Here is a 72,089-nt window from a genome sequence, read left to right on the forward strand (position 1 = left end):
TATGTGTCTCTTAGCTGTGCGTTCATAAAGAAGCACCACAGGGAATTCATAAGACTTGAATTTACTCAGAGGGAATAACTCAGTTGGGGTTGCCTCTGGCAGAGCAGGAAGCTCAGAACAAAATCAGTAGTTGGAATAACCCATTCTGATGTCATCCTGGTTTTCCTGAGCAGAGCAGTATACGCGTCTAAATCTGGGAAGTTAGGTGTCTAAAAACAAACTGATTTGCTTTTTCTTTGGCATATCTACACAGCTTTTACACTAGTGAAGGGTAGCTCCAACATTTAGAATAAGGCTGACTTGCTGCCACAGAAGTTACTTATGGAGTGCTTATGTGCTCCAAAAGGCTAAGAAGTAATTACTGAAATGGTTCAGATGTTAGTTGTTGGGACAGGACGTTATTCAGTCTGTGAATATTAGGCTGCTCTTAGCTCTTTGGCAGTAGAGCATCAAGGTCTGTCCCAGTTCAAATGAATTTCATATTAAGAGATTCCCTAATAGCACCAAAATGTTTATTCCAGAATTTTGTATCTGATATTGGTGATATCGAGAAATGTAAAATCACTGCAGTTTATGATCTGTATCTACAGGGATATGTTTCTCCCAACTCCAGTTTAATGTCTTTTTATACAGTGAAGCACAAGAGCATCAAGAATGCACCTTTTTTGCATGTTTAATGAAAACAAACCTTTCTTGACATTTTCTGAAGTATTTCTGAGCATGTGCTGAGATGTCCATTCTTAGATTGGAAATACAAGGTTATCAACTTGGGTACCTCTGGTTCATGAAGTCACTGGAGATCTACTCTGACTATGATTTAAAAAAAAAAAAAAAAGTGATTGAAAACTTTCTAAAATTGACATATTGGCACATTACTAATAATAAGCTCTCCTCAAAAGCACTGCAGAGTGAAACTGTTGTTTTGCAGCTACCTTGTGTTCGTGTACCAAAGAACTAATTCCTTTCCTCCTGCACTTAGTTTTCTTCCTAACTTCAGTTACAAGAATGTTGCTTACAAGAATTCCATTAGACTCCCATGCCCTTACAAAGACTAGGGGGAAAAAGTTTCTTCTTCACTTTCTCTAGCCTGTTGTTGTTTTTTTGTAAACTGATTTCTAATTTGCTGTTGCTCTTGCCATTAGGTTTGATTTTTGGCATTACTGCTTTATAAGTATCCTTTTCTCTTTGAATTAGATTTCCTCAAATGTTATTAGCTGGCATTTTTCAAGGTTGTATCTCATTTTGTTATTTCCGGGCCATGTTTCTAATCTCTGAAGATCCCTTTGTACTGTTTTACTTTCTCTTCTGGTGTTTGCAACACCTGCAGATTTGAATGATGTGCTCTCTGTCCCTTCTTTCACATTATTAATAAAGAAGCTAAATCAAACCAAGAATGACACTTTTTCGTGTAAGTGGTCTTTAGATACTTCTCAACAAGACACAGTGTTGTTTTTTGTTACCTGATTCTTAATATTTAATCATGTTGTTGTGCTTCCATTGGAGCCAATGGGAGTAAATATTTTATAGTGATTGGTCTGTGGGGCACTATCAAATATCTATTCAAAGCGAGTACTTCTGCCAGCTGACATTCATGCTGATGCAGTGCCCACTTAAATGCATGATTCAATATAAGTTTTGAAAAATCAGCTTTGGCACACAATATGCCCTTTGTTGTTCTTCTATTTTATGGAGTCCAGAAGGCATTATGGGGCATATAATGCTAATGATCATTTGCTTGTTATTTCTTAAAGCTATTATGCCAACTGACATCCATATAGGCAGGCAGGGAAATCCCCTGTAAATAAAATAGTATTTACACATTACCTGTCTTCTTCCACGCTTAATTAAGCTAGGCTTTCTGAACTCATAGTAATGTGTGTGTGTGTGTATGTGTGTGTATGTATATATATACATACATATATACACACACACTATATATATGTATTTTATATTTATTTTAATATATATGCATATATTTATATATAAATAAAATCTAACTATTAAATACATAATGATGTAATTTGGACATTCATACCGGCCTTACTATCACTTTCTGTAATGTATGACCAAAAGGTATGATTGCTGAATGGGAGGAAAGAGTAGTTATCTGTAAATGCTACATTTTATGTAGGGCTGTGGATTTTAGGTTAGCTGAAAGCAGTCTGTCTGTTCCAGGAAGGTCTCCAAGCTATGAGTTTGTGTATAAGAAACCTCATCACAGCTCTTTGCTCTGATTTGGAGAGAAAAAGTGTATCACTAAATGCAGTAACAGTTTAATTTTTTCATGAACATTTAGGAAAAAATAAGTAACGTTTCTCTTTTTCAATAACAAAGAACCAATTTTTCGTCTCGGCTGAATATGTGCTGTTCTGTCTTATTTCTTGGTCTGATCTTAGTGACTCCACTGTTGGATATTAATTTTCTTGCCCAGAAGTGTCCGATCTAAAACTTTTATTGTCTTGCTTTAAAGATACAAAGCAGTAGTACTTTTGCACACAACTGATTTAATTCAACAGTGTATTACACCTGAGTCATGCACGTGCACACAGTCTGTCAGAACCTGTTAGGTGTATTGATTAAAATTTTTGTTTTCTTCTAGTGAGCACTTAACCATTTGGTGCAGTTTCTTGCACACAGAAGCCATGATTATGATTGTATTCTAATTTGCATGAGTTTTTTTGTTTGTTTGTTTTTCATCTTGTAGGGTAAATCTTACCCCTTTAAAGGTCCGTTCCCGCGTATGTGGAATCCTTTGGCCTACCTGGACTACAACAACCTGTGGAGGACCATGGATGAAATGGGAAAGGAGGTATGGCATGAGGACCTGCAACCGAGCGTCTCTGCTCAGCTTCATCTGCAGGAGGGGCTGATCGATGTGGCAGAGTGCGAATGAGATGAGAATGCAGACAGGAAAACCTGCTCCAGCTTGTATGTGGCTGGTGCATGTAAGAGCAGTGTTATGGCGTAGGTTTTGGTGTAAGCTGATGATCAGAGCACATGCAAAAGAGGTGTCCTGGCTGGCTCACTCCAGAGGCCACGTCACTGAGTCTGCAATCATGCCTTTGTTTTTTTGGCTAGATGAACATTAGGGTTCACGTGTGTGATTTTAGCACTTTGCTTGGCACATGCTAAGTAACAGTTCAGGGTTACTGGGTAGAATAACATTTTAGGGGTTTTGTAGACCTGTAACATATGCCTAGCTCCACCCTCAAATTTAACTCAGTCATTTTAGTTTATGTTACCAGTGTTGTATGTGTTACATTGATTGAGCCACAAGATTTTGAAAAGAGGTTGCTGGTGCTTATACAGACAAACAGGAGAAGTACAGAATAACCTGTAGCTGCTCCCCAGCACTGCACATTGCCTTTCTAGGCAAAGTTCTTAATTCTAAAAACATTCTCTATTCTTAAATCTAAAATCATTCTCCTTTAAATTCACTCTATTTCTTGTCAGGAATTTACAGGCTGAATTACTTCATAAAGATGAGATTACATCTGTGATGAAGCAAGTATTGTGGATAAAGCAGAAGTTTTGTCTACTCCCTCCATTTTATGTATTTGCATTATGTATTCCTCTTTTATTCAGCTTCTAATGTTGACTCTCCCCTTTTTTGGCTATGCTTTTACTTCCAACCCAAAGGGGTAACTGTATTTCTTAAAATAAACATACCCTTCCCCCCCCCAAACCAGAACAAATTATTGAAAAATGAATATTAGAAGACTACACAAGTATTATTTTGAAAAATAACCTGAGTAACAGTCCAGATTTCCTCATTTTAAGCTGAAATCAGTCAGTTAACTGTTGTCTCTTTTTATGCCACTCATACATTTCCTGATGAATGCTATTTTATGTCTCCTTAGATTCCCAATGAAGCTCCATGGAAGGCTCCACATGCAGAAGAATGGGACAAAATGACTATGCAAGATTTCATAGATAAAGTTTGCTGGACAAAGTAAGAAGCTCTTCAAAAGTATATAATAGGTTATATTTGTATACCTTGGAGCTCTGGATAGCTGCAACTGCTTGGAAACAGATATAACTACCACTAGAGTAGATTTTCTTTTTTTTAAAAGGAATGAGAAAATCATTTAATAATGAACCACAAGATTTATTAGCACAAATGAGGAAACACAAAGTGGATTCCACTCTATTTCTATAACTTTTTAGATTAAAATAAAGATAAGAGGTAAATGTATAATTAGGATGGGAGAACGTTAATTCTGAAGCCACAGGTAGTACCTTCATCTGTTAAATACACTCTCCCTTTGTTTGTTAACCATTAAAAGAAACATGCTTTGATTGCAGTAGGTTTTTGAATCAAACTTCAGATGAAACAGCATACATGTATCCTGTGCTGGGCCAGCTGATTTTGCCAAAGTACTATAAGAATAACATCCATCTTAGAATGGTACTAAAATCACCATAATTTCCTACTGTTTAGCTGCTGCAATACATACCACCCAGACAAACTGAAAATACTTCCTCTTTTTATGTATACAACAAGGCAATTTTTCTTTACTTGCCATTCAAGAACAATTTGATTGGTTTTCTTACACTGAAGCAAAAAAAATTAATTCTGTAAAGCAGGTTGATTTCTGTAGCAACAGCTTCAGAATTTCTAAACATCCAACACCCTACTGCAGAGAGCCTGTGCCAACTTAGTGCACAAGCTTGCTAGCACCCACTTGAGCTGACATTGTCATTGACAGGGAAATTTTTACAGTTTCAACCAGGCGCTGGAGAGCAACACGATTGTTGTTAATGGACAGTAGGCTCTTATCCAAAATTTTTCATCTGCATGTCATTTTGCTCTTATTTGTAACAAAAGTTGAATGGAGCCATACAGAAAGCCTTTCTTATTTGTATCCATCCATATTGAGTAAAACCAAATAGAAATGCATTCTGGCCGTTCTGCTGGTCATCTTAATCTCTGATTTGGTAAGAAACTATACAAGTTAGAAAATGGCCACACGCTGGTGGTCATTTAATATCCAATAGCAAACATGACTACAGTCATATTTTTTCAAACTCTGTGATGGAATAAGGCTTGACATTTTACCTGAATGTTAACATAACTGTCAGCCTCCCTTAATTCTAAGATGTTTTTTGGATTTTATATGTGCATCTCGGTTTGATCTGCCCAGTTTGCTTGAGATTTGGGTAACATGCTGTAAAAACTTCCCACCCTGGAAGGTAGTGATCCAGAAGGGTAGTCTTCTGCTGTTTCCTTCCATCAAAAGACTGGACAGATTTGCTTTTGGCTAGAGTTGCATGCTAGAACAGCCCATGTGCTCTTGATTGAAATCAAACTGCCATTTCTAGGTAAAGCAGCAGGTGAAACTGGGAAACTGAAATGCTGAAAAGCACTGGGGGGGAAATGGCAAAAATGATGAGAATTTAACCATTCTCTGATAGCTTATGCCTGAGAAATATTAATAAACACACATACTAGTTCTCCCATTAGACAAAACATCTTTCAGAGTTGATCAAATTTTACAGTATGTGTTCATACAGACAAAAATTGATAAATGTTTTCTGCGTTATTTTTGGCTGTCAAGAATGAAGCCAAAGTCCACTTGTATTTCAGAAAGCAGGTCAAAAGTCAAGATTCCCAGGGGGAAGCTTGAGTCTTAGTTTTTTACTTCAGCTGGACTTCGTATTTTCATCAAGAACAGAAGATGTTATTTTCTATGTAGAGCTACAGCTCAGAAGGTTCAAAATAATATAGCCTGAAGACAATATGTAGGAAGAAATAACTGAAAGGGGTGTCTGTACTGGCTTTGGGGGTTATTGATTGCCTGGTGCCTGATATGAAATACCTATAAAGACTCAGTCCCTGTCAATCACAATGCAGTTAAGCTGACCATCTTCTGCTCCTGTCCTCCTTATCACTTTAAAATCCTCCTCAGAGTGAAGACAGAGGAAGTGTTTACTTTAATAGGAAGAATGTTTGCCTCAGTTTTTATTAACCCTTTTTTAGTGCACCCCCAAAAATCTTGGTCAGGTTTATACAATAATTTCCAGTAGAACTGCCATTTTGCTTATTCCTGAAATGAAAGCACCAACTGCAGAACACAGAAAGCAAGAATCCTTCTTCAGACACAGGCCATTTTTCCACTTCTGTGTTCCTCACTGCTGGGTCTCAGACCACCATTTAAATGTTCAGCAACTGAAAGTAGCCTTTCCCTTTTTTGGCAGACTTATGTGTGAATTTGTATATACTGCCTCGTATCTTGAGGCCTTCCTTCTTTTCTCTTTTCCTCCTTTATTGCTTCCCGCTTACATTTTTTTCCCTTGGTGTGTTCCTGCTACCTACTTACCTACCTTGGTGTGTGCCCTCCCCTAATGCASCAGAGGAGATGGCTGTGAGGGGGTGCTGATTTTGGATCATTAGTTTAGACTAGATGCCTAATTTATAGATGACTAATGTTGGATAATCCCTATGCTGTGTGCTTGGCTGAGGGACAGACATTCGGTAAGTGCAGAAAGAACAGCAGATCTAGGGTGAAACCTGGGGGCCCTGTGAGGAGATGGTAGTTTTGGAGTCCGAGGAAGATGTGAGAGCCTGTTGCTCTTAATCCTGAGTCTAGCATGACAGAAAACTGTCATTTTGTATTAGTAGCAGAAAGTGCAATAAACTTTTGTTGGCTCATATGTCTTCTGGAGCGCTGATTTTGCTGGAATACAGCACTATTTGATTAATATTTTTTGTGGGATTCCTTAAAAAAAGTTACGTGAAAACAATTGGTATTGTTCCCTGTTTCAACTGAAATCAGAGAAGCCTTTGCCCTCAACTTCAACAGAAGAGGTTGCCAAAGATGATCTCTCCCCTGCTAATGCACAAGATTGGCATCCTCTTCTAGCTTTTATGTTAGCTCATTTTCTCATCTTTGGTGCAGGGCTGCCAAGAATTTTGCAACTCTGTTCGTGAATGTAGACGTCACTTCTGAACCCCACGAGGTCTCTGCCCTTTGGTTTTTGTGGTATGTGAAGCAATGTGGGGGGACAGCCAGGATATTCTCAACAACCAATGGAGGGCAGGTACTGTTGACCATCACCTTCTGCTGCTTTTGACAGGCCATGTTTGCACTTGATTCTTTTGCTTGTTTATTTTAATTGAGAGCACAAACCGAGACTTCCATGATTTTGACCCAATAACATACTGATAACTAGTTCTATAGACTTACACTCTAATCTGGATCTTACAACACCGAGGTGGAAGTCTGCTTCTGTGTTGAAGACATTGGCCCAGGGACCAGTAGATTTGTATTAGTTCCTGACTGTGACTTTCTCTTGAACTCTGGTTAGAATACCTACTTTGCTTATCCACTTTAAAAAAAATAAAGTATTAGTTATGCTTCTTTCTGTCATGAGGCTGATGCAAGGCTTACTACTTCAGAGGCAGTTAATGGGGATGGTTAKGCTAGCTGCAGGAGTGTACAGAAAGCTCCAAACTAATACTGGAAATACAGCCCAGAGCTGGATTACTAAAKACACAAGTTTCCAAGGATCAAACCTGTTAAGATTTTCAAATCGGTCTGAAGAAAAGGGACACCCCTACTTATGTATGATATTGCTCTAAAATGTTTGAAAAATGGTACACTTGTCCTGATTCCACATTTCAATAAAGTAAAGAATCAGCTAATGGTCTTCTACTGTAGAAATGTAAATTATACATAACTGATTATATTAGGAATAATTATGTATTTAGAAATGTAACTTAATTATAAATACATAAATGCATAAAAACAAAAATACACAAAATACATTAGAATATATTAGAATACATTAAATACATAAATATATAACTAATTATGAATAATTTAATTATAAATACATTGTATAAAAATTTCATTGAATCCTGCTGTATGTTAGAGGTGATTTGAGTTTAATTTAAGTTAGATTAGATATCACTGGATAATTTTTTGGTGTAAGCTACTTGACTTCTTATACCTACCCTGTTATTTATCACGAGAGTCAGGGTTCCTATTTCTGATGCACAAGCCTCTACAAGGATAAAAGCGAACTCAAACAAAGGTTTAAAATTTTAAGTTCTTCTAAGAAGTGTTGCTGATTCACACAGGTTTGCAGAATCCATTTGGAGGTCACATGAGAATGGGTTTTCTCATGAGGTTACTGAGACTTTAAATTTTGGCTGGTGGTCAGACAAAGGAAGTGCAGAAGTTCACTGAAGGAGAAAGTAATGCACATACATTTTCCAAGTGAAACTGCCAAACTTCCCAAAAAAGGTTTCATAACAGAAGAATGGGATTGTTTTGAATCCTGAGAAAAACGTTTGTCATGATACAAACTTTACATGCACAGCTCTGCTGATTCTACTTAGCTGAGTTGTCCTTTTCTGTGTTTCAGGAAAGGAAGTTTGTTGGAGGCTCTGGCCAAATTAGTGAGAAAATGATGGAGCAACTGGGAGGTCGAGTAAAGCTAAGAAAGCCAGTCGTCCGCATTGACCAGTCAGGAGAAAATGTCATAGTGGAAACCTTAGATCATGACTTATATGAGGTAATTAAACCTTTTACATTAAAGCGAATACTCATGCTGCAATACTTAGAAAACCTTTAATTTTTTCTTTTTGACTTCTCCAAAATCTTGTACCAAAATGTAAAGGAGATTAAAGCAACTATGACAAAGGGTCACACTTTCTTGTTGTCCCTGAGTAATACTGATAACAGAGCTTTATTATTCCATGCTTTTCAGGCACCATTTTAAAGTACATGTCCAAATTTTTCCGTCAATAGCATCTCTTTGTGTTCAGTTAGCTTCAGAATGGAAGACGAGTTGTAAGGTGAAAATAAAAATATAGCTTAATAATAACTTTTCTGTGAAAAGCATTTCAGGCTCTGTTTTCCAAGTTGTAACAGAGGAGTCCAGATGGAAAGGAGACTAATGGACTCTTGTAACACAGAAAATCTTTCCACTGGATTTTTTTCAAGTGCTGGGGAAAGAGCAGCTGCCCGTCATTGGAACAGATGGTTGTTTATATAATGCTTGTTTGTTGTTTTAGCAGCCAGGATTTTGTGAGGGTTTGGTTGTGCAATTCTAGTGCTAAGGGCCAAAATTGCTTCAGGCGATATACCGTGCAACATTTGCAGATGTCTGCCAAGATCCTTAGAGCAATATAGTTATGATGAAGCAGTTGAGAGTGTATTTGGCTTATTTATGATTTCTTTTCCAGGGCAAATATGTGATCAGTGCCATTCCCCCAGCTCTTGGTTTGAAGATTCATTTCAATCCACCTTTGCCCTCAATGAGAAATCAGTTGATCAACCGAATCCCCATGGGCTCAGTCATCAAGTGCATCGTGTACTATAAGGAAACTTTTTGGAGGAAGAAGGGTATTAAGTTTTAACTGAAGGGGATAGTAGGGGTAGAGAGAGGGCAAGGGTGTATGGTAACAGAGCATGCTTTGTTTTTAAGGGATGGCAGACCTTAAAAGGAGATTTCATACACTTTTATGCCATTCTTGCCTTTCTTTGATTGAGAAACCTGAAARTCTGGGTAGAAAGAGAGGGTGGGTGGGTGGAGAAAAAAAAAAGGGGGCGGGCATGAAGGGAGAGGACAAGGTGGGCTCATGCCTGCTCCTTGTTGTCTTGGTTGTTTTTTGTTGTCGTCTCCTGTTCCTTCAGTGGCAGCTGGGTTTGAGATGAGGCTCTCCCGCTCGTACAGTAATGTAAAGGTACAAATGAGGTTAATGAGCTGCTGTCAACTACCAGTCTGCAACAACTCTGCCTTTTGGAAGCTTTGGGCAGGATTCATTTAAGGTGTTTTCACATAGACATCTCCATCTGGGTCATGTCATCCCGGGCTCCATTTATATGCTGAATACTTCCACCTTCCTCTAATCTTGTTTAGAACTTACTTGAATCTAAAAGGAACTTCCCTSTAGAATTACCCATTTCTCTTCACTGGTTATAATGTATAATGTCCACAGCCCTATTGTTGATATCTGCATTTGTCTACAAACATCACTTGCTCTTTGTCTCTATGATATTATAGCATCTTCTTTAATCAGTGAATGATTCTTAGAGTTCTGAATCTTGGCATGTTCTGGCCTTTAGGTTTTGGAATGGATTGGCGAAGGGTGACTCCCATTCCCTGGTAAAACTCATAGTTTGCACACTGTGCTTTTAAGAACGATTGTTCTTCTTTGAAGATATTTTGAACATATTTTCAGAGCAATGTATAAATATCTCCTTGTACGTCTGTCATAAATGTCATATATAGGAACAATTGTGCTAGAGATGTTTGAACCTCTTCTGTATCTGAGAGCAATCTGCTTCTGTGCAATTAATAATTATCTTGCTAACTGGGCTGCAGAATGATTTATTTTTATATCATGAATTCAACAACAGATAATTCCTTCATTGACTTGCAGCTTTAAAGATACTTGGAGAGGACTGGTAATTGTAATGACATCTCAGATCTAAACTGTCTCTTCTAGATAGGACCTAGCACTTCTCAGAGCCCAGGTAACACTACACTGCCTTGCAGATCAGCAAGGGAGCTGCACAGTAATCCTTGTCACTTGATGGGGATGGCATTATTTCTTTTTTATTTCTCTTTTCCTTCATTTTCATATTCCTCCATATTAGAATCACAAAATCAGAGAATGATATAGGTTGGGAGGGGCCTCTGGATGTCATCTGGACCAACACCCTGCTCTCAATGCAGGGTTAATTTAGATCAAGTTGTTTAGGGCTTTTTCCAGTCGAGTTCTGAATATTTCAGACTCTCCAGAGCCTGTTCCTGTGTTTGAATACCTGGTTCCTTACTTCTTTCCTCCGTATGATCACCAGATTATTGTGGTACCATGATCATTGAAGATGAGGATGCTGCAATTGGTCTGACACTCGATGATACTAAGCCTGATGGCAGCTTTCCTGCCATAATAGGGTAAGAGACAAAGAAGGTGTCTAGATAATGTCTATTCATTTTGTCTTAGAGGCAACAATTTAAATGGAAAACCTGCTCCTTTGAAGGGGAAAACTTTAGTAAAATACACAGTTAAAAGGTTGAGTTGCTCAATGTATGGTGAATATGCTCTATGGCTTTTTTCCTTCGAAAAAGTTCTCCCTACAATTTATCTGCGAATTTCAAAAAATGAAATTCTATTTTTTCTTTTCCTTTTCTCCCCATCTTCTCCTTTTCATTTGGCAAAATAGAAAGTGGAGTAGAGAGAAGAAAGGAGAATAAAGAAGGGGGAGAATGCAGAAATTTAAAGTTTTCTCCAAATATTTTGCCTTCCCCCAAACTTCAGATTCTTTAAATGAAAATTTGTTTTCTAGAATTATATTTTATTTGTTTTTTTCTAAAGAGTCAGGGAATATGTTCAATCTTAAAAAGTTATTGAACAATAATTGCCAGTTTCATCCCAGGCTTCACTTTTCATTGTTATATGCCCACATGTACTTCTGTATAAAATTTAGGGCATCAGAAAACACCTTATACAAATTTTCTAAATCAGACCACAGAGTGGTTTCCTGTACAGTGAGTTCTGCAAGCAGGGACCAGTATGAGAGCTTGCATAGCACATACCATTACACACAGAGGTGAAATGAATATTTTTGGATAGGGACCCAAAAGCTAGTAATAATGCTAGATAATTGGAATCATAAGATATTGCCATTTTAAATAATGCAGGACAGGTAATAATGTAATGAAAGTTAATTGTTTGTTTGTGGTCTTCCTTTTTTGTAGCTTCATTCTCGCTCGAAAGTGTAGAAGATTGACCARCCTCACAAAAGAAGAAAGGTAAGGGCAAACACTGAAGGTTTGCACAGAATCTGAGCTCGTATTTTAAATGACCAGAGCAGGAAAAAAAATGCCCTGTTTCCAAGGAAGTTTTCTGTAACTTTGTGACAGTGCACAGGAATGCCACTTTGAGAAAGAAGATCTCTTGTTTGTTTTTGTAGGAATTACATGGAGCCATCATCCACACTGGCAGGAAACATGGCACCTAGTTCCTGCCCTTTGGAAACTCTCTGGACCAGGTTCTCAATTTCCAGCAGGGCTGCTCTGCTAACATGCGCTCAGTCCAAAAAACTGCCCTAAGCTGGTGCTCTAGGCTGATTGCTAAGGTCGCTTTTTATGGAAAGGGTCTGGTGCCAGGCTCATTCCCCCACTGCTACCCTTCTGGCCTCCTGCAGGTGCACTGAGCACTTTGAAAGCTTGCCAGGAGGGACAGGCTTGGCCACTGGGCTTGATTTTGCTAATCATCCTAAGTCAGGCCCTTGGAGGGTCTTTTCAGCCTTTGTAACTCAGTGCAGCCTTGATGTAGCTGCCATGCAGCAGTGCAAACATGAGAGCCTTATTTTGACATGGAGAAAATATATTTATATTTAAAGCATGTCACAAGGAGTACTGAGTGTCCAAATAAACATTTTTACAGTGATAGCTAGCCTAACTAGAAAAGTTGTTGTCATCTCAGGATTAGCTTTGCAGGTAGCCTTGCAGTCTGTGGATAATGGGCCTAAATGGGGCTGTTAATATCCCAGTCTCTTGAAATGACAGCCTGGTCCACAGAGCTCCTTCARTGTTGGCAGAAATGGACAAGGCAGCCTTTTCTTCAGTGTTTAGGCTTTGAAATAGTCACCTCCTGGGGGCTCTCTAAAAACAGTGTAGGTATTCTGAAATCCAGTGCATCCAGCATCTCAAGCCATCTTAAATACCAAATGGCATCTCCCACTGTGTGCCAACATACAAGATGCATCTGAGCATCTGCAGGATTTAAGAACAGCTTCTGTTTCTGTGAAATGAAGAGATGCCGTAACTATTTATAAGGCACCGTGAAAGACAAGCTGCTTTCACGTGAGTGTTGAAAGCATTAGCATGGTTATCTGACTGCTACCGCCTATAGTTAAGTTTTAAACAGAAGAATTTTGAACACTTGTCTTTTTGAGGCATAAACCTTAGACTGGGAAAGACTTTTTTTTTGGTAAGGAAAGGTTATACATTATGCTTGGGTTGATACCCAATAGATGTACCCCAGCCTGGGGGCCGGAGGTGCTTCTCTGAATCCTGCATTCCTTGTCCCAGCCTGCCAAGGCAGTATTTTGCTGGATTAAACTACAGCTCCTCCCCTGTACACAGGTATGAGTGTCCTTCCAGGGGAAACCGGAGCACAGGAAAAGGTAAACGTCAATCTGGATGTTATCCCAGTGTACACCCAGGATGCATCCAGTCTGCGTGGTTTAGATGAGGGCTATGGTGTTTGCAGGAAGGAATCTCTTCTGACTGCAACTTCTCTTGTGGCAATCTGCAGAGGAGCAGGGTGGGCCAGCTGTCTGGTGAGATTGCTGTGCCCTCCAGTCAACGAGAGGTGGGCTCCCCCTTTATCACATTGTCAACAATGAGTACGGTTTTCAATAGTCCTTGTATATGAGGGGTGGGATGTAGGGTTTGTGGCAGCTATTTCAAATCATGGCCTGGAACAGCAGTTAYGAGAGGAGATGGAAACTGTTTTGCAACCCGAGACAGACTTAAGGGAGTGAAACCCACTGCTGCCTTCTATTTGGTGTTCCCAGGTCAGGTGCCAATGAGTAATTGGAGTGGTTAGATTAGGCCCTACCTTTCATAGCTGTGCAGTGAAGGTGGCGGCATTATGGAATAAAAGACCAGGGAGAAGACCTGAGTGTCTGCACATGCATTTCTGCATCACAGCGGGGAATCACCGGGCACACTAATTCTCAACAGAACCGTCTCTGGCCAGCTCTAGACATAGCACTCCCCTTATTCAGTGCTGGTGACAATTTCACAGTTGAGTCCAAGGCCAAGAAATGAGGGTTTTACTCATTGCATATGTTGTATTCAGTATATTCCGTGCTAGCATTAGCCATAAATAAGTATCTGTTTAAACTGTTCTAGGACAAAAGACACAGATGTTGCAAAAGGCCAACACATCTCCAAGGATTATTTTTGTTAGGGGAAATGTCCTCACTGACAGATTATTATTGGTACAATTCAACCCTTTGGAAACTGAACTTTTTTTTTTTTTTTAATAACATCTTGTTATCAATTAAATAACTCCTTACCAGGTCAAAATTTCTTAATGATCTAAAGAGGTCGTTGACCTGAAATTTAATATTTACTTTTGCACAGCTATCTTAAAGTAACTTTATCTGTATTTGCGATATAGCTAGCAAACAGCATTGAACTTGCATCTTCTTGAAGCCCTGCAGCTGGCCTGACAGCCTCTGTTATGCCATTTCCAGGCTCTTTGGAGGGTCTGCAACTCACATCTGCAGAAAGGGCAGGGCGCAGGCAGATCTTGAAGGGTTCTCCCCTCCTCTGTCACAGGGCTAAGAGGAGCAGAAATAGATGGATCCCAAGGTGATGCTCATTCTCCTGTGAGCCCTACGGTGTGACCAACCTCCCAGAAAGCAGAAGGTGGTGGGCATTTGTGAGGGGTGGCAGGCAGTTCCTAGCAGGGCGTTTTGCTGGAAAGCGCTGTTGAAATGGCTGCATTTGGTTCAGACAGTGTGGAGGTGCTGGCAGTCTGCAGGGCATGGAACCACTGCTTAGAGGGAGAGGGAGAACATGGTCCCTTTGGGTATGGGTGTTGTGGGGTCTCCCTCACCCCCTGACTGCTGAGGGATGTCAATATTTGCCTCTGGCAGCTCTAGGAGCCCCCCTGGCTAGGCACTGTCTCACCATGCATTTCTGCTGCTGGAGCAGGGAAAGGGCTGCTTTCCTCCTGCCCCACAGGGCTGCTGCCAGGCTTGTCGCCTGTGAGCAGTGAAATCACCCCAGGGCCACAGCTCTCTTGAATGTTTGCAGCCTCCACATTTTCTGCTCAAGCACCAGCCTGCACAGAAGAACACCTTGTCCAAGGCCCTTCAATTCTTCCTGTTTTTTTTTTTTTTTCTCATCCTCCTTCTATGCCCTTCTTTGAGTTCAGCTGCTCATACCTGAGCTCCTGCAGAGCTGGACTCCTTCATACTGGAGCATATTTATGGATTCYTGGTATATTTATATAGCTGTAAGTGTAGCCCATACACCTACAAAGTTGGGACTGATGTATTTCTGCTGTGCCTTGTGCCAGCATAGCCTTCTATGGAGCACAGGATATGCTTCCAAAAATAAAACAAATAAATGTCTTTCTGGTGTTTTGTTTACATCTTCATTTTTCATAATTGTTAATTGCTGTTTCTTCTTCATCTTGGTCTGTTTGGAAAGTGGTGCAGTGCAGCTAACAGTAAACAGAAAGACCCAACAGCTTATAGGAACAAACTTCATTGCATTTAGGGTTTGATATAGAGTGAAGTATGTTCATGGATCTGTAGACTCATACACTAAAGCAGGAGGAGATTTTATAGATATATAAATAAAGTACCTGTGTCTTTGTAGGAACAAATCATAACTTAGGCCATCTGTCAAGAGAAAAAGTACAAAGCTTCACTTCTTTCTTTTCCTGACAGCCTAAAGGACCTTTGGGTAATATATGACTGTGGGCTGCTAGAGGTGTGTTGAGGGGACAGCTTGCATAACTAGCACTTCTACAACACATGAGTTTATTGAATGATAGAGTTATTTCTAAAGTGATCTGGTCCAGAGTCTGAGCAATTAGGATAGACTCTGAAGGGCTGAAACCTCAAGCTTAAGCAGACATTAATACTTGTTCTCTCAAAACTGGAGCATATTAGCAGCAGTTTATTTTCTCTTTCCTTACAGCGAAGTCTTTGTTGCTTTTCTTTTTTTAGGAAGAAGAAGCTGTGCGAGCTCTATGCAAGGGTTCTGGGATCAGAGGATGCTTTACATGTAAGAACAAAATGTAAACCACAGTGTCTCTTGCCAGACTTGTTGAAATGGGGAATGGCAGGGTGACGCTGGAAAGCAGCTATGTTCTGGCACAGTGCTCCCTAGCATTTTGGAAARGTACCTGCTGCAGGGGTGCTTGTTGCTTTCTGTAGAGGTGCAGAGAGGATATTGTGGCAAATCTCACATTGTATTTGACAGTGAGAACAAGAATGATCTTATGAAACAGTTAAAAACCCAGACATGGTATTCCAGCTTCAGTGCTGAGGATGACATTCACAGTGGTTACTATAACGCCATAAATCTCAATTGTCTTCAGATGCAACAGGCTTGCCATTCCCTCTCAGTCTGTGTCCAGCATAAAGTTTTTTCTCTTGCTAGTTGCTGCCATTGCTGCATACATTTTTCTTTTTGCCTTTCCCTTGCCTTCCCTGTAATGGTAAATAACTGACAGGATTTGTAGGTTCTCACACTTGATTTATGTCATCAATGTCCATTATCCTTTAAGGGCAATTTTAGGTGAGTTAAATGCTGTAGATATGAGTCTCAAGATCATGTCATTTTAAACATAGCAATAGAACTATGCAAGTACCATACTATGCGTTTTTAAACAATATGTGTTTATATTCAATGTACATGTTATGAGTGTTACACCTGTTTACACTAGAGGTTAACTTCATTTTACATGGCTCAAAGCATAAATTTATGCTCAAAGCATAAATTTATGTTGACAGATTAAGAGGATTTTGTTCTACAATGTCTGTATTAGCTTGTTTACAAAAAATAGCTAGCTGTGCCTAAAATTAAGATTTATTATGTCAATCCATGCTGCATTAAGAAACTTGTTAAATGTGCTCATCTTGTCAGGCATTGTCATGCAACAAATCATAAGTTACTCTTCATTGCTGTCTACTCAGTTATTTTGTTAGTTTCCTCAGCACTTTGTCCTTCCTTTGAGTGAATTAATCTCTGTTTTACAGCCAGTGCATTATGAAGAGAAGAACTGGTGTGAAGAGCAGTATTCTGGAGGGTGCTACACAGCATACTTCCCACCAGGCATAATGACTCAGTATGGAAGGTACAATGTCTATTAATGGTGGACTTCAGCATAGTAAGATAAGACAGAGTTGATAAACAACCTCAGAAAGGGTCATAAATTCTCTGTCGCTCTACTGACTTTATACTTTTAAAATCACTGGGGAATGTTTTAAACAGATATAATAGCCTGCCACTTGTCTCCATTGGGCTTTATGATGGATGAGTACAGTAACATTAGAGGTTTTTTTTCCACTTCTGTTATTCAGTGAATGCAACTGACTAGATTCTTGGAAGGGAGTGTGGCAGTTTTMACAATCTGTTTACAAAACAGGCTTTTGGTATTTGAGATCACTGTTACCATTTCCAGCATATCTTTACCTGGCATTTTATAAATATTGGTAGAGAACTAAGTCCTGCCAGCACTGACAGTTATGAGTGATTTCTATGGACCGTTCATCTTAGCAGATAAAGCTTACTGCATTAATCAGTGTGCCATTGTCTATAGGCCTCTCAGATGTATGCTTTTTCATGAAAATAAGTTTTACCAAAAAGAAAAAGAGCTTACTGATCAGATCAGTGATTGCCTTTCAAATACCTAGTTTTTAATGTAGTGCCATAGACCTCCTTGAAGTTTAAGCCTTCACAATTTAGAAAGAACTGAGAGCAATAAAGCAGCTGTAATGAAGAACATACAGAAGCCTTAGTTTTTAAAGTAATTTTTATGATACTAATTATTGCAAATTCTGGCAAAAAAAGACAATAAAGGGTAACACCCCCCCCCTTTTTTTTTTCTTGTTACTTAGATATCATGGGACTGTACTTTAGAATGCTTCACTGTGAAGTCTGGAAAGCCAGTGACTACTATCATTGGTTTTTGGAATGCTAGCTAAACTCATAAGATAGAATAAGTCTCATCTCAGACCAATTGTCCTTCACACTTACATGAGTGCTAGATCAACATCTAGAAATAGCATTACAAGGATCACAGTCTAAATATACAGAAAATATGAACACTGGAGTCTCTATTGTAAGAAGTGAAATGCAATGCGGACTCCAACTCAAGCCCCCAAAGTTACTATCTTTAAGTGCTCACTGTTATTTAAAACACTCTTATTCTAATCTTTGCCCAAAGATTTTAGTCATCTTTCTTGATGTGGATGATGTTGCTTATTGCTTGTCCCTCTCAAGGCTTCTTCGGCAGCCCATTGACAGGATCTATTTTGCTGGCACGGAGACAGCCACCGAGTGGAGCGGATACATGGAGGGGGCTGTACAGGCTGGAGAAAGAGCAGCCAGAGAGGTACAGACACAAACCCAAAGCAAAAGGCACTGTCAAGTATCCTATGTGAACTGGTTATAAGCCAAATGGGGACTGAGCATTGCCAGCTTCTGGCATTCCAAAATCTTGATGCAAATCCCTGAAAAGGGGATAGGCTTCAAAAAGAATTAAGGTTTTGCATTTAGATTTGAAGTATTTAGGATGTACTCTGGCTCTTTTATCAAATTCTTCTCTGTTTCCAGGAATGACATCTTTTTTTTAGTCTTTAATGGGAAAATTCTCACCTAGTCATTTTTTTCCCAAAAATGGGTGCATTATGTTAGTCATCATACTGAGAGATCATGGCAATCAGCCTCATTTGTAACAGCTCAGTTCTGATGGCCTGCAGACCAAGCAAGCCCCTTCCTCAACTGTTTCTGAGCATTACCATCAGTTTAGTGCCTTATATATAGTCCTTACACAAAGACTTAAATATCTTGCTTGGTAAGAAGATGCAAGTTCCTCAGATATTTTTCATAAATGTTGCAGTTTCTGGAGCAGCAAGAGAAATTTCATCTTTTTTTTTTATGAGGTGAAGGGAACCTTATGTATACAACCTATAGTCATAGAACAGAAATTGGTCTGTAAGGGATCTGGATAGTTCATATAGTTCATATTGATGGCACAAGACGAGGATCAGCTGTACCTAAACTGTCCCGCATATGAAGGTTATACCCAACGTGTTCTTGAAAACCTCCAGACATAGCACTTCATGACCTCTCTAAGGTAAGGAGATAAATATATTACAGCAAAACCTCCACAGGCCTCAGCAGAGAAGTTGGCAAGTGAGCTTGACTGGTAAAAATGTGTTGTTTTCCTTTTCCTCATTTATTTGTGAGGGTTAAAAATCTAATGCAGGGATGTTTCTCACCGTTTTAGATAGAAGACTTGACAATATTCCTGAATCTTGTCTAAAATAAGAGCCCATCTTAAAAGAATGCAAGTCTAGTTAAATCTACAAGAGACTGGAATAGGAAAAAACATTAACAGCATCATCTTCCTTTTATTTTACTTAAAAAAAAATCATCTTGCTGTCTTTCATTATTATCATTTCAGATAATCTTTGCTTTCCTCATCATCTCTGGTATCTTTGATACTATGAATGGTTACTTTTCCATTGTGAAAGTTTTCTTTTTAATCTTGCTTTTCTCTGGCTGAAAATGAGGTTCTGTCATCACTCACAGGATTCTGTTCCTCTTCCTACACCATGGTAAAATTTGCCAAACAAATGACTCCTAGCTTCCTATATAGGTTGCCGATTCGGTAGCTGATTGATACACGCATCACTGCCGTGAGTGTGTACTTAACTCTTAGGCATGCTCATATTACCTTATTCCTGTAAGACTAGTCAAGTTCTGATATCTCACATGGAATAATTAAGCATGGAGAGGTTATTCTGTTGTTTTTACTTTCCCCTAGGAGGAGTATCTTACTAAATATCAGGCCTCCCCAGAAATGACTTGTGCAAAGATCAGGTTTTCCCTAAAATTTGAACACACAGAAATTTATTTGCTAAGTTATCTTAATCAAGCCAGTAATATTTTAAAACAAAAATTGAAACCCAAACCTTTTGCCCTTTAGAGGAATGAATGTTACTTACTATGAAATGTTATTTATTTTCAGATACTGTTTGCTATGAGGAAAATCCCAGACAGTGAAATTTGGAAGCCAGAACCTGAATCAACTGTAAGTCTTTCTGTAGATTAAGTGGATTATTTTTTCTTTGATACTGCTGATGAGATAAAATTCCATTGGTTTGTTTTTAGTTAAGTTCTCTAAACCAAAACCACCATAATCTTTCCTTTACTCACCACAACTACCCTTTCCTAAACAGAAACATGGTAGAAGCCCAGAGAGGGCACCCGTCTACTGATCCAGTGACATGGAATCAAAAAGAATTGCACTTTTTAATCAGCCTATGAATCCTTTTCATGTGTCTCTTCCTTCTAAATGAGAAGAAAATTTTGAAGCCCTGTACTTTTTGATAACATGAACTGTCTCAATCCACTTTTGCTTCTGCTGCAAGATGCTTTAGATTTACGTCCTGCCCCTCACAGTGGTTATGTTATGTTAATAATGGATGCTCTCCCCACAGGATGTGCCAGCTCTGCCCATCACTAGAACTTTTTGGGAGAGGAACTTGCCATCTATACCAGGACTGCTAAAGCTGATTGGATTTTCCACTTTCTTCACCTCTGTGGCAGCTGCAGGGCTATTTGCCTACAAAAAAGGACTTCTGGTTCGAAACTGAAAAAGGTGCCAAAAAAAAGCCTCACACTTGCTGTTTTCTTTTTTTCAGAGCTTTTTTTTGGCATGTACTTCCTATCTCCAGAATCAGATCATGACTGGAGAAGAGGAGAAAACAGTAGAGAGAAGATGCTAGAAGGAAGGTATAAATAAAGGGGATCCAGACCAAAAAAGAACCCCTTGAATCCAGGCCTACTTCTAGCAGTAATTTTTTGTTGGATTTCTAGGAAACCCTGCCAAGCATTATCCCCTTGAGGTTTTTAATCCAGATCTCAGAACAGAAGTGACAAAATACCTCAATAAAGCCTGTTCTGATGTGATTTCCAGTCATTTTTATGTTGCATCAGAACCAGACCCTGGACTCCAAGTCTTCATAGGCCCATCCATCTCTAGCTATAAACAAAAAAATTTCTGCCCATTGTCTCTGACTGAGAAAAGAAATCATAGCTTAAAGAATAGTGGATTCGTTTATGCAAGTTGCTAGTGGGGATCTTTCAGTTAATTTCCTTCCCAAATGTCTGAAGCCCAGGCAGCACTTAAAGAACAGGTCAGGATACCTTTTGAAATGGTGGTCTAAATTTATCCATCCAAACTATGCAAGTATGCCCATAGTTTATTAGCATCTCCAATGGCATAGTTGTCCCACAGTGAATTAAAGACAATGTCTTTGCTGCCTTTGGCAATGGAGTTGAATTTCAGGATCCCCAGCTCTTCTCACACTGCCTGCAAGGGCAGAGCTCATGTGTCCCTCTGTGGAATCAGATCTTCCCTGCCTAGAAAACTGGCAGGCTCCAGACCACAGCCAATGTGTAAAGCAATACGGCTGATCAGGGTATTGGGCTTGAGTGTGAACTGGGAGCCTTGTGTTAATACGAGGGTACAGACATAGCCTTTGGAACTTTTTTCACCATGTCTAGTGCCTCTGTGGCTCCACAGTTTTACCTCCCTACGTTGTTGCAAGATATCAAGGGAACAAATTAACCTCTGTCTATCCCGGGAAGCTATAAAGTAGGCCGTAAAAGCTCTTTTACATCATTTTCTTATCTCCTTCCTTTCTTTCATCTACTTAGGTTTAGACTTTGAACACCTTGAGGCAGGGGCTGTCTTGACTGGTAGGGTACAATGGGCTTGAAAATGTAGCTTTAGTGTAATAAATGGGAACTTTATCTGTGTCTCAACACTTGCTTCATGCTGAACACAGCTTAATTCAGAACTTGATTTAATTCAACTTGATTCAGAACTTCATTCTTTCCTAACAAGAAGACCAGTGTGATTAGCGCTTCCAGTTCAGCCTGCTGTGCAGTGTTGTACTGACTGTGCACTTTTGGTAGCCAATCAAGGGTATAAATGATAGGGAGATCAAACAGAACCATGGATAGGATAGTCATCTACAGGTGCTTCTGCCCTCCCTGGTTTGGTACCTTTCAAACAGTGTAAGCCAGCAAAAAAAAATCCCCCAAAACCTTAGGTGCCTGCCTGCAAGCATCACAGTACCTTTTTCTAGATTATTCTGCTGTTTTATATCTGTGCAAGACACAACAGGAAGTCAAAGGCATAACTGAGGGCAGGATTTGGTCCAGTGCACGTGGAATTTGAGAAAACTTACAAAGCTGGAATTTTCCTGAGCCCATCTGCTGCAATTCTCCCTTCAGCCAGTGATGATTTATATGTAAAGAAATTACATTGCATTAAAAAAAAAAATGGAGGGAAGTATAATAACAATATATTCAGCAACTGGGGTGAGCAGACGGTAGAGGAATTGTATCATCACTATCATGCAGACTTTTTGGGCTAGCATCTGATCTCCTTGTTCATGCTGAGTAGTACTTTACTTTCCAAATGGTCCAATGGGAATCCACTAAACTGCTTATAAAGCTGTAATATTTGTGAGTAGTGCATCAGGTTCTGGCCCTTAAACTTCATTCTTTTAAACTTGATGTGCCAGTTAAAAATCTTTTTGTAGCAGCAGTTTGGATTTTATCACAAAAAAGTATCCTCATAACATCCTTTTAAAATGCATCAGGGAACTTTTCAAACATAAAAATCCTTAAGTCAAAAGAACGGTGCAGTACCGTACATATGGCCTTTCTCATTATATCACACAGAGCAGTATTTGGCTAGGACATTTTTCTACCCCAAAGTACGTCTAAAGTACTTCTACATGGGCTTTCTCTCTGTGTGATTTATTTACTAAAAGAATTAAGAACCCAAAGCTGAATGGGAACTGTACAAGCTCAGAGCTTTTGCAGCTTAGGTAATTCTCAGGCCAAAAAGTAGACATAAGAACTTAAATTTGGGAAGATGTTTTTAAAGTCTTTGTCTAATATTTGTAAGTTTTAGACGGCGAATACATATTTATATAATACATACATACATATAAAGAACTGCTGCATTTGCAGAATGACTTCTCTGCCAAAACTACTTGAAATTCAAGTCCCACTTCTGCCCTAGAAATACTCTGCAGGTCTGGAAAGGGGAGCAAACCCTTGAGACTGTTAAAGACAGGTTGCTTTTATTCATGTCCAAAATGTATCTGTCTTTGTCCTTTTTGCTCATGAATCTGGAAGAGTTTTTTCCTAGTCTAACAAGAAAATTCTCTGTGCCACAGGAGCAGAAAACCCAAGGAAAAACAGAATTTAGGCACAGGCAGCACTGATCTGAATCATAACCAGAGCTTTTCGCGAGGTTGGTCAATTTTTAAAAAGATGTGTGTGTAGACACAAACCTTTCTTAGTTTCAAAGTGAAACAAAATGGGGGGGGGGAAAAAGCCCATGACGAAAGCATTTCTTATGCTACCTGCCACAAACAAAAGTAGGGAGTGCCTGAAATCCCAAATTAAATTTGGATCCCCTGAGATTTCTAGCCAAGTCCTATGGAACTGAGAGGTCTGAATGCAACGTTTGTAATAACACTCAAAAGTGTTTGACTCTTTTTCCAGACTCCCTAAGCATTAGGAATTTTCTCTTTGACTCTACAGCAGTTTCTTGCTGGGATTATACTGTGGAGTCTATGACCACTATGTGATTAAAAGCAAGTGTTTGCTCTTGTTTTCTCAACATCTTCCAAATAAAAGGAAAATATGACACTTTGTGTATGTGTATGCCAGTGTGCTGAGAAAACTGATAAATGTAGTTGGAGAATTGAAAATACTTTCACATGGGTGGAGGGAATTGTTAGCACTGGCTTACATTTTAAAATCACTTCACACTAAACTTTCAAAGAGAGAAATTGGGTCTGGTTTAACTGGTATTCAGTAGTGCCCTATTCATAATTTATTAACGTGTTTCATGAGAAATCCATCATCATGAAAAAATCCAGCAGTTTTCCAACTTCGTAAAATGCATTATAAAAACAAGCATGGAAATAATCATGTGTTTCTGTTATGAACTGATTTGTGCAAACATGTATATTTTTTAAGGATCTTAGTTTGCTATAAAAGGTGGTTCACTTGCTTGTACACTGTTCTAATAGCAATTATATATTGCAGAAAATGTCAGGTCATAGTGTGAAAATCTCTGTTAACCAAAGTACTTGAAAGCTACTTATATAAACTACTCAACATTAACAAGGGAGAGAACAGTCTGAGGCAGCCCCATGTTTTCCTTAAATGGTACATTTTTTTCTCAATGCAGATCTTGATTCCAAATAGCACATCCACTGTCAATAAGACAAAGACATTAATGACACTTAAATGTATGTCCAAGCCTTGTCCATAATTGGAACCCAGCGCCTGGATGAGAAGCAAGAGGCTTTTATTGAAATAATCTTGCTGCTTCTTCAGTGGGACTATGATTTCACTTAGGTAAGCTTTATAAAAGCGCAAAACTCTAAGATCTCTTTTTTTTTTCTTTGAGATATGAAAGAAAAATATTTTTGAGGAAGAAGGAATTCTATGTCCTATCAGACTGCTTTGGTGCAAAAGGGAGCCAGAATTAAATGGCAGCAGAACTGCCAGTACTCTCAGACAAGAAACAAACTCACTTAAAATGAAGATTACAAGTGCCCACAAATACACTTTTAAACAGACTAACATTCCCTCTTACATCTCCACCTTAAGACTACCTTGATCTCACAGTTTGTTCTTCAATAGAGATAAAAATGAGATGGTCAAAGTGGTCTTGCTTTCAAAGTATCTCTACAGTTGAATCATTTATGCGTTGTCATAGATTGCAGCTTATAGTGTGTCTCCTGTGAACAAGTACAGGTCAGTGTTAAGTGGTGCCTGCCTCTGTGTTTTGGGAAAAAAAAAGTGACTTCACTTTGCAGGAGTATATATACTGTGTGCGTGATGAATTTGTGCCTTTTATAACTGTAGCATTTTCTCAAGTGCCTCTGTGGTGACCGTCTCCCTTGGTTTTCTTCTTAAGTTCCCTTTTCAATAGGCTCTGCAGATATTTTTATCTGACAGCTGTGAACCTTTTTTTAACCTTAATTAGAATCAATAAATATCGTCATGTCACATTACTGTTTGAGGCTTTTCTTTTGTGAAGCTAAAACCTCCCTTCTGATTTCGTTGCGATAGTGAGCATTATTTAGTAACACAACATTTGACATTTCCTACTGACACCTGTGGGAAATCTTTGCATTTTCTCAGTAAACAAAGCTCTATAAAGAAAAAAAAAGTACATTCACCAATAATTCTTCCCAACATATAGATGGCCAACTGTCTTACATGTAGGAAGTTGTTCTTATTATTATAGGTAGGCTTGGAGTATCCCCATCTGAACATAAGAAGAAACAGACCTTGCATCAAAGAGTATATAGTGTAAACATATGACACCTGGAAGGAAAGAGACAAAATCATCTACCCAATTTCATCCAGCAGCTCAATGTCAGTACTAGAAATATAATCCACCTCTCCCTAGTCCCAGCACAGCACCTCATTTATCAGAACATGTATGGGGAAGGACACCTGTTTTTTATCTAGTTACCAGAATCAAGGGTGGTACATGGTTGTAACTGGAAAACATATACGAACTTGGGAAGGGACGTGTGTACGATCTACGAATACTGGAAAAACCTTAACCATCCATGTAAAAAATGCATCAAAAGCATGCAGTGCTCTTTGTATAGGCTTAACTTTCAGTATTACTTACAAGTTATAAAGGAACACAAAATGCCATGAAAGTGAATATCCTCAGCTAATCCTTTGTGTGCTCTATATGTCCTCTAAGAAACGTGTTAGAGCCAGCGATGCATTTCAGAGGTCCTCAGAACGGCTAACAAATGGTTATGCCTCTTAAATGTTACTGCCCTGGATCAAATTTAAACTAGTCTTTAACCCTTTGCTYGGACATATTCTGTGTCATCCCAGAGGAGATGCTGAATTTTTTCTTTTTACAAAGCTTCAGAATACATGTCAAAGAGACTATGTCAGTTGGGGTAACACGTCATTATTTCCAGCAGTCTAGTTCAGATTTGGACATTTTAATGCAGTAGAAATATATTTTGTATAATATCTACACTAATGATATGATTCTAAATACTAATGATGTGATTTCCTGAGAAGCCCATTAAAAATCCCACTCAGTGTTTAGGATAGGATAGAACAGGTCTATGTTTGTAAATTGTTTTACTAAATCATCCAAAAATCTAGTATGAGAATTGAGGATCATTTTTCATCTCACCTGGTATAATTATACCAATCTACTCTTCTAAGTAAATCCTGAAACATTTGAAGGACTCATTAAGTTTGCATTCTGGCTCAAGCCAGGACTTATTCCCCTCAGACCTGTAGAGCTGCCTCAGAAGAAAACACCCAAGAAAGAAAGGCAAAACTTGCTTCAGATTTTAATAAAAATAGAAAGAAAGAAAAACACTGCACAAATACAGAACTGGGGTACAGTTCAATATCTATTGAAAACAAGGGTAGGCTTTCTATTTCATTTAGACCTACTCATTAAGGCCCATTTTTTTGCCACCTCACTCGAGTTACTTACAGGAATGGGACTGCCAAACTAGAATTTTTGTATCCCTGGTCCTCTTTGGTGCAGTGAATGGGGAGAGAGGTGCTTCTTTCCTGGCAGTTCAGCCCACCTAAGACAGGAGGAGTCTTTTGGTCATCCCTTTCTCTCAGTGTTGGACGATACCTAAACTGTCTGTGTTTCTAACTTCAGCATCTCAGTTATGTGCTTCAAATATATGGGATGAACTCAGTTTTGGAGGACAGTTTTCTAGTATGCATGTTTCTCTTGTTCTGCAAAGACATTATTGATAGTTAGATATTTTCAAAGAGCATGTGATAATTAGACACATAGAGAGCAATTCAGGAGCCTAAACACAGTTGTCTTGTGCCTTTTAGACATCTGAAGGTACCTTGTTTGGCCTCCAGCTGCTGCTCCAGAAGGTTGCAAGTCTTCCTTAGGCCATGGCCATGTGTCATAAACCAGTCCCATGCAGATGTCACAGATACAGCTTTGATACAAAATTAGGCAGCTTCCACCTCTCATCAAACACTGATGACAGGTACTTAAATGCTTCATTGGGATGTTTAACTTTGGAGAAATGCAAACAGAGATTGTGTGAACCTTCCTTGGTGTAAGTAAATACATTGTATGCTAACATGTAGTTACATACGTAGTATGCTAATGCATAGCTGTCCTCTAGGCAGACTGGTCACACAATCATTTTGTTTTTCATTGTGAAGAAAAATAAAGGCATGATATTCTAGTTAGTGAGAATATATGGGTTTGCTAGTAGAGCTGTCAGTAGCCAAGTGCCAAGTTCTGCTGTAATAACAATACAACAGAGCAAGATAATTTCTAAGTTGATTTTGATTTGAATGTTTTGTATAGTCAGTAGCAACAAGCTATTCTGAAGCTAGGCTAGGAAAAGCTAAAAAAAAAAAAAGAAAGAATTTTAAGTAGCTGCAATAAGGTGTAAAAGGCTTATTAAAGGTCTAATCTGTTGGGTTTTTTATCTGGTGTAATGTTAGCTCATCCCAGTTTTCTGTTGCTCCCGGCCTTGCTGAAAAGAGGCAAACTTTTTTGCTGAAGATTGCTTTAAATTTTTATGTCCATTGTAGGCTAAAGTCAGTCTCACGCCATGTTTTAACATATTGTGAAAGATATCATTTTGCTTTTAGAAATGAAGGGTTACTAGCTTTCACCGAGGTTTGATTTCTGCTATGCACACGGGGAATTCTCTATTAGCAATTTTTAGAGTCACTCCGTAGTGGAATGACCCAAACAAAGTAATCAATGTCCATCCAACTGTATTTAATTTGGCAGTCAGCAGGTTCTGTAGACTCCTCTCTTCAACTTGGTGGTAAAAAAGGCTCATCCAAATCCAAGAATCCATTTGTCTGATCTAGAGCAGAATGGGTGTGAGCAAATAAAGACCATTCTCATCTGCCCAAGGACATAATGTCACTGAATGCCAATAGTAATTCTGTGTGTTCTTGTCAATGCAGCTTCCATAGCACAGTAGAGACTTGCTGAAGCTGCAGTCGAGATAGTTGTACCCCGCAGAACCACCAGCCTTTGACTGATTGGGTTTGTCAAATAGCTCGATATGTTCCTGCACTGCAGCCTAATGACATTCGACATGGCACTCAGATATGCTCTAATGCTTAGAAGGAAAGGGAAGGAAAGGAGAAAAGGAAATGTATTAATAATGCACTGAGGCATCCTTGTCAGCTCTCAGGCTGTTCACTCGCAATTTGCATATGCTCCAAGTTGTAAGAAAACACTCTGCGCAGCAGTGCWGCATTTAGAAGAGATATTACATTATAATTTCAGATGTGGAAACTACTATTCGAGATCTGAGGCAGTGAGATGTCCCATCGGGTTGTGCAGTCATTAGCAAACAATTGAAATGCATGCTTGCACTTAATCAAAATCAAGGGGAGATGTTACTCCACTGCACATGCCACTTCAACCCAAAATGGAAGGAAAATATTAAACTAAATTAGAAATCATGTTATTTCCCAATCATTTCTTTATGAGCTGGAGCTTGGCCAGTTAGAGAGCTTTTTTAAAGGTGGCATATTTGAGCCAACACCCCTATCTATCTTTGTAAAGCAAAGGCCCCAGAGGAATCCCCTTTGCAGGGGAAGGGAGTGTTCATGTGCATTTAGGGCTGCACTCATGCTTCTGTTCCAGCTCCTTGGTGCTGCCAAACAGCAGGAAAGACTTAAGCTGCCCCTTGGAGAAAGTCTTGCGGAGTCGGCACAGAGGTGGTGCAGCAGACGTTTCATTGCTCTGATTTACGTCAGCATCTGGCGAATGCTCAGATGCAGAGACCACATGGCTACAGCCTGCTTCTTTCTGCTTTCTCCAGTRTGATGTAAAGGAACTTGGAGACAGGTGAAAATCAGGGCTTAATGTCAGGGACTTGCATCCCTTTCCTTTAGTGTGTTTTTATCCCAGAGTTAGATATTTTGGGTGTTCAGCAGGAACTGTAAGAACTAGTGCAGAAATACCCATGGTGACCTTTCTGAAAATCAAAGCATTAAGCCTTGGCCATGTCTTTGTTTGTAAAGTGATAAAATAATGATATGTAGCCAGAAGATGGCACCATTTATTTCAGTGTTCAACACTGCTGTGTTGCGCTTCTGTGCAGAAGGATGGCTGCTTGCCATGCTGTGTCACAGCTGCCAGGAGCCAGGAGGCCTGTGTGTTTAAACAGTGGTCCCCCTCAAATGCTGGGCTCTGCCTTTTATACTTCAGCTGGAAACTCTGGACTTAACCAATGGTTTGATTAAAATGGTGTTTAGGCTATGATCCAAGCAGTTTTGACATGGATGGTCTGACCATGGAAGTCCAAACCCCAACACAAGCTATAATTACTGAACCACAGAATCAGAGAATTACAGAATGGTTGAGGTTGGAAGGGACCTCTGGAGATCATCTAGTCCAACCCCCCTGCTCAAGCAGGGTCACCTAGAGCATGTTGCCCAGGATTGTGTCCAGACRGCTCTTGAATATCTCTATGGAAGGAGGCTCCACAACCTCTCTGGGCAACCTGTTCCAGTGCTCTGTCTCCCTCACAGTAAAGTCACTTTTTCCTTATGTTCAGATGGAGCTTCCTGTGTTTCAGTTTGTGCCCGTTGCCTTGAGTCCTATCGCTGGGCACCACTGAAAAGAGTCTGGCCCCATCCTCTTTACACCCTCCCTTCAGGTATTTATACCCATTGGTAAGATCTTCCTTCAGTCTTCTCTTCTCCAGGCTGAACAGTCCCAGCTCTCTCAGCCTTTCCTCATAAGAGAGATGCTCCAGTCCCCTAATCATCTTTGTAGCCCTTCGCTGGACTTGCCCCAGTAGTGCCACATCCCTCTTGTACTGGGGAGCCCAGAACTGGACGCAGTACTCCAGATGTGGCYTCACCAGGGCTGAGGAGAGGGGGAGAATCACCTCCCTCSACCTGCTGGCAACACTCTTCCTSATGCACCCCAGSATACCATTGGCCTTCTTGGCCACAAGGGCACMTTGCTGCCTCATGCTTAACTTGGTGTCCACCAGCACTCCCAGGTCCTTCTCCGCAGAGCTGCTTTCCAGCAGGTCAACCCCCAACCTGTACTGGTGCATGGGGTTATTCCTCCCCAGGAATAGTGCAGGACCCTGCACTTGCCTTTGTTGAACTTCAGGAGGTTCCTCTCCGCCCACCTCTCCAGCCTGTCCAGGTCTCTCTGAATGGCAGCACGGCCCTCTGGGGTATCCGCCACTCCTCCCAGTTTGGTATCGTCAGCAAACTTGCTGAGGGTGCACTCTGTCCCTTCATCCAGGTCACTGATGAAGAAGTTGAACAAGACTGGACCCAGTACTGACCCCTGGGGGACACCGCTAGCTACAGGCCTCCAACTAGACTCTGCACCGCTGATCACAACCCTCTGAGCTCTGCCATTCAGCCAGTTCTCAGTCCACCTCACTGTCCACTCATCTAGCCCACACTTCCTGAGCTTGTCTATGAGGATGTTATGGGAGACAGTGTCAAAAGCCTTRCTGAAGTCAAGGTAGACAACATCCACTGCTGTCCCCTCATCTACCCAGCCAGYCAGTCATTCCATCATAGAAGGCTATCAGATTGGTTAAGCATGATTTCCCCTTGGTGTATTTGTGCTGACTACTCTTGATCACCTTCTTATCCTTCACGTTCACGGAGATGTCCTCCAGGATGAACTGCTCCATCACCTTTCCAGGGATGGAGGTGAGGCTGACTGGCCTGTAGTTAAAAGTCCTTTGCTTCACTTTCAATACCATCTTGAATGGAAGCTATCTTGTTACACTGTGAGTAGCAGCGGGGCTCACAGTTACTTTTCAGAAAGATGAAGAATAACAGTGTGAAAGTATACATGACAAAGAACATCTGTAGTATGTTGATAATGTCATAGGTAGCAAAAGAATTACAGTCCTGTCTGATCCTTTCATGACTGTAGGGTAAAGAAAATCACATTTCCTGGGATACCTGGAAGAGGAGACAAGGGCAGCTCTGAGACACTGCTGACCTTCTCTGGGACTCAGCAAGCATGCAGTGCTGCTCTGTTAAAGCTACTCTTTCCTTTTATAGGTAATGCCTCTCTATTCAGGAAACTTTTTTCCTGCTCTTCCGATGTATTATTCTACCTCTGCGACATAAGATGACACACGTGCACACACAGACACACAGACACACAGACACACACACACAAAAAGAAAAAAAAAAGAAAAGGGAAAACAGAAACTCAGAAGCCAAGTGCTACAAATGAAGAGCAGAACAGTGAATGCAACTGGGGCCCAAAATATTGACTGTCAAAAGCAGGCGCTGAGTGGGGGAAAAAAAAAAAAGTTACAGTTCACTAACAAAGAGCACATTTAATTTCCCTGTCTGGATTTTCACTAAGATGAAATTTCCTTTCTGTGTGTGTGGAAAGCAACTGTTACAGGGAACATTTGCAAAGCAAAACTGGTTGTTTGTGGAGGAGAAACAACCCAAAAGAAGAAAAGAGAACTGACTAAAATTATGTTTCCACAGAACAAGACTCTCTCGATTTGTCAGTTTTTATATTTCTTGCTGCTTGTTGTCTGGTATGAACACTGAGTTGTGTTCTGTATAAAGAATATAAAAACAATCTCCAGCTTATTCATAGCATGGTTTCTGTCTAGAGGAAAACACTTACTGGTAGGCAGCAGAACCTGGTCAATAGGATGTGGGAATCGACTGGTGGGAAACCTGCACCTTATGACCCTGGCAGGCTGTGTAAAAATCAGACAAATGCTTCTGAGGGGTATTTTTATTCAAATATGTAGTGCTAATTTGTGCCTAAGGTTGGGGGTATATTTGATCCTGGGAGAAGTGATCAAACAGGGCAAAAACAGTGGCTAGTTAAACACAGAATGGCCTGAATGGATGATGAGTGACTATAAAGAGGTGAGGCACAGACTGAAGGGAGTGATTTCATGGAGCAGTTTTTAAGGTTGGCTCTGCTGCCTTTTATCACCTGGTAGGGACTTGGTTGTCCCTCTTCAGGGATGGTGGGACACTGCCTGTGCTGGCGAYGAGGTTCATGGCCATGGAGCTGCTGGAACTGGGCTGTGCGTGCCCATGCCATGCTGCTGTGATGGACATGCAACACTGTGCCACCTGTCCTCGGGATGTGGGGCCCCTCCTGGACCCCTCATGTGGTGGGTTTCCAACCTGGAGGCTCTGTGGTCAGGTGCCATGATGGGCCACCTGCCTGCATGGAGGAGTTGTGCGATGGGCAGGGGATGGAAAGGAAGAAAAGCTATGCAGAAGATGTGGCGAAAAGGAGCTTGCCAGGGCTCTCCTTCTACACTGCCTCTCCATGCGCCTCTCTGCGGCCCAGCAGCCTGTCCTGGTCTCAGAGCCAGGAGCCAGGCTGTCCCAGGATCCAGCCACTGCTGCCCTTCAAGGCTGTGGCATCCAGGTGGAGGGAGAGGAGAAGGGCAGAAACGAGGCAGGAAGCAAGGGAATCTTGCAGACACTTTTTCCCACTCCAGTTTTGCACCTGGCGCTGCTGAAGGCCGGGAAGCCCGGCAGGTCTCGGGTTAGTGCAGCAGCCTGACACCAGGATGTGCCACTGCCTGCCTGCTCGGCTTGTGCCAATGCGACTTGAGGTGGATTGAAAAGGTGGTCAGTAGCTTGTAAATGAGACCTGGGGGGCCTGACACCGTAATTAAGGTCCCTTGTGCCTTCTTCCCCCTCTATTCCCCGGGAAGACAACTTCTTGGGCTCCCGAAGATGTGAAAAGGTTAAATAAGTGACATGCTGTGAGGAGATGATTGGGCACAGCTGGCGTGACATCTGTAAGTAAAAATGGAAGTTGAAAAAAAAGGATTCAGATTGTCTGTAGTGCTTCTTCTCCACTTATTGTTTTCTGACTGTCTCATCTAATCTGCTGTGCTGCTTATTTTACTGTGAGTTTTTTTCTTCTCTCTTTTCCATCTGTTGCTCCCACAGCCACTGCTTGTTCTGGTCTTTGCTTTATTTACAAGCAGCAAATAGCAGCCTTTTCAGCCGACTCCCTCCCTTTCCCTGTAGTTGTAAATGAAATTCAGCTCCCAYCCCAGTGCTGAGGGGTTCGATAAGGGCTGTCAGTCTCTTGCTTGTGCCTGTCATTGCCACCTCACCTCTTGCTTTAACAGGACAGAGCACCTCTGCCGTTACCAGGGCGACTGCTAAGCTCTGCCTCCAAGGAAGGGGTGGCAAAAAAACATCCCTGCGCCAGAGAGGGTGTCAAAGGCTCTCCCACTCCCACCCTCAGCCTGGGTGAGGACTCTGCTTAGCTCCCAGTGGAAAGAAGTGTTTCAGCCTCTCTTATTTTATAATGGTAATGACTCATTTGGGGAGTTGTCAGTAGTGATAAACTCAGTCCCATTCTATTTCAAAATTGGTTTAAGAAAGATGCCTGGATGTTTAATATTTAAGCTAAATGTTTAATGTTTAAACAGGAAAACTATTCTGATAGTCAAAGGGGCATTAAAGCAGAATGGAAACTGGTCTATAATCTCTGACAGGCACAAACGTTGCCCTTTTTCTGTAGCAGCATGGTGCCTAGGAGCTGCAGGAGTTTCAGAAATGCCAATTTTAATCAACCTCTTTCATTTCATTTGCCTTTTACCATTCCCACAGCAGTGAGACGTGCTTTTTCTCTGTGAAGTGTGGAACATTGTACCTGGCTTTGTTAAACAGTCTGAGACTAATTCAATTGAATTATACTTGCACTTCAAAACCCAAACAAATTGCAATATAAATGTACATGGATAAGGTGAAAAAAGAAGCTGGATGGTGTCAGCCACAGATGTACTCCAGTTTATCTGGATTCCTTCTTGCATAGGCACAGCAGCTCTTTTTTGCTGTAAAATTCAGAAGTCAAATTTCAAGTCAAAACATAAATGAACAGTTCTAACTGCCGTAGATACACATATGCATGAATGTTTTTGAACAGATAGGGGTAGTGCTTTTCAGGCAGTGAAATATTCCTCCTGGGGCAAATGTGTAACAAACAGTACAGAACTGTTCTAAGCTACAAAAGGCTTATCAGGAGACAGTCTGCACTCACTCTCCAAGTCCTTGGGCTCACACTAATGCCAGGCTGCATGCACAGAGGTAGCCCTAGTGCACATGAATCCTTGCTTGGTAATGGCTGAAGTTGGGGAGAAAAAAAATTGTGGGAATCCCTCCAACCAAGCAGCTATTCACAGCAGTCACTTTTTTTCCCCTCCCAAAAGGTTGCTAAGGTGTATTCTAAAATGACCTGTCAAAAATCCTTTTGATGCAAGTTCTCTTTAAATAAGTATTTAACACTATAGCTTAGTGTATTCAAAATCCAGAGTTGTTGCTTCCTTATGAAACTATTCTCTCTTTTCCAGCACAGGTAATTTGAAGTGCTTCTGTAAGTTCGAGGTGGATGAGAAAGTTTAATCTAAAAATGTAGAATGGCTTTCTATTACTAATGTATTGGCTTTTTTCCCCCAGAGAAATTGGTAGTGGCTGGCTGATCCTCACATAGAACGGTTGTGAACAATGAAATAGCAGGAGACACATACCATCAGTACAACTTTTTTTCTACTGTGCTTAACACTGATACCATGAAAGTTTGTTCACCTCTGAAAGGGGTTGGAAATAGCTTCCATATTCTGAGATTGGCCTACACTAAATTATAGTGTCTACAAAGCTTTTCTGCAAAAAGGTGAGAGGACACATGAGTGTATTTGATGAGGAGGCCAGGAAGGAAGTCATAGTGCAGGGTAGGTAGGTATTTCCATTGGCTTGTAAATACTGATCACACAGAGTAAAGCAAGGGCTTTGGCTACTGCGGTACACAATATGCCTCAATATTTAACACAGGTCTGGAGAAAAAAATTCCTTCAGCAAACTCACAAAAAATGGCACATGTGAAAGAATATGAAGAAAAGTTTATCGAATAGATCCTCTTATCAAGGTTTCAGGACTATTTAAAGGCACATTTCACTGATATTGATGACAACTGAATGACAATTGAGTCCATGGACACATACAATGCTTACATCCATGGCGAAAAGACTGTATAATGATGGTACATTTTGAAACATATATTCCGACTTGGTTAACACTAAAGTGATTATTTTAAGTGTGCCATGTAYATAACAAGAGCGGAACAGGCAGATGCATCCAATTACTGTAATTTACAAGGCAGTAATTGAAGCCCCAAATATATTTCCAGTTATTGTAGGAAGGCAGTACAGATTACAAGTAAAATGAAGGACAGCAAATTGATAGGGAACCAGGAAACTGCTGACATCCTGAAAATAACAGCTAGCATCTGCTGTAAGTCAGAGGGGCTTTAACCTTACTAATTCATTTTACCCCACTTTAATAGCAAATGGACAGGCTGGATTGAATTCACTCGGGCCAGGAAACAACCGAGAGCCACTTTGTAGAAATGTTGCAAGGCATAAGACTCACTGAAGTACAGACATTTCACAATAGATAAGCGTAGTTCTTTGTTCAGTAGCAGGTAGAATAAAGTCCACTCATGCTTCTTCTCTTGCTGTTTAGTCATCTAATTCATGCTAATTATCTCTTCTCATTCAGCTCATCATTAAGTTTCACATTGTGATGTTTAATAATTAATCAAATGCATTTGAAAATTAATTTAACATTTCTATGCCTGATTGGCATGTTATTCTCTTCTGTGCAGCAGGGATATTATAGAAATAACCTCAAATATTCTGAGCCACTAACTGAGGTGAATATGTAAAGGTATTTATTAACTTGTGTGATAAAAAATATAACAGGAAGTGGAAATGAATGCATTATCCAAGACCTCTTTGCCTTTCGGAAAAAGCTCTGATCTGCATTTTCCCTTCCCTGTATTAGGAATATTATCATATTCAATCAAAAAAAAAATGGACAAGGAGAAGGCAAATTTGAAAAATGCCCCCCACTCCCCAGTTGATCTATTGTGTTTTGCTGGTAGCAATTGCAGTAGATTTAATGCATTAATTATGGTACTAAAAACCAAATCACCAGGAGAACAATTTTTGCCCTTTCCAGTTGTCCATGTCATTTCTCTCCAAAAATAACACTCATCTGGTAAAAGGGAAGAATAGGGAGTGTGCAGCTTCAAGTGGGCATTTAGAGCACACTAGTTTCGAATTAATAGTCCCTTTTTATAGGCAAAGAGCCCTGCAGCAGCCACAGAGGTGAAAAAAGCAGTAGATCCAACCAGACACAGCAGTCCTGATGCAGATGGCAAGTTTCTTTCCCAAAAGCTAGTAGTAAACGGTCGGGCTGGGACATCCTGGAAGAGAGGTCAGTTTGCATTACCGCAGGAACTCCCTCACTGTGCGAGTAAAGAGTACAAGTGTCTCCCACTATATTATAGACATCACAAGTTTTTACTGATGAGCAGATAAGGTGGGCGGAAGGACGGTCAGGGTTACGAAATGTGTAATTTCTGCTGTACCATAAGGCCACAGTACAGCGAAGGTAGAGTCACTAATGGGAGCTGCCTGTGACTGGTTATTAAGGTGGCTATATTAGACCTAAAACAATAGCCCAAGACTGGGCAGAATTAGACTAATTTCCTGAATTTTCCAGTCCTCCAGGCTACGAGATCATTGTACCTGTATCCGGTCATCCATCTCTTAGACAGGGGTAACAGTATTCCGTGGAGAAATTGAATGAGTGAATGCCGTTAACATGTGAGCTAATTAAAAACTTGCAGTAGTCATTTGGGTAGGGATTGCATCTTGACCAGGGGGGTTTGCTATTGCTCTGATGACAATGAGAAAGTAAAACCTACCTTTGACTCTGGCTCAGGCATCCAAATTTCATTCTCTGAGATCCTTCCCATAGTGCATAATATCTAAAAGAAAAATTATTTGTATCACATGCGGAAAATTAAAAAACACACTATGTTTTGGTTTGGAAAGACAGAGCAAGTCAGAGCAAGCAACACTGATAGAAAGCATAACTATGATTAGTTGAAAGTGCCTTGAACTAGAAAATATATAGTGATTTGTCTGTTCATATCAGCAAAGGAAGGAGGAGGAGGAGGCAGCTACGACAGTTTGTGTGAAAATATAGTAGCTGGTCATCAAACAATCATGTGCCTAACCAACGCTTTAAGGATAAAAGGACACTTCCAGTGTCATTCCAGTGTTATTACCTGCTGGTAAAAAGTAGGGATTCACACAGAAATTCACACGAACTGCTGATTTTCCAGATGGTTATTTTAAACTTCTTTTCAGTAGAAGTAAAAATGCTTTTTCACGTGGCAGGCTGGGAAGTTCTAAGGTGAGGTTACTGCCACACTCTCATGAGGCAAAGCCTACTAGGAGTGATACTGTTTGAATCAAAATTAGGAAGAGAGGAGAGGAGAGGAGAGGAGAGGAGAGGAGAGGAGAGGAGAGGAGAGGAGAGATATATGTCTGGGGCTTTCAAAGGTTAGGATTATGAAGCTGTCTCTTGCCTGTTCAGGTAGTACAAAGTTCATCAAGGATTTTTTTGACAATAAACTGATTGTAACAATCATAGAGGGGCAAATGAATGTCTCCAGAAGAGACAGGTAAGAGTTTTTGTAACTAGTACTTGTAGGCACAGAGAAAAGAAAAGAGAAATTAGGTGACTTGGAACAGAACAAGTAATGAGGCTTGTAAGGGGAATATGACATTCTGTCAAATGGAAGCAAAGGGATGATTTTCAGTTAAATAACAGCTCCGTGACTCTGCCATACAGAAGTTGTAACTATAAGGTATACCCTTTAATGTGTTTTTTCCTCCCTCTAGACTGTTGTAAAGAGATTTTACAGTGACTGGGAATCTAGCCCAATGCATGTCATTCTGAGGAGATTTAGACATCATCAGAGCTGCCCATTATGAATTCATAAAGCCTAGCTAAATGTATTCTCTCGTAAGAGGAGAAGCAGAAGGGATAAGAACAATGCTCAAATTACCACATTGCTGCACAGAAAAAAACTGCAAGCATTTGTAATGACTTAAATTATTTTTAAAACATGCTGTGATTAATTTGATAGAAATTGTGAAAGTATATCTAAGGGCAGCATCAGATTGGAGGGTTTCTTCCACAGACATCAAGTGTACCGTGTGAACTTCATTTTAAATCTCTAGTGCAGCAACATACTGTATAATGTTCTGATTCTGTTTTTGGCTTCACTTTATTCAACAACAAACTAAATCAAGGGTTTTTTTTTGTTTTTTTGTTTTTTAAAAGGGCTTTGGTTCACATTCTTTTCTGGGATTCTCCTGGGACCCTACCAGCCGCACTCAGTCCTCTTTAGCCTTTTAATAGAGATGATCAAAGCAAACCAAAGGTCTGTACCTCTCTAGCTGCTCTCTCTCCTGCCTGTACGGCCCCCTCCATGTATCCACTCCACTCGGTGGCTGTCTCTGTGCCAGCAAAGTAGATCCTGTCAATGGGCTGGCGAATGATCCTTCAAAACAAATGGAGAATGTCAGATGACAAGTAATAGGAAGACAATGTTACTTCTAAAAACGATGTGTTGGCTGTGATAGTGCTCTCAACTTAACTGCTCTAGAATTCCTGCATACCTGGGTTGGGGAGCAAAGTGCAATAAGCTCTCTTCACAGGATAACCCACCTGCTTTTATACACAAAACTCTAGCATTATTCAAGATCTGAGACAGAGAAAATCCAAGGCACAAATCAGTGTGCCCAGCTCCCATGCAGAGTAATACGAGTCTTATTTTAGTGCTGGGATAAGAGACAATCCTAACAGCCTCCAGAAATGCCATGAAGCTGATTGATAGATTTATGTCCTCTGCATGGCAGCTTTGTTGTTAGCCTGCCATTACAATGGGAAGTGAATGATGTTTTTGCAGCGACAGGTCACTAACACCAGCTTCTATTTGGAGATTCAACTTGCCTGGCTGCTTGCCAAAGGGGACAGCAGCTGAATGCCTCTGCATCCAGAATGGAGAGTTGCACTTCTCCCATTAGGATTGTATCAGCCGTTCAAAGCTGTACAGGCATCCCAGTCAGCCCAGCCATTGCTAATGAGCCTCCTTTCCCACATAAGGATGTGTCTGCTCCCATGGCTCTCATCTAATCCTGGATTAGGTTCTCCCTGTCTGCCTGACACCAGTTTCCTCAGGTCACAGGCTTCACCCATCACTTCCCAAACATTCAGATAGATACAGCAGGAAAATCTGAGTGTGAGAAGTCCCATCTTGGCACAGAGGCAGGGTGCATCTCCACAAGGGACAGTGAGTTTGAGAAAGATATACTAAAGAGCTCCCACACTGACATGATACATGATTTGTCTGATCATTGGTTATGGATATGTAATTTGTATGGTTGTTCCCAACAGGTTCTGAAATTGTGCTCTCCACCAGCTTCTGAGTGATATATCTAGAGTATTAATCAGTATTATCTAACACATTCCATTAGGAACATAGCAGTTCTGAATGGGAAGGTCATGTGAGGCTTTGGGAGGAGAGAATGAGTTTTCATATAACAATTTTATGTATTCCCCTGGTGATGTGAAAGAATGGGCTTTGCCAGAAACTGGTGCTGCACCTGCAAAGTCAGTGGAGAGTCTTCCACTGTCTAACATGTTCCCTCAAGGCTTTAGAGAGCAATGAGAGATCTACTGTAAAAACTGCATAGCAGCAAATACCGTAAGTAATCTAGCGGGGAAAGGTTTCATATTTCAAGCACGTGCCTTTGGGACTGTCTTTTGTTTCCCTAAAAATCACAAGAGAAACCGTGTTCTTATCAAAGCCAATAGCAAGATCCTTGAGCTGGGGATTAGAGAAGTGGAAAAGAGGGTCTGGAGTTCTCCCAATATGCTACACATCCTGTAAGCTTGTTGCATAAAGAATGTCATTGTAACAAGAGCTAAGAAATGTAAACTAAAAAGCAAAACATTCTCTGTTTTACCTTCCAAAAGTATACATTACGCCTGGTGGGAAGTAGGCTGTGTAACAACCCCCTGAATATTGTTCCATGCTCCAGTTCTTTTCTTCATAATGCACTGGCTGCAAGTATTAGCAAACATAAGAGAGTGAAAAAGGGGCAGAGAAACTGGAAATAAAAAGCTAATATCCTTCGAAGAGGGAAAAATCAGGGTAAGAATACCTGCTGAAGGAGTGCCATCTTGTCTGGTTAATGCTATCTATCAACACAAAACAAATCTTTGCACATTTACAGAAGCATTCGCTTCTCATGGGGAAATGACAGGACAAATTAAACCATTCACTGCCTTCTCTTTTCTTGTATAGAGTGAGACTGCTAGCTTTTTTCTTCCTGCAATTCCCTTCCCTTGGGAGCAGAGATTGTAAGGCACAACCTACAATTTTAGGTACCTGTTTTAGATACTGGGAATGTTGGCTTCATTCTACCAGAACAAAAGGCAACATTACTGTACAACACAGGTGAGAACAGAAATTCATTTATTACGTGTAAAGCCTCTTCCATCCCCATTGTCTTGGCATATGCCTCACAGATTTTCTTCTTCCTATATGAAAATAAAAGTAGAATGAAGAAAAAATAAGGTGGAAAAGAAACCTCAGCTATTGCTCTTATCATAAAAAAAAAATCACACTTATTGCAATACACTGGAAAGAAAATTGGGTTTTATTTTGTTTTCAATCTGATTTAAAGTTATTATCTTATTCTATGTTTTTAAAAGCTGATGCCTAAATGTGACATCCAAAATTGACCCTGTAAATGGGAAATGAAAGCTGATGTTGGCAATGAGTTCTAAAAAAAGAATCTTTGTACAGTTATCTTAGGATAAGGAGACAATTCATTCTCATGTTCACTGGTGGAAGACCAGAAGAGAACAGATATAAAACAGTGAAACCCCTAAAGATTTACTATAACTGAAAACAGAATGTGAGCTGGAGAATATTACACACACTCCTAAACAGAACTCCTGTTTCACTTAGATGTGTACCAAAATCACATTTAGAAATTACTGTTCATTCATTTCATGGACTAATGTAGAAACAATACTGTTGTAAACATGGAAGTTTAAATTTTATCATGCATGTCAGTGTTCCCTTCATCCTAGGGGTCAAGCATCATTTAGTGGGGATGCAGTTTGGGAATGTCTTCAGAAAAATCTTCTCAGACTACTTATAAACACGGAGCTGACAAGTCATAACATGGAAGAGTAGGCAGGACTTGGAAACTCTGAAATATCTATCAACTGGATGGATATTAGCATCTTGGCTTGTTTACACTAAAGTTCACTTTTCACCCCATTTCCAGTATTTGTAGTTGCTCTGAGCATGTGTATATATACATATGCACATACGTACACATGCACATTTCTGTGGTGAAGCATCCCAGAGAGCTGACCTATTTATGAAATATTTACTGTTTGCGAACTCTTACCTCTCTTCCTTACTGAGATGTGCCAGTTTAACAGCCTTTCTGGTAAGGATGAAACTGAAGAGAAAAATACAGCATATAAATATCACATAGTCCCAGCGCCCCAGTTGATTTGCAAGCTCTTTCTTGAAATGACTCTGAAAAAAAGGTGGGCAAACCATTCTACCAGTGCATAGCCAGCCTGACATTTTTTCATCATACTCCATCACTTAATATTTACATCTCACATGGATGAAAAGGACTGTATGGGGCCCTTCAATCACAGGAGCAACTGTCCCTTTGTAGCTATCATCTTCCAAGCACTTCTGCGCCAAGAGATTGAAGAAATCACAGCCCCAGATGTGTGTCCCCTTCACATTCCCACTGAGGCTGACAGCCTCACCCCAGGCAGCTGGAGCTTCCTACTGCTCCTAAGTAGGCTCTGCACGTGCAGGTCACTGCAATTCAGGTGAGTAGGACAGAGACTGCAGAACAAGGTCTGCACTGTAATGAAGACAAAGGGAGATGCTGGGGGGCCCCCTGCGCAGCTGGTTTGAAGGAAGAGTGTGTTTGCAGGGAGCATGCACTGAGGACCACCTGGCAGAGCCCATCTGTGAAAGTTACAGCTCTCACATGGGCTTTCAAAGCTGCCAGCACTGGCCTCTTTCTGCTGCCACTGGAACGAGTTCTACATCCCCATTGACTCAGGAAAGCAAAGGTAAACACAAATTGGGCAGAGTGGTCAACTAATTTTTTCACTGAACGGCTATTGCCTGGATTAACCACAAGCTGATGTTCTTTGTCTCTCTTCAGGTCAATGGGGAAAAGAAGGAAACAAGGACTTCTTGGACAACTGCATTTTCATTTGGGCCCAGGCCCAAAATAGAAGGCCCAACCTGGGCAGAACACAGGCTCACAAAACTAAGAAAAGGATTTACTTCTAAATGTATTCCACAGCAAAACACTAACTGAATGCTTAAAATGAACTACAGCTGAATTCAACAATTCTTTCCCAACAATCTCTTTTATACCAGGCTATTTGTGGCAGAAACTTCATATAAATCTATAGGGACTAGAGAGGCACAGGAGGGTTTTAGAAGTGCTCTCCTCCACAGATGAAGATTTTATGGGAGCAGCATCACCCATGAGATCTGACCATTTCCCCTCTTCTTCCTCCTCCCAGACTTTTATACAAAAAGAGATACACATCTGTAAGTACAGAATAGAAGCTCCTAACCCCATAATGGCAGGGAAAGATCCATCAGGTTTAGTGTCATCTATGGTTATTGCAATTGGAGATTCTTCATCCTCAATGAAAAGGGCACCACAATAACCTATTGGGAGAAAAGAAAACAAAATGATTGTCAGACAGACTTGGTGATGATCATTGTTACCTACAGTCATGAGCAGAGAAAATTATCAATAAGAGGAAATGTACAGTAATTCCTTTGTCACTGATAATACCTACAAAGTCTGAAGAGTTCTTGTAACATAGTGTCTTACCCTCACTCTTCCCTCAGACTCTAAGAATTTTTGCACACAGACATTATAATGGAATTTAAATGTTACTTTTATTACTTAGCAAGGAATTTCTGTGGCTTATTGCAATTCCCTTTGGCTTTCTATTATTGGCTGCAATAAACATTAAAAATAAATGGATCTAGCAAGAACTATGATGTGTTCTTTCCATGAGTAGCTTGGCCAAAACAACAAAAGCAACAGCAAAACCCAATGTAATTACGTCACGTCACTGTGGGCTCAGATTTACACTCTGTATTGATTTTGCAGAGGATAAGACTGTCAGAAATGATGTCCAGTAACAATAATGCACCAGAAACATAGGCCATCTAATCTAGTATCAGATCCCTGACTGAGGCCACTTACATGTTCCAGATGAACACGCAAAAAAACCTGTATGGATAACAATGTATGAGCCTTCCCACATTTTTATGTAATCCCAGTCAATGATCGGTTTATGCCCTGCAATACTCAGATTTATAGTCTTTCTAGTATAAAAAAAAATTCTTACCCAATGTAGCTATCAATATGATATAGGAAGTGGAAACTAACCTGTTTCTACAAATACCTCTGGAAATGGTAACTTATTTTTTGATCATTCATTAACAGTTAAAGCCAAGAAACATGTGATGTTGCAGTATACGGGAAAAAATATCTCGAGTTAAACAAAAAGCTAAYCTACTTTTTCCAGTCCTCTGAGATATCAAGTCTGTAGAGCAGAGGATTAAAAACAGTGAAAGGTCTTTCTTATACTTTAAGCTCTCCTTGTTTTCTGCTATAAATTCTTCTTGGCTGTCCTAACTCTGTCCCTGGCAGGGAGAAGTAAAGAAGTGCCTTGCTCCTGCAGGGTCACAGTTTCTGTGCATTGCAAGTAATCTATGCAGCCTTCTGCAATGAACGCTTCCTTGGCTAGTATCTCTGAGATTCGGGATCCCATCTGGGTCTGGACTCTGYTTTGTGAAAAGGTGAATATTCAAGTTTGGGAAGAGCTCTCTTTCCCAAGGAGCTTTACCTTTGCTTTTTCTGTGTATTTGATTTTGGGCGTTTGCACATTTAAACCCCTTTGGTTTTATTCCTTGATAGACAGCAGAACTTTAAAGTTAGTTTAGCACCAAGTCCTCCCAAGTCCTTCAATTTCCCCACATACCCTTCCTTTCCCAGAAGGCTTCCCTGTAGTACACCATGCATTTTATGACAGACCCCATAGGCAGACGCTGAATTAACTGGTTTCTTTTTGGTGGCAGTTCTGGTTTGTAATGAATCTTCGTTGTCAGGATAGGGGGGATAGCACTGATCACATACTTGCACTGAAATGTAAAACACAGTCAGTACACTTAAGGTGCTACCTCTCATTGAGGTTGCCCACCATGCCACATTTGAAAGACTCTCTTTCCAGTTGTTGATAACTTCCCCACACCTGGCTTTGCTGTTTTAATTTCCTACACAGATACTACCAGGTTACCAAAAGAATTCTGTTATTTTAGAAAATGAAATCAGGGAAAAATATGTTGTTTTGTGATTAGATGATTCTTGACAGCTTTCTGAACACTTTCTGAACAGAGGTGAAATTTGGCTAGAGAGAGGTGGGTGAAATGGGAAAGGACACATATCTTATCACACAGATAAAAGTGTCTTTTAATACTACCAAGAAAATATGACCTGCTTTCGTCCAAATAATAAGCTGTTAAAAAACCAAAATCACTTTTGCGCATGTTCATGGGATACAGCTTCAACAGTGACAGCTAACACCTACGGTGATTTCAGCTTTCTTGAATATGCTCCAAGCATCTCACAGGTCCTATATGTGACTGGAGTGACAAAGGATGCTCTGCTTCAGAGCTCAGGGTGACACTATACCACTATAGACACCACTGCTTTCAGCTGTTGTCATGCTGGTGGGGACAGGCACAGCAGCTGAGTGCAGGAAACCTCTCTCCTCCAACTATGCTGCTGCTCAGCAATATGGAAAGGGAAACTTTCTGATTTAAAAATCCTTGGGGAAGGGAGAGAGTCTAGTCCTAGAGGACATCCTTAAACTGTCTTCTCTGTCAAACAACCCTTTTCCTTTCTGCTAACTTTCTTGAAAAGTCTTCCAAAGGCTGCCGTCAGTGAGAGGAGGTTCTTACAGACCCTTCATGCTTGTCCTGCACAAGCCTGACTCTCCTCTGTGGCAGGGTCCGTCCTGTATACTGAATGGAACTGCCGTCCTGCAGATAACATTATATGTAATCACGTACTGACATATTATTTCACAATGCAGCTGCACAAAAGAGGCTGAACTCTGGCCTCTCCTAACTTGCGACAAGCAGACCTTGCAATCTTACTAACAGCATTTGAAATGTTGTCTTTCTTTTCTGCAAACCACAATCTTGGATAAGAACAGGAACATTATTTTTCTTTATTTTAAATGGCCTTAATGAGGAACTAAAACACAAAATTATATAATCACAGAAACAGTTAAGATAGAAAAGACAGACTAATGACAGAAACCAATTAGGAAAACAATGAGATGTGAATCTGTAAAGCAGGCTTCACAGACTGTCAGAATAGTTTGAGAAATAGACACACACAAATGGGTACTCCTGATTACATCTAGCTAACAGCTACAGCAGATGTATTCCCCCACTAAATGCATACCCTACTTTTATTTTGATCAAATTACCTCATATATCTCATGGTTTACAGTCTCCACAATGACATTATCACCTGTCTGATCAATACGGACCACAGGACTCTCCAGTTTAACTCTGCCTTTGAGGCGTTCCATTATCTTCTCTGTTATCTGACCAGAACCCCCAATAAACTTCCTCTCCTAAAAACAAACAGAAAAACAAACAAAATTCACTGGCATTAATCACAATGAACTTGAGTATAACTTCTGTCATAAGCAGGAACTTCCAGATCAAACCTGCAAGTTCTAAGGATGCACTAAGTTGCCTAGACTTTCAAAAGAGCTGTCACAAGTCTGAACACCAGCAAAGATTGTTATCCAAACTACTTTTGCAATGGGTTGTTTAATTAGCTGGCTTGAAGACTCAGGAAGACTAGAGAACAAAAAATCCTAATGCAGATATTTTAGCTAGTATAAAGGAACCACTTTATAAAAAAGAAGTTTTGATGCTTTTACCTATCTCTATGCTACCAAAACCTGCATATGTGACAAAGATACTAGCTTGCTTTTGTACAGCTAAAGCCTTCACAAGCCCAGAAGCAAGATAGATCTTTAACTGAATCTAGCCTCAAATGCAGCAGACAATAAGCTTTATCTGTCCCTGGGAAGAAACAAAGATACTGTTGTCTGGAAAAAGCACATTTCATGACATATATTTCTTTGTGATGTCTGTGCAGAGGCCTGGTGGAAACACTAACCCTCTTTCATCTATCAGCCACCAGCATTATACCAGGCAGCTCAATTCCACATATAAGATTTTGGTATGGCAGGGAGGAAAGAAACAACAAAGTCTTGTGCTAAAGGACTGAAATGGCTGTCTGAAGATGTGTTATAAGTCTTGTCATGGATGCTAAGTCAGAAATGTTTATCAATTTGCTCAGCTGTTCTTTTTTTTTTTTTTTTAATCAGGGTGAGAAGATAGGGAAGGAGGGTAGAAACCAAGACGGCTTGTCAGATCCAGGCACAATGAAAAGGAAGTCCTCTGCCCTTGTCAGTCTAGCTTTCCACTCTCTTCTTGTTTAGCTATCAGTATTTTGGGATTCATTTCATTTCCAGTTCCAGCTGTAAGGTCTAGCAGCTGCTAACACTGGCTGGAAAGTGGGGCTGGGAGGCCCCTGAGGAAGAAGGCTCTTGGGTCTCACTCCCACCCCAGTGTAGCATTACCTGTACTTTTGTCCTTCCTAGCACATGCTTGTCTATCCTCACCCTAAAGGATAGACACTGATGGAGACTTCACTCTCCTCCAGGCCATTTCTTTTATTGCTTCCCTATCCTTAGCACTTGGAATTTTGTGTTCCTGTCTCTGCTTTCATTGCTCGTCACTGAAGTTTAAAATGCTACACCTGTTTCCTGAGGCTGTTTTAACTGAAGTAAGAGGTAAAGGGTGCCAACATACCACATCCAATCTCTTTTGATAGCTCCCTGACCCCTTTTATGAAACTTATCTAGAAAAACCACATGAAAAATGTGAGATTCTGTAGACAATCAGATGCCTGCCATGGCCAAGGTGAGAAACAATCTAAAGTAGTTCATTAAATATGCCACCATGTGAGCTGTCTCAAGAAGCAAGGGCCTTTTGCTACCTATTTCCAACTTCCATCATTAACGGTCACCACAAAAAGAGGCAATACCACAAAGGCAAATATTCTAAGATCAAACATTTTTCTGGTGGGCACAGCGCTCCCATGCTCTGAACCCAGATGATGTCAGTCATCACAGCCAATCCTAAAATCACTGTTTTCTCATGCTCTGGAACTTGCTGTTCTGTTTAAAGAATACTTCCAAGAAAATCTCACAATGAAATTTTCAAGCAGCTGCTTATTACATTAGTATTTCAGTTTGAAATACACTTGCTTTGTACTCCTAAACACATTCAGACATGGTAAGTAACCCACAGAAAACAAATTGGCAGATATTGAAAAACCAAAAAGCAACAAAACAGTGACAAAAGAACTATGCTGAAGGAAATGTAGGAAAGAAGAATTAATTAAATTGTCTCAATTTACCCCAAACCCTAGCTAATAAAATCCCTCATTGTACAGTGTTAACCAAGAGGGCTGTTCATCCTCGTGAGAACATAATTGTCTCTGATGCCACATAAACATAGTGTTTTGTCTTCTTTTCATTAATTGCAGGGGCTTGACAGGTACAACAACACTCCACTTACTATTTATGGTTTCAAGAGAGGAAGAATATTTGACGTTTTTGTACCTGGCCCCCATTGGTCACAGAGAATATCCTGGCTGTGCCCCCACATTGCCTCACATACCACAGAAACCAGAGAGCAGAGACTTCATGAGGCTCAGATGTGACATTGACATTCACAAAGAAGGTGGCATATTCTTTAGCAGCTCTGCAGGAAACACAGGGACAGAAACAGTTAGTGAGTAAACGTGACTTTCTGATTGCTTTCATTAATCTTTCTTTATTATTTTTGAAAAGGGGTTCTATTCAAAAATCAGGAAAGCAGAAATGATTTTCACCTGTCTTATTTTTTTTTAGCCTGTAGCAAGATCATTTCAATGAGTTTATATCAGCAGCTTCCCTCTCCTCCAAAGCATYTACCCCAATTAGTGTGAAATTCCACTGATTTTACCTTGGTTATTTCCTTAAATAGTTTCCCAGCTGCTATTACTTTCATCAAAACAAATATTTTTCTCAACAGGAGAATGCATTTGGTAACCAGCTAGGGAAACTCTTCTGCCTTTCTCCTCCATGGGGAACTCAACAGAAACATCATTTTCAAGTTTTCATTGGTCCTGATGGATTCAACTAGCCACATTTCCAAAGACATTCTTAGTCTCCCATCTAACATTGCTGCACAGCACTGTTATAAAGCCAAAAATCAGATGTGGTAAGTAACCCGTGGAAACCAAACTGGCAGTCATCACCATAAATATAAAGAGAGGGCCAGCTGTCTACTGAAGTAATGTCTCTGAATAGAAACAAAGTTACACCAGCAGGAAATGAATACCTTGGTATTAACATTTGTTTCATTTGCGACTGTAGATTACTACAAAAATTGAGATCATTTAGCAAAGATAGTCAAAGGTCTTTGATTGAGATAAAGTTTCATAAAACAGAACAAATTTATAATCATCTGCTAAAGGAAGCAACTTTGCAAGTTATCTGTGCTAAAATATGTAACTTATAAACTTTTATAACCTCCTTTCCTTGGGCATGAAGTACAATGGCCTCTATTTCATTAGCAAGAATATGAAAACGTCCTGCATGCAAGAACCCTCTCTAACAAGTCTGAAGGTACCAAGACACTAAACAGTTGTAGCAGGCTTAGGTCTGAGAAATGTAAAGGGAGTGTCTAGGATCAGTAGGTATTCACTTGTGACACATGACAAGTATATGTTCTTTTATAATCTTGACACAAGTCATAATGAAAATGGCAAGAAAGAGCTACTGTCCTTCCATTAGCAGAAGTTACTTGGACCTGAATGGCAACTCAAAAGATCAAATTTCTGCTTAGAGAACTATAGTTTTTAACCACGTTTAGGAAAACTTGGTTTGGCTTGAAGATATAAAATGGCTTTTTGCTAAGTTTTTGAATGTGTCTCAGTTCAACATGTCCATTAAACCTGGAGTGCCACAAAACAATCAGCAGTAGAAGCAGTCTTGCAGAGCAGCATGTTACAACACAGATCACTATAAAGCCACTTCTGCTTGTAATTCACTGACTTACTAAGAGGAACAGTAAAAACTAGAAGAGGAAGAGCCAGCACACTTGCAACAAAAAGGGTAGTTCAAAGTGACTGTGTTTGTAGACAAATGGCTCATAAAATTMATTGCAAAGAAAACTACAGTGCAACAGTGAGCAAGAGAAAGCCCAGATGGCTATACCTCATATCACACAGATCTGGAGCAGGATTTAAGCCAGCGTAATTTCAGCTGGAAAGTTTCAGGAAGTTTCAGGCACAGTGCTAAACCACAGTCAGAATGAAAGGCAAACAAAACACAGACGAACAAATAAAAGATGCTGAATGTAAGGAAGGGTGGTATTTTAGAACAGCACAGGGGACTGGCACAGAAAGAGGGGATAAAACTGCCAGTATGAGCACACTTCTGTTTGCCTTATAATGAGAATAAATTGGAAAAGGAAAGGAAAAAAAAAAGGAATATTTCCAGTTGTTGGCACTCAACATCCCACACTGTATGTATTAAAAAAAATCACCCCCCCCCAAAAAAAAAGCAACAAAAAAACCCCAGTGTGGTCCTTCATAGACAGAAAAAAGGCAGGCTGGATCTGCTGCTCACAAAGAAGGAAGAACTATTGGATGATGTAAAGGGCAAGAGCAACCTTGGTTGCAGCGACCATGAGACTGTGTGGTTTAAGATCCTGAGAGGAATGAGCAAGACAAACAGCAGAATTATGACCCTGGACTTCAGAAGAGCAGATTTTAGCTTCCTCAGGGACCTGCTTGGCAGAATCCCGTAGGAAACTGCCCTGGAAGGCAAAGGCCCGGGAGAGCTTGCTAATCTTCGAGGACAGCCTCCTCAGAGCACAAGAGCAGTCCATTGCAAGGTGCAGACAGACAAGCAAGCATGACAGAAGGCCAGCATGGGTGAACGTGGGCTCCTGACTGAGCTCAGACACAACAAGGTACACAGAAAGTGGAAGCAGGGCCAGGGTACTTGCGAGGAAGACAAAGACATTGCCCATGCATGTAGTAGTGGAGTCAGGAAAGTCAACGGACTTGGAGCTGAAACTAGCCAGGAAGGCAAAAGGCAACAACAAAGGTTGCCTCAACTACCTTTGCTGCCTTGTTTCCCTCCAAGAGTTTCAGAAAACCAGCAGCCACTACTGCTGAAATGAGAAGCAGCACTGGAACTTTTAAGGAGTTTCCAGAGCCAAAGGCTGCTTACTTCCCCTCCCCTGGTCTTGTGCTGCCCCTACCAATTGAATGACCACTGGAAAACAGCTGCCCTGTGGCACAGCGTACTGCTCTCTGATCTGTCAGCTTCATTTTCCTGCTCCACGGTACACACAACACAGCTCAATGAGTAAAAGCAGCCACATATTATAAACACATATATGTGCAAGAGAAGGCATAGCCAAGAGTCAGGGGACATCATTCCTCAACTCTCCTTCCAGCCTGCTGTGTGGCCTGGGAAGCCCTTCTCTGTTCTTTCCGCCTTCATCTCTACGCCTACAAGTGATCTTTATTCATATGTAGAAAGTGTAGTTTTATTTATAAGGTGTTGCTTTTTCTAAAGCTAAAAAAAAGGCATGTTCTCAAACTGAGTTAACTGAAATCCTAGTGAGAAGAGCACCAGCTGTCACACTCACGGGGATCTGCATGCTGAGACAAACTCTAGGCTTCCCCAGCATCTTTAATCATACCTGCTAACTGATAAAGGCAGTGCGTACTATCTTATCCTCCACAGACCTTCACCCAGTGCCTAATAACAGTCCATCACAACGATCAGTCTCATCTTAAATATCTTCTACTCCCTCATTGCCTGAATGTATCTACTGTCTCCCATCTTAAATTATGGGCTCTTTGGGAGAGATGCAATATATTTCTGTTGTGTTTACATAGCACCTAACACTGCGGGGTTCTGGTCTGTGAGGGAGACATTAAGGCACTAAGATAAGAAAAACAATAGATGATAACAAAGCTTAGCCAACTCAAGTCACCAACAACTATTTCTTTATCCTTTGTGGATAGCACACCCTCAGATACTCAAAAATGTTTCAAAAGACTTGGCTGAAATAACTGCTCTGTATTTAAAACTGTTTTATACTATTATGGTCTGCATGTACGCTCATTTATATCTCATCTTTTCTAATAGCTCCCTGTAGACTTTATGCTGAAATATTAACCCCACTGAAGACCACAGTAATTTTTCCACTACTTCCAAGATTTCATGTCACATTATGACAGCTCTCAACCTCTCTACAATGACTTTCTACAAACATCTAGTAATTTTTATTGATCTTTGAGTCTGCCTTAATTTTTCAGTCCCCTTTTTTCCTCCACTTTCAAAAGCTATTGTTTTACTTCCTCCACAGCACTGAATAAAAAGGAACAATTGCTTACCTTGTTATTCATGAGATACCAGGTGTTAGGGTAGTGTAATATGGCAGTTATGAAACACCATAGAATTGTTAATGCATTCAGTGTACCATGCACATTGTTTCTGTTTCCCCTCCTACATTACCATTGTCTRCCCTATACCACCACCCTTGCCTTTGTCCATACTGAATCACATTTCATCAACTTTAGGCATTTCCAACTTCTCAGGCTCATTCTGCTTTTTGGAGTCTCCAGGTTTTTGGTGGCCCTCCTGCCCATGGATGCTTAGCCCATGGGATGTTTGATCATGTCCCATCTGAAGTCAGTTGGAACATGAACAGGCTCTCAGTGACTAAGTTTCATGCTGTGTCCCAGAATTTGCTAGGGAGCCAATATCATTCTAAGGCCAGATTCCAAAATGAATAAAGAGTTTAGTACTTGGTCCAGCAAGTGTTATTTATCAGCTGTTCCATGGTCATTTTGTCCCATTCTTCAGCATGTGGAGCATCCCATGGTGCTTCAAGAGGTATCTACAGAGACAAAATATTCAAGAAATTATTTAGTACTATATCACCCACTACCTGGTCATAGCTAGTTTATAGCACAGCGGGGACTGATACGTTGGCCCAGATTTGCTTTTGTCCTTGGCACATAGCTGTAAACCCGGAATAAGTCCACTGAATGAAATGGTCTCCATTTACACCTTTGGGCATGAGTTGTACCATGAGAACTAAGTCTGCTTTATCTGACCAATGAACTAAATTGATAACCAGCCTTTATGTTGGGACTCACTTCCACTGGCTCTTAGCCATCTAGAAGTGAGGTGTCTATTCAAATTTAGTTTCTTGGTTTCCTTTACAAGCTGAGGGAAAATTTCTCTCTCCAGTCATAGATTCATTTAGCTGTAAGACAGGTATCTGAAAGCATGTATGCCTCTCTGTTGACTACAGAGGGAGCAAAAACGACTAGATAATATTAAGTGATTTTTAGACAGTTAAAGACTTAATAGTAATCCATTGCATGCAAGTACCACAACACATGAAGACACTAATGTATATTTGACCTTTTTCAAAATATATATTATCTGAGGAAAAACAGGCATAGTACGTACAAACCTGATTCTGCATAAGCACATACACCTGACGAACTTACTTTGCTGGAATACAGTTCCCTGTGCTTGTTATTGTAAGGCAGGGACCCTGGTTTGCAGCAAGATTATAGGGCATGTGATAGACATTTGAAGGACAGCATGACTCCCCAGGGGCTGCTTTTTGTAGACAGGAAGTTCTGCAGTTATACTACTTGAGTTCTGGAGGCATTTACCATTTGAGTACTTTAGAAATAAAGTTACTCTGAAGCCAAACTGGATCCCAGCTCAGGAAGTTATAAAGAAGAATTATCATTGCCCTAATAGGCTTTTTCATAGAGGGAAAGAAAAAAAATCTTCTCATCCCCCAGCTTCTGGAATGTTTTCCCCAGGCATGAGAAAGTACATGCATTGAGGTTCAACATCAATTTTTTAGATCTTTTAGACACTTCCAGATCTTTTTGTACCCTCGCTGCAAGAAAGTCTTGTTGCTGCTAATAGTTTCTGGGTAACACAGACATTTTTTCTGATGGGTGTTTCTACATCTTTATACTAAAGAAACAACAAAAAAAGCCTGCCAGACCCCTCCCAAAGGTTTACTCATGATGTCACCAGTACTGTAGGAAATAGATGCAGTTTATATATACAGCTTACCTCCTTTCCCAATTTATCCATGGTTCTCCAGAAGTTATTGTAATCCAGATAAACTAAAGGATTCCATGTTGGAGGAGAAATACCCATGAAATGGCGTGACTTTCCCTAAAATACACATAAGAACATAAGCAAATGAAGCACAACAGAGCATATCTGCATCATTCAAGAAGATACAATTCCCAGATTCATTGTATAGTCACCGTCTGTCCCAAAAGATCTAAAATTAATTTTAAGCAAATTTTTTTTTTCTTTTTTGCTGCATACAAGTAAGCAACAGAATGTACGAAGCTAAGTATGAGAAAAAAAAGACTGCTGGGCTGATATTAAAAAGGACAATAATTCTTTTTTCTTCCCCTGGTGGTGGACATCTGTTCTAAGCAGGCAGTCAAATTCTGGATTAAGGACAGTCAAGCAACAGCCAAGTAGGTAATATTCCTTGTTCCTAAACATTCTTCATTATTACATAGGAATGAATCTGAGGTTTGCTTGTTTTGCTGAAAAATTTTATCCTAAAAATTTTATCCTAAAATTTGCAGGGGCTCCAATTAAACTTTTAAACTATCTAAGCACCTTTACATTGCACCTCAGCTATAAAAAGTAAACACCTTTACGATGTCAAATGCCTTGAGAGAAACTTAGTCTCCAAAAAACAAAAGTCTTTTCCAAAATGCAATTTTTTTGGCTGCAGGAACAAAAATTCTGTACATTTGCAAAAATGTAATCAGTACTTACAACATGTATGACAGAACTGCAACAGGAATAAAGACTCTTTCAGATAATCCTGTGATACAATGATAAGTGAAGCAATCTAATAGCAGCTGGTTCTTTGCGATAATTTTAATCTGAAAGAGTGATAACTTTAATCTGAAAGATGACTGGATGAACAGGCAACATTTTCTCTTATTAAATTGCTTTGAACCTTCTCCCATGTAAATCAAAAGCAAATCTTTCATCAGACCTCTTCAATGTTTGCTGTTCTGGGTGTGACAAAAGTATACGTGAGGTCATGTGGCAGGATACAGTGAACATGTTGAATCATGACAGCCATAAGCTGTGGTGCTAGGCTGCATGTAATATGCTGTTTAGTGCTATGTATACCATGCCACCCATTGCATTTGGCAGACGGGAGTTATAGCCCAAGTAAGAGGCTGCAGTGTTGCAAATGCATGAGATACAGACTTAGGGACAGGCATATATGAAGCAGGAGCCAACTGTGCCWTTCCCACACTGAATTTATCAGTCTTCCCCACTGATAATCATGTATGCATGTGTAAATAAATATATTTCAGATATTCTGCAGAACAGGTTTCTGCAGAGATCAGAAGAAAAAGTAAAAGGTTCAAGATAAAACTCGAAGAGTATATTGAACTTTCAGACTTGCAAAAAGCAGTAAAATGTGAAAGTCCCATTTTCTGGGCAACTTCTGTCATCCTTACTGCAGGTACAATGGAAGATAGAAGAGGCAGTTGGAAGAAAATATTGGTAGAGGAGAGAAGTCTCACTATGGGAAACGCCACGTGGTCCTTCTCCCTGGAGAACCTGGATGCGGTCATCCCCTAGCTCCAGAGGATGGCTGGAGGCCCAGGCCCACTCTGGGTGGTCAGAGGAACGCATGCTGCACCCTCTCCCCATTTTCGGTGAGGATAGCAACAAACATACTCTTGTATTTAGTCTAGACTAGAGTCTCTGCTCTGAGCCAAGCAAAATGCAAGATCTTGCTCTCAGTAGTCAAGTCAGCTTGAGAACCAAGTGATCGGAAGGTGTTTTTTCTTTTTTTTGAATCTTCTTTTCAACAAGTCACCAGGCTGACTCTGAAGTTGTTTGGCTACCTCTGMCTTTTTGGCTATGTAATCTTAATTTTCTGTACCGTGCATTTTTTCCTCTCTCTTCCCCACTTCTTTTTGTTTTAGGGAGTTAACTTGGAGGAGGGTGTATGTGTTTGGGGTGGGGTGGGGAAAGTTTGCTCCAGCCTTCCCAGGTGCATTTGCATGTGCAAAACACAATTCTGCCTTGACAAGAAGAGAGAAAATGCTTCCATGAACTACCAGCAAGGGAATCCTCCACACAACGCTGCCTCTTTCCTTTCCTTTAGCAATAGCTCTCACTGCCAGTTTGGAGCACTGTGTGTTCAGCCACAAAAGAGAGGATAAAAAAATGCACGCAAATTCATGTTCTGCACTCTACAGCTGCTACTTTCACAAGCTGATACTTTATCAAACAGGGAAAACCCTATAGGAAGCATTTATACATTTTCAAAATGATCATCCCATCCTGCTACTATTAGACTTTTTACTTCTGTCAGGAATGCAGGTGCTATCAATGTGTCTGTCTTGATGTGCTTTAAAATTAATAACCCTGCCCTTAGGCAGAGATGAGGTGCAATGTTATCAGACCACCTAACAACAGGTGAAGGTAAGTTATTACTGAAGTTTTGTGTTGCCAATATTGCAAGGACATAAAGAGAAAAGATAAGCCCTCAGTTCAAGAGTAGCAGTGAAAAGTTCCTGAAGTTTTTAACTGTTTAGTAAGACCTTCTTTCACACAGCTTGCTAAGATGGTAACTGCACTTGCACTGTGAGTGTGTAACCTGTACACATCTCTCACACCCTTGGCTTACTTTACTCAAAAAAAAGAATTGCTTATTTAAAAAATAAAGTTAAAAAAGTAATTTCTTTTAAGGTGATTTTAAAAAGCTGTTCTGATTTCCTCTCCACCTCCTCATTTTAGCCAAACCTATTCCTTTTATTGATTAGCCCAATAGAAGTACCTCTCAGTAACTCTACTACGGGGTTTGTGCCAAGACAGCTTTTCCAACTCCCAGTCTTGACTCTATTGTGTTAAGCAGCAACAGGTTCAGGAACTCCCAAACAATCCTGACTGCTGCAGACGGAGTGATTGGTGAGGCAGAGAGAACCTGCCCACTATCTGGCTAGCTATTGTTTTACTGCAAATTTTCCACCACTATATTAGCTTTTGAATTTTAAAAATCATGACCACAGACTCTTTTGAGGACTGATTAAGAAATTTTATGATATCAGCCATTGGTATGATACGTGTCACTTTGGAGATTAACTTCTTTGCTATTTTAAAAGAAATATATATATTTTTATTATTGATCTGAAAATATTATTATCCCCATATCCTCGGTCAACGGTACAGCCCAGGAAGACCAATGGGAACACATATTTCATTCCTTTGGAACTATGAAACATAAGTGATAATTAATATAGTCTACAGTTGGATTACTTGCTGGTCTCTTCTCTATGCAAAAAAATGTAACTTTAGTAAGATTGGACACTGGGGCAGGAAAAGCTGGGAAAAATACAATGAAGCCACAAAGCCCTGAAGAGACTGAGGCTGAGCTTAGAGAGTCTGAAACAGTTCACATATGCTCTAGCTCTTGGCACAAGGGGTCTGGACCTATAACAGGTCCCAGGTGATCAGAGGAAAGCTCAGTTCTAAGAAATTCCAGGAGAGATGTTCCTAGCATCCATCAGAGAGAGAAAGAGCTAAACAGCCTTGGCCACATCAGTTTTTCAACCGTATTACAAAAATATATCCACGGCAGGGGATAAATCCAGGCCAAATGACTTGGGGCTGGTAAGTTATTAATTTCTTTTTAACATTGCCTTCCTACTAAGCAGAGGAGCTCAGGCTGCCTGTTTCACATAGAAGCTCACTGCAGCAGGCAAGATCTTGCAATGTTCCATTTTTAAACAAGTTTATAGTGTTCTGGCTGGATTATTTTGAGAACTACTGTTTTSTTAACTGAAAGGCAAATAACCTACTGGCTTTGTTCCCATGCTAACATAAGGCTGCTTGACTGACCCACAGAGTTTATCTGATTTTTTCATTTCCTAGTGTGTTGAATGCTTTCCTGCAGACCTCAGATTTGAATCCTGCTGCCTGCCTGGATTAATTACTCCACATTGATCCAAAGGAAACAACAACCCCAAGCACTGTAGCTCAGAGGTTAGGAAGAATGCCTCTGAGACCTGGGCTTTGCAAGGTCTGACTTTTCCCCACACAGGGGTATGCTGTGGCTTGTAGCTGCAGCTACAGGAATTAAGYCCAAGCTAACTCAACTGAGTAAGACAGGTGCGATACCACCCTGAGTTTCAAGGTGAGCAAGAGGAGCAGACAGTTTTCCCAGCCTTGAGAAAGGCAAAACTGGCTCCTGTCCATCAGGAAGCACAGGAGGAGCTGTCATTGACCCTGAGTGCAGGGATTGCTACTGCCCTTGGGCCTTGTACAACACGCACAGCTAGCATGGCGGCTCCTTAACGTGTGAGCCCTCCTTCTGCACCCTTCCCTTCCCCTCACTGAATACCTCCAGTAAGTAACCTTGCAAGTATTGCAGTGTCTTGGTCTTTCTGCAGTTCCTGTGTCTGAACTGCAGATTTACAGCAATCTGCACAGACTTAATCACAGACTTACCTGCTACACATTAATCTCTTAATCTTAAGGCTAGATGAAGGAAAGAAAAGACTATATGGCAAATGTAAAGTATTACACACAAATGCTCATCTCTTGTCAAGTGTTACCTTGCTCTGAAAATGGTAAGCAAACAGAACAAAAATCCTTATTTAATAATTTTACATATACTGGCGCTGAACACTGCAGCCAGACATTACAGGACAGCAGTTATATGAGAAGGTTTAATACTATAGCAAGGCACTAACGCCTTTACTTTCTAGAGTTTTCTGTTAATGTGAAAGTGAAAACAGAGTACAGTGTGACCTCCAACGAACTCCATAAAAATAAAAAGATATCTGCCCCTTCTGGAAAGGGAGAACTCCAGCACCCCTGACTCTTCTCATTCTTAAAATATGCTTTCTGAATTATGGGACAGTAGCCAGAGAGCAATTTGGCTGGAAAGAAAGTCTAGCGGCTTGTAACAAAATCTACAGGTTGAAGGTACAGAGTTAGAATGACAGAATGTGGACAAATTTCTGGTTCTTATAAAAGAAGTCCACATGTTACTGTGCTAACTGATGGGAAAGAATGAACAAAAGCATAAAAAGATAAACAGTAGCTACACATCTGGTTTTTCAAATAAACTTTGACTACAAAGGAAACCTGCCCACACAAAGCAACACAATTTTTAAAGCATACAGTATGTGGAATTTTTCCACATACATACAGGAAAAAAATTCTTTCTGAGCAGAGCAGCTCACGAAATCCCTCAGGGGATTTCCACTTTCCCTTGGCTGCTTCCTCTTCTGAAGTAAACGATCTCCCCACTTCTGTCTAATTCGGTCCACGCTGTATCCTGGAAGCCTTCAGAAAGAGCAAAACTGAACTTATTAATATGATAAAGAGGAGACCAAAAATCTTTTCATTTGGGGATGCTGAGGATTACGTATGGTTGAATAACCGTCACACAAAATTTAAAGCCCTGTTTCATCATTCTTCAGAAAATGCTCGCTCTTGTCTCGGAGAAAACCGCTGCAGGATCGCAAACCGCAGAGATACACCCTTGGGAACAGAGCTTCCTCTCTGACCCTGGCTACATGATCTCTGACAGCCATTAACTGAGAGAAATAGCAGATGAGATGCAAGAAGAGAAGTTTCCAGTGATACTTTTCAAACCTGAAAGACAGCAGCTAACCTACAGCTGACAGTTTGTTAGTCCAACACATCAGTCTTCCAGATGAATATTTAAGTTCTGGAGCAATGATCCTTTAATATCAAATCATCTCTTTGCTAACACATTTTCTATTATCTAGGAAATACTACTGTTGTTTGGGTTCCAGAAGTATCTTTAATGAATATGAAAGGTGTCTCTCCTCTCTCTACAGCCAGGAGAACACAAATCCCTCCCTAGACAACTCACCATTGAAGCATGCAACCAGTAAGTAGAAGGTAAAATGTACAAGCCACAAGATCACTGAGCTCCCACCATCAGTCTAACCGATAGCAAGTACTGCATAGTTTGTTTTCAATAAGTCTCATGTAGATATGGGATGTAAGGAGAAGATGCAGCAGCAAGGGGTCCCTAAAAACACCGTGACTACACAAGTTCTCAAGGAAGAAGTAAGGAGAAAAGCAGTGAAAAACCTTAGGAGAGAGGAAAGAGACCTACTGGAGGAAGAGCACCATTATTATTTATTTAGTGTTTAAATCTGTCCACACTTGGACACCTTAAGGTTCATTTGCTGTCAACCTGTTCCAACAAGAGGCCCCGGTTAGTTCAGCAGGAACACTATGTCAAATTCAGAACTGATCCACAGCATATCAGGTAGCTGAATAGCTTGAAGTTGTGCCTCTTGCTTAGGAACATGCTTCCACTTCAAAGAAAACTTACAAAATTACATGGTCATTAGCAAGGGCATGAATAATGTAATATGTGACCCCCCCCCCCAAAAAAAAGCTGTAGCTCAGTGTCAGAACGGATTAAGGGCTCAAATTCATGTCACCCATTAGAGCCTTTTATTTAACACACAGAAGATAAGTGCCTTTTAAGAAGCTAAGAGATCTATGTCTGAGCTAAAATTAAACAGAGTGGGCCAAACATTCAGCTGGTACAAACCAGCCCATCTCTCTTGCTGTAGAACTATGCTGATTTCACACCAGGCGGTGCAATTTATTTTTTAAGTACTGTGGAGTGGCTATGTAATTATTTAAAATGTGGCTATTTTGTGAGCACAGCATGAAACTGGCCAATATGGAGAAGTTAGAGTACCAGCTCCTAAAACTTCCTCTAATTCTAGGAAGACAATAAAGGAAGATAATAAAAATGAAACCAGTTAAAGAACCATAACATAGCCTTGCCTACTGTCTATCAAGTACATCAACACTGACTCTTGTAGACTTCAAGCCCTGTACTGACAAAGTCTGATAAGTACCAAAACTAAAGGGTATAAAAAAATTAAGAAGCAATAGTCTTTTGAAAATAAGGTAATGAAAAGGATAAAAGCTGCTTTTGAAGGAGACATTCTTTAAGCAGGTGAAAGAAATGATTTGTGGGATATGGAGATGGACACTTGCACTTAACTCCTATGGATCTTAGGTCTGTCTCTGCATCCCCTGTCGCAGTCCTTCTCTCTCCATATACATATACAATATACCAGGGTCCCCATATAGAAGGGGGTAAGCTACAGAGTGATAACCATATAATCTCTTTATTATTTAAATTTTTTTTTTCCTTGCAGAGGTGCTGGTACTAAATAGATAATCTTTTGCTTTAAGAAGTTTGCCTAATCAATTTTCCACTTCATTGCCCTCTACAAGAACAGAATTGCAGCATCTCAGCTGCTCTGCACAGTCTGGGAGTGGGAAGACCTGAAAATAAAGGTGGTGGGCTAAAGAACTAATACATGGGTCAGAAATTTGCTCTGAAGATAGGTTTCATTTCAGTTCACTTTAGTCACTTACATGCTAATTACCTACTCTAAAGTAGCTATGTAAAATCCCTCTGCCCCACATCTCGGACATGCAGCTTAGCATGAGCCTTGGGAGATGCCTGTTTCTCATCATTAACTATAGAGAGAATCTAAACGTGTCTCAAATTAGATGTCCAGCTTCTAGACATCCAATTTTAAGTGAGATTAATCCTATTCTAAGGGACTGGGAGGGATTTTAATAGGCTTGAAAGGAAGCAAGTTATGTAATTGGGACAAATACGTTATACTGCTGTCCTATAACATTATGTTGTCTAACACTGTGTTATCTAATAGCATCATATCCCTGGACGTAAATCATATTGTAAATGGCATGTCTTACATTAAGCTCAAGAAAGTGAAATTTATTGTTTATTTACATTGGGCTTGTATTTCAGAACTAGAATTGCCCTAAGTTTCAGGCAAAAATTTCTGTTTCTCCTGACCGACTTCCAGTTGTTTCTATGGGGTAGCCTGGGGAGGGGAAAGGAGGGGCAGCACAGAGGAATCAACAGTCTGTTAGATTACTGCCTGCTCAGTGATAAGACTGGCTTCCCAAGTGCAAACCGGCACTTGGGCAGCAGGAAACTTAGACAATTGATCATCTATTGTTTGTGGTGTCACCACACTAGAAGGCAAGGGCTTCTCATGAAGGCGGCCAAGAAAAGGAAAAAAGAAGTCGGAAGTGCTACTATTTAACTTAGAGATGGACACGGCTACAATGTAAAGTACTGCCACAGAGGTAGGTCTTTGATATTGCTTTCTTCTGGCTACTTGGGTTGGAAAGGCATCATATTCTGTTTTTTTCTTCTTGGTTCATGGACTTCATCACAAAAATACAACAGAAGAATGCAAAATAAAAACAAGAACACATCCGTGCAGTTAAACACAATTGATTCAGATGCTTCTGAGCAGATCTTTGAAGGTTAGGAAAGCAGGATCTGAAAGACTGGGTAGCCTCCCAGAAACCTGAGGAGAATTCTGTACAGGATATGGTTAAAGAATAACCAGGTGCCAAATGTGTCCCCAATTTTTAACTGCCATCAGTCTGATTGTGTGCACTAATTACAAAAGAAAACAAGAAGTATTGATCCAACTGCTGATAAGTCAAAACAGAAAAATAATACTTCAGACAGATGCATACTGGATTACTAAAAATGAAGTTTAAATAGAACCTTTTTAATGACAGCCAGTAATTTCCAAAGTTCAATGTTATCTTTAGGTGTCTGAACATGAAAGACGTAGTACCTACCCTCCTATAATGGATGGCATAGCCTGCTACATTCACTTTATAGGTCTCAACACCCAGCTCTTTTGCCAGTCGGAGAATCCGGTTTTGGGTAGGTCCTACATATGATCCACCAACATCTACATAATTTACTTGCTTGTTCTGTCAAAAGAAAGAACACAAGAATCAGAAGCTTTGTGGGAAACTCTTTAATATCTAGAATTAAGAAGAATTATTCCATACTGCATATCACTGCAACTATATGCACAGGAGACAAAGCATACTGACTGACTTAAGAGTAGGCAGTTTTGAGCCCTGTAATGATAGAGACAGAGACCACATTGTCTTCACTCCATCACAATTGTAACTGGGCTTAACTTGTTTAAATTTCACTACAATATTCAGAATTGGCTTTTTATTCATACAAAGGACATGAGAATATGAAGAAATATCCAGCTAAATCAATTCTTTTGTTAAAAGTCTGACCCCACTTTTTTCAGAGTTCATGTGACTTCTCGTCATTGCAAAACCTGTCTCAAGTTGAAATTAACTCCAGCACTAAGGCTTGTCTTCTTTCTCTGTGTAGATATCTGCTTAGATTTAATGCTATAGATGCTGAGCACTGTACAGGTAGTATTCAGGAAAAGTAATCTTCTTTTCAGCACAGCATGCTGTGGCTCCAGCCCAGCGCATTCTGRCTAGAAGCCTCCAGCCATGCCTGCCAGCGAAGGCGCTCCACGCACTGCTCAGACCAGCATCATACGCTCTTGGGAACAAARCAAAAAGTTTCACAGGCGAACACTCTTCTGAGTAGGCTGATGTCCCAAGACAGTAACTCTTTTTAACATTGTTTATAGCGAGCATTTTAGGCTAGGCATTTTCAGTGTCACAGTGGAAGGCTGTTTAGGTTTCATGTTTCATGTACAGTGGGTTCTGCTGAAACACCACTGTTTATCTCCAGTTCCCAAGCAATGGTATCCGACATAATTTAACCCTCCCCTATGTTTAGAGTGGGAAACAGAGGTAATGTCTGTATTCCATTACCTTGCACCTCTGGTGATTCGTTGTGTCTTTGCTTTTCCTTTTAATGGTAAACAAGTTGCAGTCCATTTTTAGAAGCAGGAGTGTTATTTCAGATAATTTTAAGCTGTGTTAAAATGCATGTCTGAGCTATAATGATGTTTGACCCTACACAAGCTGTTTCCTGTAAGGTTTTTAACTATCATGTCTGTTAGGGTATACAATGTGGGACAGGAGTGAGGAGAAATGCTTTCAGACGCAGGGTCTCAAATGACAGTTTCTCTCTGTAATGTTAAAGGCACAGCAGATCCTGCCAAGTACAAAGAGTATGGACTAAGTGGGCAGTTCAGTTGCCTTAATGCAGATGTTTAACATCATTTTAGACAGCCTAAGTCATCCAGAACTTCTGCGCAGGGCTGGCAAACCTGACACAGCACCCACAGAAGACCTGCAGTTGCCTGGAAAGGCAGCTGGAGGCCAGGCAGTGTACCGGGATCCTGTTTGATGACTCTCAGGGTCACTTCCAGACCAATTTTACGGTGCCTCTTACTGGGAGGCACACTGCATATTGCAATGCAGCCCATCCAAACAGAGCTCTATTATTTGACAAAAATAATGACAACTTGAGATATGCGTATTCTTCAGGAGCTCTGCTTCCTCTCCGTCCACTCACTGATAATGCCAACCACAACATTGCAGACCAGTATAATAGAGATTTAGGCATCTCATGAAGCGCTTACCCTAATAGTGAATGTCCTTCCTCCAACTCTGTTCCGGGCCTCAAGAACCACCACGTTAAGCCCAGACTCAGACAGCAATTTGGCTGCTGACAAGCCTACCAGAAAAAGAAAGACAGTCCTTTAAAGCAAATGCCAGCAAACAATGACCTACATGGTCAAAGAACCTTTTGAGAAAAACAGTTTAATTTGAACAAAAATTTCATGGACAGAGATTTCAATACTGCTTTCAAAAATCCTGAGAGAAGTCTGAAAGTTTCTTACCACAGAACCATGTGGCTGCTGCTTAGCAGCATTTTATAAACATCAGCATAAGTAACATTCCACAGATGGAAGTTACCTCCTCTAGGTTAGCATTTTAAAAATAGCAAAATCTCAGTTATTAAGGGACATGCATCTTACTCTTAATGTGTGTAGTCCACAGAAAGGCAGAACCAAACCCTTTGGGGCCTGCAGTGCTCAAGTGGTAGAAACAATGAGATACTGAATAGGCATGTTTCAGCAAGGTTTGCTTCCAATTTCTTTTCTCACTTATCAACACTCCACTCTACTCCTATCCATTGTCCTCATTCACGTGCAGAAGGAAAGTCTGCTTCACTGTCAGGACTCATTTTAAGCAGTGGAGTTTGACCATGACAATCAAACGGGCTGTATGTAGAAACTTTATAAAAGGAATTACCATCTCAGCAAAAATCATCTAATTCTGGAACTGTGTGATGGAGGCACTAGCGACAACTGAAAATTCAATAGGACAGCAGTCCTCTTTATTTTTGATAAATGTGAACTGAAATTGTAAAAAGCAATCATGAGTTTGTGAAATCAGATTATCCCATTGTCCTGCAGGCCAATTTGGCACTGAAACATTGTTTATTTGGAGTTGTTTCCCCTCCCTAAGTATACGAAAGCCAGCCTTATTGATCAGAACCTTCCAACAGGATACCCTGCAGTAAGGAATAATAATATTATACTCATGTTTATTTCACTTCTTAGATTCAAAGCAACTGTTCATAAGCCCACAAAGAACGTACATCTTAAAAGACCAGATGAGAGAAATCATTCTAAGGTTCTGGACAGTGTTAACTGCATTCATTTACTCTGCAGACAATACAGGATAATCCATAAACTTTCATGCACATAATCTTTTAACAGGGAAGTAGAACAGCATTCACTGGAAACCAGAACTGAGGAAATCCATACATCTTACATAGACAAAAGTGATATATATGTTCTCCACACTCACATGAGGATAACTTTAGATCCTTGCATCATGTTTAGATTGCTGATGAACCAGAAGTATACTTAATTCTTCCATCTACTTAATACTCTAATTTTTTAAAATGCTAGCCATTTGTCAGTGTAGTGAACATCTTTCAAACTGACCTCATTTCTATCAAAAGTTTTTGATTTTTTTACTGCATGAAAGATGTAGAACACTTATAATTTAATTCTTTAATCCTTTCAGTGATGGTGTTCTCCTCCCCTTCAACATAAATAGAAAACACAAGCTTAATGTTGTAAACACAAACTGCAGTATTTTCTTTCAAACGTGTATACTCGTTATATTAAGAAAAATGATTTTTCAAAATATATGGTGGCTTCTTTTATAAAAAGTGGTTTTCCTGAATTTATAAAACAGAAGGTTGAGTTTCTCTATCAGCATAAATACCTTTGTACAATCAAGCATGAGAGGATAATTCTTTTACAAGAAAATTTACTATAGATATATTTCCTCTGAAAAAATGCATGGCATGTTCATGTGTTACCCTATCTGCATAAATACCTTTGTACAATCAGGCATGAGCAGATAATTCTTTTATGAGAAAGCTTATTACAGATATATTTCTTTTGAAAAGATGCATAGTGTGTTGATGTGCTACCCAATGGAACATGAAGCAAAGAAAAATCTGGCCTAGATACTAAGAAAGAATTATATGCAAGTCCTTTAACTCCACCATTACCTGTATTGCCTATTCACTTCCAGAAAGGACTGATGCCCTTATCTGTCATTTCATGCTGTATATAATAGATACATACATGTAACCACTGTTTAGAAAGAATAACAGTCACACTGCACTGGATTGGAAGTTAATGCTGGTTTATAGCTTAATTATATGATGTACCCAAATAAACAAGGCAGCTAAAGGATGGAGAACATGAGGTAATATGACTGAAGTTCGCTAACCTGGTTGCTTGAAGGTTGAAGTGCAACCTGCAGTTGTACTTTGCCCTCCAGTCTTTTTGAGTTTCATTGTTGTTAACCCAAGTGTCGCTGTAGACACAGTTCTGACAAAAGGTCTCTGAGCTCCAGAGACTGAGAAAGGGCAAAAGCTGCACCAAGACAGAGACAGCTTATTAGCAATTGGCAGAGGGCCCAACTGAGAAATAAGAACCATACCAATTTGTAACTTCACATTTACAAATCTTGCAGGCCTAGTGAGACAGCATAAGCAGAGGTGGTAATGATTTTAACCTCCCTGACACTGTAAATGGTTATAGTTGAAGATTAGACTTGGAAGATTGAATTTAAAAATATGCACATTTATATGGAAAATACAGAAAAAAATAGCTCAATCCAAGATAAAAACAGTTTTATTTTCCCAGTAGAATTTTTTTTTTTCCCCAGTAGAATAAAACCACCAAAAAAGATAGGAGATGGGAGCAGGGAGAAGAGGTAGGGGTCAACCCAAATATATTGATTGAAGTTTTTTATTTATACATTTATATATTCAAAGAATGAGAACAATTTTCTTTCAAAATAGAGGACTAACAAGAGCACATGCAAAGTATCTGTATTTGTATGTATCTGTCTGTTGAATCCCACTCTTTAGCTCCATTCTAGTTTGAATGGAAGTACACTACATACAAGCTTTATACATGTGTACCTTAAGCAATGCGACAGGCCAGGAAGCCTATTTGCTTTTGATACATGGGTATCATTATGCTCAAAATGCACTGCGTATTTTCCCTTTATCTTCTCCATAGCTTGAATTTCTCAACAGTTTTGTCATTGTCTTAGTATTCTCTGCAGAATGAACATCTGAGATTGATGCATTTATTTGTGACTGAGTCAAGGGAGGGCATGTCTTCTTATCCTCCAAAGGCCTTTTGCAATGCAGGCATTGCTGTGGAGCCGCAGCAGCCCTCAGCTGCGCATGCACTCCAAATCCAGTTGCCATACGCTGCCGGAGGCAAGGCAGACCATCCGAAACTCAGCTGGGCGCTGCAACCTCTCTGGCTACAGCCAGGGCTCAAGCAAGCTATTTTAAAGCTCCTTTACATAGGCCTATATTACTGCAGCACTGACATGCCTATCACTGCTACCACACATGGGTGTCTTCTCCTTTCTAAGTTAGGAACTGATGCTTGTGCTGGGTGGAAGAGCTGTGTGGATGAGCATGTGCTGGGACCTTTTGGCGACTGCAGCAGTCACTGCTTCACAGCCGGCATGCCCCCTTTCATCATGCTGCACATGGCGACGCTGTCATCACCCCTCCCATCCTGAGCTTGGCTCCTAGCAGCTGAGACTAGTGTTGTGTCTCCTTGCCTCCTCCACCTGCTCCAAGTGTAGCCTAGAGATAAAGCTGCAAGCCACCCCAAATCATAGCCATGGTCCTTCCACGTCTCACTCTGATTCTATGAATTGGAAGTGTACTACTTGCCAGAGTATGATGAAGGGAGCCTGCCAAACCCATGCCTCATTTGAAGTATCTGGCTGTAGAAGTTTGTTTTTAGATCGGAATAAACAAGGCAAGATGACTTATACATCCTCCACAAGGGTTTGTATGGCAATCTCATACTGAGTTCCCTCTATCTGAAGATGCCATACAAGAAAGCGCTATTCCAACTGATTTTTCAGTGCTGTTAAGGACTCAGAATTGCTGCTGTCACAGATCATACTGCTGCTGCCTTCATTTCAGAAAAATGTCATACTCCTATCATGCAAAGTAGTTTCAAGTGCGTCAGAATACTGGATATACAATAAAAAAATTTAAGAAGATGAATTTATGCTGATCTGCAGAGTACCAAACACACACCATGGCTGTAACGTACAAATGCTGAATAAGACTGAATTTTATATGTAGTCAGAAGGAAAATAAAATAAAATATGTTTTTAGCTCATAGGAGAGGGAGGTTCATCCCTACAGAAAGGACTTAAGAGATCTGAACTTGATTGCCAACTGAGCCACAGAATAAGGGAAGCATTTTGTTATTCCATAGGAAAGCATTTTTGAGAATGATAGCGAGTTGCCTCAATAGTGAGGTTGATACAGTAGAGTGCTGTAGTATAAATGGTGGGAGCAAAAAAAAAAAAAAAAAAAGAGTTACTTTATTGAAAACACAATAGTGCAGTACAAAATAATACTATACAATACTGTAAACATCTTTTTATCTGCACTCTGTAAATCCAGTACATACAGATTTACTGATATGCCATACTCAGAAACAATAATCGCTGGTATCTTACTTAGAGATAGCACTTCTCATGATGTATGCTGAACATATCCAAAACAAGTAAGGGCAGTACCCACACAGAGTAATGAAGGACAGTGAAGGGAAGTGCTGGCAGTCTGACACCATAAAAATGTCACAGCGCCGGGCAAAGAATGTTTCTGCCCATCACAGCATCAGATCCAGAAGTGCTCAGCTTCACCCCCTTCTTTTCAGATTTTTTGGATCAGTTCGGCAAGTAACTAGATATTTTAACTGAAGATTGGCCCACCTGCTTTCTGGAGGAACAGGAGGTACAAGTGACCTGCTTTGTCAAAAACACTCTGAAAAGTGCAGTCTTATCTCTGTCATCAGTCTCTCTCTTCCCAGGGACAAGCGAAGCCCCCTCACTGCAAACTCCTGTGCCAGAGGAGCTCTTCCATTTGGATTAGTAGCAGCCGCTGTGCCTATGGGATTACATTACTGCGGAGCCTTGTAAAAATGTTACACTACCTCAAGACATCCAAATATTTGATGATGAAGATCATGGTATGGGTATAAAGTCTGAAAAGTGCTGGTGAGTTCACATGAGCCATTTCAGCGTATTAGAGAGGTCTGATTTTTCAGGGACTTTTAACCTTTCAAATGGGGGCCACTACATATCTGCCCTGTCAAACACACCAAAACAAAGGCATGGAAAATTCACTGTTACTGTTGTAAAGGTAACCGTCTCCTGGTTTTCTAGAAGTATCATTTCCTTAGTTGCTAGCTTGTTTGACAAAATGTGTTTGCCTTTTATGCATCTACTACTGGGCAGAAAGTTTACCAAAACCAATTTAATATGATTTTACTTCTTAAAATCCTTTTTAATCCACCCTACTCTACATCAAGTGAGATAATTACTTTACATGAAAGGCTACTATCCCAATATTGTAGTGTTCTAGCAGGCTTTAATTGAATAATATAAGGAAAAAAATCTTTATAGAAGTCTTTACATTTTCCTGATCTTAACAGGGGAATATTTTTAAAACTTTTCCTTTCATTAATACACATCAGTAAAGTAAGACAGTTTTAATATATGCTCATTAAAGTTCCGCTGTAACAGCTTGCTAGTGCTGTGACTATTTTTACTATTTCACTGATGGATAACCTAATTGTTTCCAAATACAACTGAATAATTAAATCTGGCAATGGTCACCTTTGAATAATGAGAGCTGATTCTAGCAGAAGCGTCTTTGCCAAGTAAGCATGAACCTGCCAACATGAGACGGAAAACATTTCTACTGCGACCTTAGGGTAAAACTTCCTTTCCTCATCTCCGTCTTCTTCTCCCCACACCATTTTCTTTTCATTAGAGTTTTGTTGCACACCACGGTATTTAAATAAGTTTTAAAATATAGGCTAAATATACACTGTTGCATCAGAGTAACTGCAGAGAAAACACCGATGGACAACAACGTACAGAAGATTACTATTGAAAATGAACAAAAGAACTTATTAACTTAATTACAACCCGTTAAATTTTGCACAAAACAGCAAGACTGAGTAACAAATAAACAGTGCTGACCACAAGTCTACATTCATTTCTTCTTTCAGTCTTGCCTAATACCATACTACCACTAACTTTTTGCTTGTCAAAAATCAGTATTTTATCTTTCCTTAAGTTCTTTCATAATCCTTGTTCAAGTCTAGTCAATACTAGGGATGAGACTGCATTTATTTATTTTGCCGTTTTCAGATAAATGATTTTCATATATGTCAGTGTATTTTTTTCCCTCCTTAAAAATAATCTAGTTGATTCACCTAAGATTTCAGCCAAAAGAGAATATATATTTTCTATCACAGAGTACAATGTTTAACTGAGAACAAGCCACTCTAATTGGTTTAAATGGTGCTATTGTTTAAACAACTTGAACAGATGCAAACCTTGTTCTGAAGTGTACAAAGACAGTTTCTCATGGCAAATATTAATAGAAACTCAGTGGATGGGAAGAGGGAATTATATTCCTAGAATGAATCCACCCTTACATATACATCCACTGTGAATTTCAAGTTCAAAGCTCACAGAAAAAAGTAAACAAGTAAAAAATAGAGCATGGAGTTAAAAATGGAGCAATCACCTTATCTTTACATACAAATTGGACAGTATGCAGAACAAATTCCTGTCTGTTAAATGGTGCTCTTCAGCTAAACACGTATATGAAAAAATGTTACAACAAAATTATGATCAATATCATTTCCACAAATATCACAGAAGTCAGAACTGATATTCCCCCAAAAGATTTAATGTCTGTCCCCTGCATGTTTTCATTATGCTAGAATATTTAGGGTTAAGTCCTAACTACTGGGTCTTTTACTAGCGGCTGTAAACAATTCTCTGAAGATTTCAGACATACCTAGTTAACAGGAATACTTGTTCCTACCTTTCCACAACTTCCAGCTAAATCTGAGGTGTGGTGGAAAGTCTAGCTCTGAAGGACAAACCATAGATTTACAGTGCTTTCTTAGGAACTCTGAACTTGTTCAGTAATGAGTCACGCTGGTGTATGCATTATTTTTGCCAGACAAAACTAGCACATTCTTCATTCAGTAACAGGACCAGCTGTAACTGCTCAGGTTGCCACTCAGGTTAGACAACATTTATAAATGATGCATTTACACAGAAAACCACATGAGGAAGAAAATGATGAAAGATGAAGAAAATAATAATATTTCTGTATCTGCTTATATAATAAATGTATTGCAATTATATTTTGACCACAACTATGTATCTAGCATAGAGCATAACACAAAGGAGTGTCTTAAACAAAAAGCATGCCACATGCCATAAAATTTTGTATCTTTAGTAGCAAAACATTAGAACATGTAATGGCTAAACGTTATCATGGGCTAAAAGTACTTACGAAAAAGGAGGCAAATGGAAACTGATATTTCTGCTTATTTGCAGGTATTGTCTACAATGTCCGTAATACTTCATATATGGGTTCAACTGTTTTGACCCTGCAGTGCATATTTCACATGATGACAGTCAGCTTGCTAACAGTACAYGGGGAACTGAGAGCTCTGTGAAACGCTACGTATTCCTGCATCCAAAACTGGTACCAAATGTGACGATATTATCACTGATTATTAGCGTTCCTATTGGATCCAGAAAGAAAATGATGAGGAACTGGGCAGCCAAAGTTCAGCACGCAATGAATATAAACAGCAGAACCCAGGACACACTTTAGGAACCAGCTACTGCATTCCTACAGGTCAAATTCTGAGTAAATCTAGAAGCAACACAAAAAAAAGTCTACTGGAAATTACTCCGAATTTATACAGGTGTGATGGATTATATCTTCTACCAGTAACTGTGTATTTGACAGTTTATCTAACACTACCACCCACCAGCAGGTTGGCATGCTGTCAAAACAAACAGAGCAGTATGCAACATAAGTTGTGCTGCTGTTACAGCATGCAAGGAAAACCTACATTTCCTCGTTAGTCAGTACTTCACACAGAGACCACAGCCAATGCGTGGGTAGCTCAAGCGGTAAGGCTATGGATCACAAAGCATGTACTAAGAGATACCAAGGCACCAGCACTCTTTCATGGAGAGAAAAAGAATCCTTAATGGCATTTCATATGTTTTCTTTCAATATAAAGACTAATTATTACATTTTTATATCCCTGTTTATCCTACGATTTGCGGTCCTTGGACTTCTACATAACGATAATAGAGCACTGCTGTTTCCTGCATGTGGCTGGCAAATCTAAGCGTCCCTTTTGTTCAGCCATAGGATCTCTCTGCTTCTAGCTAAGAACGAGTGTGTTTTAACTTGGAGTTAAAAATTATCCATGTCAAAGGATGATAATCTTCCGTGCAAGTTTCAATTATGGCTACATTTCCATTTTGTTTTGTTCTTGTAACACAATGTGCTCAAAATTTTTCCAAAACATATTTTAATACAAGTTCTTTTGGATTTGCATGCTTCTGGCTATATTTATCCAAATCTGATTAATATCTGTTTTGCATCATGTAGTAAGCCATTCTTAATTCTGCATGTGCTCTTTTGATAAACTAAGCTTTCAGTGTCCAGAATTCATGCTTAAGGTGAGGCTGGTGTGAATATTCCCAAAACTTCCCACTGAAGCAGTTGGTTTTTTTTGCTGACGTTTTTTGCCAAATTTTAACTA

General features: G+C 40.0%; 2 protein-coding genes across 2 annotated transcripts in view; one reads left to right on the forward strand and one right to left on the reverse strand.

The window, feature by feature from the left end:
* Window positions 1-2,774: 2,774 nt before the first annotated feature.
* LOC112966810 (amine oxidase [flavin-containing] B-like) lies at window positions 2,775-20,378 on the forward strand. The gene is made up of 12 exons (XM_026067277.1): window positions 2,775-2,809; window positions 3,861-3,952; window positions 6,900-7,041; window positions 8,371-8,520; window positions 9,194-9,353; window positions 10,815-10,911; window positions 11,716-11,769; window positions 15,717-15,774; window positions 16,752-16,849; window positions 17,998-18,109; window positions 19,751-19,813; window positions 20,223-20,378. Exons 1-12 carry the CDS (start codon window positions 2,789-2,791, stop codon window positions 20,376-20,378), a joined length of 1,203 nt encoding a protein of 400 aa, XP_025923062.1. The 5' UTR covers window positions 2,775-2,788.
* Window positions 20,379-34,713: 14,335 nt separating this feature from the next.
* LOC112966813 (amine oxidase [flavin-containing] A-like) overlaps window positions 34,714-72,089 on the reverse strand; it is a 41,053-nt gene continuing 3,677 nt past the window's right edge. Inside the window, exons 2-15 of the mRNA XM_026067281.1 lie at window positions 63,486-63,580; window positions 61,750-61,887; window positions 53,116-53,220; window positions 51,813-51,904; window positions 47,557-47,698; window positions 45,337-45,486; window positions 43,822-43,981; window positions 42,394-42,490; window positions 41,181-41,234; window positions 40,239-40,296; window positions 39,720-39,817; window positions 38,140-38,251; window positions 36,602-36,664; window positions 34,714-36,097 (exon numbers count right to left, since the gene is read on the reverse strand). Of these exons, the coding sequence (XP_025923066.1) occupies window positions 35,942-36,097; window positions 36,602-36,664; window positions 38,140-38,251; window positions 39,720-39,817; window positions 40,239-40,296; window positions 41,181-41,234; window positions 42,394-42,490; window positions 43,822-43,981; window positions 45,337-45,486; window positions 47,557-47,698; window positions 51,813-51,904; window positions 53,116-53,220; window positions 61,750-61,887; window positions 63,486-63,580 (1,520 nt within the window). The 3' untranslated portion in view covers window positions 34,714-35,941. The remainder of the gene's footprint in view (window positions 36,098-36,601; window positions 36,665-38,139; window positions 38,252-39,719; window positions 39,818-40,238; window positions 40,297-41,180; window positions 41,235-42,393; window positions 42,491-43,821; window positions 43,982-45,336; window positions 45,487-47,556; window positions 47,699-51,812; window positions 51,905-53,115; window positions 53,221-61,749; window positions 61,888-63,485; window positions 63,581-72,089) is intronic.

Source organism: Apteryx rowi, unplaced genomic scaffold, assembly GCF_003343035.1.
Source record: "Apteryx rowi isolate R43461 unplaced genomic scaffold, aptRow1 scaffold_257, whole genome shotgun sequence".
Lineage (NCBI taxonomy): Eukaryota > Metazoa > Chordata > Aves > Apterygiformes > Apterygidae > Apteryx > Apteryx rowi.